Source organism: Chiloscyllium punctatum, unplaced genomic scaffold (assembly GCF_047496795.1).
Source record: "Chiloscyllium punctatum isolate Juve2018m unplaced genomic scaffold, sChiPun1.3 scaffold_198, whole genome shotgun sequence".
Lineage (NCBI taxonomy): Eukaryota > Metazoa > Chordata > Chondrichthyes > Orectolobiformes > Hemiscylliidae > Chiloscyllium > Chiloscyllium punctatum.
In genome coordinates, this window is record NW_027309932.1 from 70378 (window position 1) to 142466 (window position 72089).

General features: G+C 44.1%; 3 long non-coding RNA genes across 3 annotated transcripts in view; 2 read left to right on the forward strand and 1 right to left on the reverse strand.

Annotated features, from left to right (window-relative positions):
- Window positions 1–16605: 16605 nt before the first annotated feature.
- LOC140471908 (uncharacterized) lies at window positions 16606–24361 on the reverse strand. Its single transcript, XR_011957262.1, has 3 exons — window positions 24231–24361; window positions 23129–23245; window positions 16606–17016 (listed from the first exon to the last, which is right to left on the reverse strand). It is a non-coding gene; the product is annotated as an uncharacterized lncRNA (long non-coding RNA).
- A 6576-nt stretch (window positions 24362–30937) lies between these two features.
- On the forward strand, window positions 30938–51610 carry LOC140471903 (uncharacterized). Its single transcript, XR_011957249.1, has 4 exons — window positions 30938–30996; window positions 32024–32117; window positions 37702–37823; window positions 50826–51610. It is a non-coding gene; the product is annotated as an uncharacterized lncRNA (long non-coding RNA).
- A 12096-nt stretch (window positions 51611–63706) lies between these two features.
- Window positions 63707–72089, forward strand: part of LOC140471911 (uncharacterized) — a 20668-nt gene continuing 12285 nt past the window's right edge. The window contains exons 1-3 of the long non-coding RNA XR_011957263.1: window positions 63707–63765; window positions 64793–64886; window positions 70465–70586. This is a non-coding gene — a long non-coding RNA (uncharacterized lncRNA). The remainder of the gene's footprint in view (window positions 63766–64792; window positions 64887–70464; window positions 70587–72089) is intronic.

Genomic DNA, 72089 nt, shown 5'->3' on the forward strand with positions numbered 1-72089 from the left:
AGTGCATTGATCTCTAAACCCGGACTAGATATCTGTCCAGGACGGGGAGCTGTGCAGACCATAGCAGTGCATTGATCTATAAACCTAGATGAGATATCTGTCCAGCACCGGTAGCTGTGCAGACCACAGCAGTGCATTGATCTATAAACCCAGACTAGATATCTGTCCAGGACGGCGAGCTGTGCAGACCACAGCAGTGCATTGATCTATAAACCCAGACTAGATATCTGTCCAGGACGGGGAGCTGTGCAGACCACAGCAGTGCATTGATCTCTAAACCCGGACTAGATATCTGTCCAGGACGTGGAGCTGTGCAGACCAAAGCAGTGCATTGATCTATAAACCCGGACTAGATATCTGTCCAGGACAGCGAGCTGTGGAGACCACAGCAGTGCATTGATCTATAAACCCGGACTAGATATCTGTAGAGTACGGGGAGCTGTGTAGACCACAGCAGTGCATTGATCTATAAACCCAGACGATATATCTGTCCAGCACGGGGTATTGACCATTATCAGGACACAGGATTATTCATATATAGTATTGACTTTCCTGAAGCCACAGGATTTTTCACACACAGTATTGACGATCCTCAGGTCACAGGTTTATTTTCACAAGGTACTGACCATCATCAGGCAACAGGATTATTCACACACAGCATTGACCATCCTCAGGCCACAAGATTACTCCAACACAGTGTTGAGCATTCATAGTTCCCAGGATTATTTACACACCATATTGACCATCCTCAGGCCACCAGATTTCTCACACACCTTTTTGACCTTCCTCAGGCCAAAGGATTATTCCCACACAGAACTGACCATCCTCAGGCCACAGGATAATTCCCACACAGTTTTGGCCATCCTCAAGCCACAGGATTGTTCACAAATAATATTGACCACCATCACACTGCAGGAGTATTCACACACAGTATTCACCATTCACAGTCCACAGCATTATTCACACACAGCGTAGACCATTAACAGACCACAGGGTTATTCATACAGAGCATTGAACAACCCCAATCAACAGGATTAATCGCACACAGTATTGACCATCCTGACGCAACACAATTATTCACACACAGCATTGACCATGCTCAAGCCACAGGATTATTCACACACAGTATTGACCAGTCTACAGCCACTGGATTTTTGAACCAATTGCCTTGACAGTTTACAGGCCACAGGAATATTCATACATGGAACTAACCATTCACTGTCCAAACGATTATTCACACACTGTATTGACCATTCTCAAGCCACAGGATTAATAAACACACTGTCCTGACCATCCTCAGGCCACAGAATTGTTTACACATGGTATTGATAACCCTCAAGCCATGGTTTATTCACACACAGTATTGACGCTTCACAGGCCAGTGGATTATTCACAGAGTATTAACCATTTTCAAGTCACAGGATTGTTCACAGAGTATTGGCCATCCTGACGCAACACAATTATTCACACACAGTATTGACCATCCTCAAGCCACAGGAATTTTTGCACACAGTATTGATGATCCTCAGGCCACAGGATTATTTTCACATGGTATTAACCATCATCAGGCCACAAGATTAATCACACACCGTATTGACCATCCTCCTGCCACCGGACTTGTCACACACAGTATTGACCATCCTCATGCAACAGGATGAATCACACATGGTATTGATCATCCTCAGGCCACAGGATTATTCACACGCAGCTCTGACCCCCCCTCAGGCCACAGGATTAATGAACACACTGTCTTGACCATTTACAGGTCATAGATTTATCACATAGAGTTTTGACTACCCTCCGGCCGCAGGATTATGCACAGATAGTACTCACTACCCTCAGGCCACAGGATTGTTCACACACAGTAGTGACCATCCTTAGTCCAAGGATTGTTCACACACAGTATTCAGTGCACATGATAGTTCACACACTGTACTGACCATTCTCAGGCCACAAGATTATTCTCCCACAGTTGTGACCATTCTCAGGCCACAGGATTATTCACACACAGTATTGACCGTCCTCCGGCAACAGGATTTTTCACATACAGTATTGACCATCCTCAAACTGCAGGACTATTCCCACACAGTAATGACAATCCTCAGGCCACAGGACTATTCGCATACAGTACTGACTAACATACGGCCACAGGATTAAAGAACACACTGTCTTGACCATTTACAGGTCGCACAAATATTCCCACCCAGTATTGACTATCCTCAAGCTACAGGATTATTCCCACACAGCATTGACCATTCTCAGGGCAACACGATTATTCACACACAGCATGGACAGTCCGTAGGTGACAGGATTATTCACACAAAGTATTGACAATCCTCAGGCCACAGGATTATTCACTCACTGTATTGAACATCATCAGGCAGCAGGATATTTAACACACACAGTATTGACTATCCTTCGGCCGAACGGTTATTCCCACACAATATTGGCCATTCTCAGACCACAGGATTATTCACATACAGTATTGACTTGCATATGGCCACATCATTAATGAACACACTGTCTTGATTATTTGCATGTCACAGGATTTTTCACAAACAGTATTGACCATCCTCAGGGCACAGAATTATTCACACACAGTATTGACTAGCATACGGGCTCATCATTAATGAACACACTGTCTTGATTATTTGCACGTCACAGGATTATTACCACGCAGTATTGACGATTCTCAGGCCACAGGATTATTTACACACAGTATTGGCCATCTTCAGACCACAGGATTATTCACACACTCTATTGAACATCCTCAGGCCACAGGATTATTCACACATAGTATTGAGCAGCATACGGCCACAGAATTAATGAACACACTATCCTGACCATTTACAGGTCACAGAAATATTCGCACCCAGTATTGACTACCCTCAAGCCACAGGATTATTCACACACAATGTTGACCATCCTCAGACCACAGGATTATTCACACAGTATTGACCATTCTCAGGCCACCGGATTGTTCACACACAGTATTGCCCATTCTCAGGCCACAGGAGTAGTCACACACAGTATTGACCATCACCTCAGGGCACATGATTATATTTACACGGTATTGACCATCCTCAGGCTACAGGAATATTCACACACAATATTGACAATTCTCAAATTACAGGATTGTTCACACGCAGTATTGACGATTCACAGGCCAGAGCATTATGCATACATGGTATTGACCATTCACTGTCCAAAGGATTATTCACACACAGTATTGACCATTCTCAGACCAAAGGTTATTCACACACAGTACTGACGATTCACAGGCCACAGGATTATTCCCATACATTATTGAGTATTCGATGGCCACAGGATTATTCACACACAGGATGGCTGCCCTCAGGCAACATAATCTTTCACACACAATGTATGGACCATTCTCAGGCCACAAGATTATTCACTCGCGGTGTTGAACATCCTCGAGCAGCAGGATATTTATCACACACAGTATTGACTGTCCTTCGGCCTAACGGTTATTCCCACACAGTATTGAACATTCTCAGTCCACAGGATTATTCGCACACAGTATTGACCACTATATGGCCACAGGATTAATGAACGCATTGTCTTGATCATTTGCACGTCACAGGATTATTTTCACGCAGTATTGACGATTCTCAGGCCACAGGAATATTCACACACAGTATTGACCATTCACAGGGTACAGGATTATTCACACACAGCATTGACTAGCACACGGCCACAGGATTAATGAACACTCGGTCTTCAATATTTGCAGGTCATAGGATTGTTCCAACATAGAATTGACAATCCTCAGGCTACATGATTATTCACACTCAATATCGACCAGCCTACAGCCACAGAATTAATGAACACACTGTTTTGATCATTTTCAGGACACAGGATTATTCCCACACAGTATTGACCATCCTCAAGGAACAGGAATTTTTACACAAAGTATTCACCATCCTTAGGCCATGGATCATTCACACACAGTATTGAGAATCCTGAAGCCACAGGATTTTTCCTACACGCTATTGACCATCCACAGGCCACAGTTTTATTCGCAAACAATACTGACATTGCACAGGACAAAGATTATTAACACATAGTATTGACCATCCACAGGCCACAGGATTATTATCATACAGCATTGAACATGCACAGGCCAATCATTATTCACACACAGTATTGCCCATCCTTAGGCCAAGGGTTATTCACATACAGTATTTACAATTCACGGGCCATAGGATTATTCACACACAGTATTGACTGCCCTCAGTCCACAGGATTATTCACACACTGCATTGAGCATTCACAGTGCACAGGATTAGTCGCACACTGTATTCACAATTCTAAGGCCACAAGTTAATTCACACACAGTATTGACCATCCTCAGGCCACAGGATTACTCACACACAGTATTTACCATTCACAGTCCACAGCATTTTTCTCACAGTATTGACCATTCTCAACCCACAGGATTATTCACACACTGTATTGAACCACCTCAGGCAACACGATTGTTCACACACAGTATTGACGATTCACAGTCCACAGCATTTTTCACACACAGTATTGACCAACCTCAGGCCACAGGATTATTCACACGCAGTATTGACCATTCACAGTCCACAGGATTATTCATACACTGTATTGAACCACTTCAGGCAACACAATTGTTCACACACAGTATTGACCATCTGCAAGCCAAGGGTTATTCACACACAATACTGATGATTCATAGGCCACAACATTATTCACAGTGTATGGACCACTCACAGTCCACAGAATTATTCACACACAGTATTGACCATCCTTAGGCCAAGGGTTATTCACACACAGTATTTACGACTCATGGGCCATAGGATTATTTACACACTTTATTGAGCATTCACGGTGCACAGGATTATTCACACACTGTATTCACAATTCTCAGGCCTGAGGTTAATTCACACATGGTATTGACCATTCTCTGTCCACATGATTAATCACATGTTGTATTGACCATTCACAGTCCTCAAGGGTCATAATCTCTGGATTACTGCCCGAGCCACGTGCCAATTGGCATAGGGACAAGAAAATTAGGCAAGTAAACACGTGGCTAAGGGATTGGTGTGGGAAAGAGGGATTCCACTTCATGGGGCACTGGCATCAGTTTTGGAACAGGGGGGATCTGTACCGTTGGGACGGTCTCCACCTGAACCGATCAGGTACCAATGTTCTGGCGAAGAGGATAAATAGGGTGGTCAGTAGGACTTTAAACTTCTGAGTTGGGGGGGAAGGGAAAGTGAAAGCGACAGGGAGTATGGAGGTAAATGGAAAGATAAGCAACAGGATAGCATGTTTCCAGGCGGATTTAAAATTGAGGCAGACTGAGAATGCAGAAAAAAGCAAGGATAACTTAGGACATATGACTTACAACATCTCTAATAAGGAAGTTAGCATTAAGGCACTTTACCTGAATGCTCGTAGCATTCATAACAAAGCCGATGAATTAATGGCACAGATAATAGTGAATGATTATGATGTAGTAGGCATCACAGAGACTTGGTTACAGGGGGGTCAGGACTGGCAGTTAAACCTCCATGGTTTTTCGACTTATCGAAAAGACAGAGAGGTGGGCAGAGGGGGTGGGGTTGCCTTGTTAGTTAAGAACAAAATTAAATCTATGGTATTGAATGACATAGCGTCGGATGATGTGGAGTCTGTGTGGGTGGAATTGAGGAACCACAAAGGCAAAAAAACCATAATTGGAGTTGTGTACAGACCTCCTAACAGTGGTCAGGACCAGGGACGCAACATGTACCGGGAAATAGAGAAGGCATGTCAGAAAGGCAAGGTTACATTGATCATGGGTGACTTCAATATGCAGGTGGACTGGGTAAATAATGTTGCTAGTGGATCTAAAGAAAGGGAATTCATGGAATGCTTACAGGATGGCTTTTTGGAACAGCTTGTCATGGAGCCCACAAGAGAGCAGGCTATTCTGGACCTAGTGCTTTGCAATGAACCAGACTCTATAAAAGATCTTAAAGTAAGGGAACCCTTAGGAAGTAGCGACCATAATATGGTAGAGTTCAGTCTGGAGTTTGAAAGGGAGAAGGCGAAATCTGATGTAATGGTGTTACAGTTGAATAAAGGTAATTATGAGGGCATGAGAGAGGAACTGACTAAAATAGACTGGAAGCAGAGGCTAACCGGGAAGACACTAGAGCAAAAATGGCAGGAATTTGTAGGTATAATTGAGGACACTGTACAGAGGTTCATTCCCAAGAAAAGAAAGATTAACCGGGGAGGGATGAGACAACCTTGGCTGACAAAGGAAGTCAGGAAATGTATTAAAGAAAAAGAGAGATCCTATAAAGTGGCTAAGAACAGTGGGAAATCAGAAGATTGGGAAGGATACAAAAGCAAACAGAGGATAACAAAGAGTGTAATAAGAAATGAGAGGATCAAATATGAAGGTAGGCTAGCCAGTAATATTAGAAATAATAGTAAACGTTTCTTTCAGTACATAAGAAACAAACGACAGGCAAAAGTAGACATTGGGCCACTTCAAACTGATGCAGGGAGCCTAGTGATGGGAGATAAGGAAATAGCAGGAGAACTTAACAAGTACTTTGCGTCAGTTTTCACAGTGGAAGACATGAGTAATATCCCAAAAATTAAAGGGTGTCACGGGGCTGAGTTGAGTATGGTTGCCATTACAAAAGAGATGGTGCTAGAAAAGTTAAAAAGTCTTAAAATTGATAAATCTCCTGGCCCCGATGGGATACACCCTAGAGTTCTGAGAGAGGTTGCTGAGGAAATAGCAGAGGCATTGGTTGAGATCTTTCAAGAGTCACTGGAGTCAGGAAAGGTCCCAGATGATTGGAAGATGGCTGTAGTAACCCCCTTGTTCAAGAAAGGATCAAGGCAAAAGATGGAAAATTATAGGCCAATCAGCTTAACCTCGGTTGTTGGTAAAATTCTAGAATCCATCATTAAGGATGAGGTTTCTAAATTCTTGGAAGAGCAGAGTCTGATTAGAACAAGTCAACATGGATTTAGTAAAGGGAGGTCATGCCTGACAAACCTGTTGGAATTTTTTGAAGAGGTAACAAGTAGGTTAGACCAGGGGAACCCAGTGGATGTGGTCTATCTGGACTTTCAAAAGGCCTTTGATAAGGTGCCACACGGGAGACTGCTGAGCAAGGTGAGGGCCCATGGTGTTCGAGGTGAGCTGCTGGGATGGATTGAGGATTGGCTATCTAACAGAAGGCAGAGAGTTGGGATAAAAGGTTCTTTTTCAGAATGGCAGCCGGTGACGAGCGGTGTCCCGCAGGGTTCGGTGCTGGGGCCACAGCTGTTCGCATTATATATTAATGATTTGGATGAGGGAACCGGGGGCATTCTAGCGAAGTTTGCCGATGATACAAAGTTAGGTAGACAGGCAGGTAGCACTGAGGAAGTGGGGAGGCTACAGAAGGATCTAGACAGGTTGGGAGAGTGGTCCAGGAAATGGCTGATGGAATTTAACGTGAGCAAGTGCGAGGTCTTGCACTTTGGCAAAAAGAATATAGGAATGGACTACTTTCTAAATGGTGAGAAACTTAATAAAGCCAAAGCACAAAGGGATCTGGGAGTGCTAGTCGAGGATTCTCTAAAGGTAAACATGCAGGTTGAGTCTGTGATTAAGAAAGCGAATGCAATGTTGTCTCTTATCTCAAGAGGGTTGGAATATAAAAGCAGAGATGTACTACTAAGACTTTATAAAGCTCTGGTTAGGCCCCATTTGGAGTACTGTGTCCAGTTTTGGTCCCCACACCTCAGGAAGGACATACTGGCACTGGAACGTGTCCAGCGGAGATTCACACGGATGATCCCTGGAATGACAGGTCTAGCATATGAGGAACGGCTGAGGATACTGGGATTGTATTCGTTGGAGTTTAGAAGATTAAGGGGAGATCTAATAGAAACGTACAAAATAATACATGGCTTTGAAAAGGTGGATGCTAGAAAATTGTTTCTGTTAGGCGAGGAGACTAGGACCCGTGGACACAGCCTTAGAATTAGAGGGGGTCATTTCAGAACGGAAATGCGGAGACATTTCTTCAGCCAGAGAGTGGTGGGCCTGTGGAATTCATTGCCACGGAGTGCAGTGGAAGCCGGGACGCTAAATGTCTTCAAGGCCGAGATTGATAGGTTCTTGTTGTCTAGAGGAATTAAGGGCTACGGGGAGAACGCTGGCAAGTGGAGCTGAAATGCGCATCAGCCATGATTGAATGGCGGAGTGGACTCGATGGGCCGAATGGCCTTACTTCCACTCCTATGTCTTATGGTCTTGTAGTCCACAGCATTTTTCACACATAGTATTGACCATTCTCAGGCCAGAGGACTATTCACACACCGTATTGACCAACCTCAGGCCACAGGATGATTCCCACAGAGTCTTGACCATTCACAGGCCACAGGATTATTCACACACAGCATTGACCGTCCTCAGTCAACAGGATTTTCCCCACACAGAATATGACCATTCTAAAGCCACAGGATTATTCACACACTGTATTGACCATCCTCAGGCTACTGGATCATTCCCACAGAGTGTGGACCATTCACAGGCCATAGGATTATTCACTCGCTGTATTGAACAACTTTGGGTAGCAGGATATTTAACACACACAGTATTGACTATCCTTTGGCCCAAAGGTTATTCACACACAGTATTGACCACCATTCGGCCACATCATTAATGAACACACTATCTTGATCATTTACACGTCACAGGATTATTTCCACGCAGTATTGACAATTCTCAGTCCACAGGATTATTCACACACAGTATTGACTAGCACATGGCACAGGATTAACGAACACTTTGTCTGGACCATTTTCATGTCACAGGATTGTTCCCACATAGTATTGAAAATCCTCAGGCCGCATGATTATTCACACTCAATATTGACCAGCCTACGGCCACAGAATTAATGAACACACTGTCTTGACCATTTACAGGTCACAGGATTATTCCCACACAGTATTGACCATCCTCAGGCCATGGATTATTCCCACACAGTATTGACAATCCTCAAGACACAGGATTATTCCTACACAGTATTGACCATCCTCAGGCCACACAAGTACTCACACACAATATTCAACATTCTCAGCCGACAGGATTATTCCCACACAGTATTGACAAGCATACGGACAGAGGATTCATGAACAAAATGTCTTGACCATTTGCAGGTCACAGGACTATTCCCACACAGTATTTACCATTCTCAGGACACTTGATTATTCGTACTCTGTATTGACATTCAAGGGCCATAGGATTATTCCCACACAGTATTGGCCATTCTCTGGCCACAGGATTATTCACACCCAGCATTGACCATCCTCAGGCCACAGAATTATTCACACACAGTATTGACCATCCTCAGGCAAAGGTTATTCACACACAGTATTGCTGATTCACAGATCACAGAATTATTCACACCCAGTATTGACCATTCTCAAACCACAGGATTATTCACACACAGTATTGCCCATCCACAGGCCACAGTATTATTTGCAATCAGTATTGACCATGCACAGGCCAGAGATTATTAACACATTATATTGACTATCCATAGCCCACAGGTTTATGATCACACAGCATTGAACATCCACAGGCCATATTATTATTCACACACGGTATTGCTCATCATTCGGCAAAGGACTATTCGGACACAGTATTGACAATTCACAGGCCATCGGATTATTCACACAGTATTTACCATCCTCAGGCCGCAGGATTATTCATACAGTGTATTTGCCATTCACAGTTCAAAGGATTATTCACACACAGTATTGACCATTCTTTGGCCAAGGGTAATTCACACACTGTATTGACAATTCTCAGGCCACAGGATCATTCACAAACTGTATGACAATCCTCCGTCCACAGGATTACTCTCACATAGTATTGACCGTTCACAGTCCACAGCATCTTTCAACACAGTATTGACCATCCTCAGACCACACGAGTTTTCACACACATCATTGTGTATCTTCAGGCCACGGAATTACTCCCACACACTATTGACCATCTACAAACCACTGGATTATTAACACACAGCATTTACCATCCACAGGCCACATTATCATTCACACACAGTATTGACAATCATTAGACAAATGGTTAATCACACACAGTATACAGCATTCACAGTGCACAGGATTATTCACACACTGTATTGACCATTCAAATTCCAAAGGATTATTCTCACACAATACTGACCACCCTCATTCCACTGGATTACTCAATCACAGTATTGAACATTCTCAGTCCACAGGATTATTCCCACACAGTATTGACCATGTTCAAGCCTCGGGATTATTCACAAGACGTATTGAGCATTCACAGTGCACAGAATTATTCACACACTCTACTGACCATCCTCAATCCACGGGATTACTCACACACAGTATTGACCAGCATACGGCCACAGGATTATTCACACACACTATTGCCCATCTTTAGACAAAGGATTATTCACACACAGTATTGATGACTCATGGGCCACAGGATTATTTACACACTGTATTGACCATTCACATTCCAAAGGATTATTCACACACAATGTTGACCATCCTCAGTTCACAGGATTACTCATACACAGTATTGACCATCTGAAAACGACAGTATTATTCACACACAGTATTGACCATCCTCAGTCCACAGGATTATTCACACACTGCATTGAACAGACACAGGCCACAGGAAAGTTCACACAGAGTATTGACCAACTACAGGCAACAGGATTAATTACACACGCTTTTTACCATCCTCAGGCCAAAGGATTATGCCCACACTGTATTGATCATTCTCAGGCGACAGGATTATTTAAACGCAGTATTGATCATTCTCAGTCCACACGATTAATCACACACAGTATAGACCATTCTCAGGCCACAGGATTAATCACACACAGTATTGATCATTCTCAGTACTCAGACTTATACACACACTGAACTGACCAACGTCAGGTCACAGGATTATTCCCACACAGTATTGGCCATGTTCAAGCCTCAGGATTATTCACACACAGTATTGAGCATTCACAGTGCACAGGAGTATTCACACACTATATAGACCATCCTCAGTCCACAGGATTGCTCACACGCAGTATGGACCATCCTAAAACCATAGGATTCTTCACATACAGTATTGACCATTTACAGTCCACAGCATTACTCATACACAGCATTGATCATTCACAGGCTAGAGGATTATTCAAACACAGTATTCTACATCCTGAGGCCTCAGGATTATTCAAACACAGTACTGATGATTCAGAGGCCAGAGGATTATGCACACATAATATTGACCGTCCTCTGTCCACAGGAGTTTTCACACACAGATTATGACCACACTCAGGCCACAGTATAATTCACACATAGTATTGACCAAGCTCAGGCCACAGGATTACTCCCACACAGTATTGACAATCCTCAGGCCAGAGGAGTGTTCACACACAGTATTGATAATCCTTAGGCCACAGGATCATTCGCACACTGTCTTGCCCAACCACAGGCCACAGAATTATCCGCACACAATATTCAACATTCTCAGCCAACAGGATTATTCACACACAACATTGACTAGCATATGGCCACAGGATTAATCAACACACTGTCTTGAGCATTTACAGGTCAGAGGATTATTCCCACACAGTATTGACCATTCTCAGACCACAGGATTATTCACATACAGTATTGAACATCCTCAGGGCACAGGATTATTCCCACACAGTATTTTCCATTCTCAGGCCACTGGATTATTCTCACCCTGTTTTGACCATCCTCTTGCAACAGGACTTTTCACACACAGTATTGAACATCCTCAAGCCACAGGATTAGTCACACACATTATTGACCTTTCTGAGCCCAGAGGATTACGCACACACTGTATTAAACATCCTCAAGCCATAGGATTATTCTGACACTCTATTGACCATGCTCAGGCCACAGGATCATTCACACAAAGTATTGATCATACTCAGGCCAAGGTATAGTCACACACAGTAATGACCATTCACATGCCAGAGTATTATTCACACACAGTATTGACTCAACTCAGGCCACAGGAGTATTCACACACAATATTCAATGTTCTCAGCCCAGGATTATTCACAAAGTATAGACCAGCCTACGGCCACAGGATTAATGCACACACTGTCTTGATCATTTGCAGGTCACAGGATTATTACCACGCAGTTTTGTCCATCCTCAGGCCACAGGGGTATTCACAAAGTATTGAACATCCTCAGGCCACAGGATTATTCCCACACAGTATTGAACATCCTCCGTCCACAGGATTACTCACACACAGTATTGATCATCCTCAGGTCAAGGGTTATTCACACACAGTATTGACCATTCACAGGCCACAGGATTATTCACGCACAGTATCGATCATCCTAAGGACATGAGATCATTCACACACTGTATTGACCAATCCGAGGCCACAGGATTAATGAACACATTCTCTTTACCAATTAACAGGTCACAGGATTATTCCCACACAGTATTGAACATCCTCAAACCACAGGATTATTCTGACACAGTATTGACCATTCACAGCCATATGATTGTTCACACATAGTATTGATCATGCTCATGCCAAGGATTAGTCACACACAGTATTGACCATTCACAAGCCAGAGGATTACCACACACAGTATTGATCATGCTCAGGTAACAGTATCATTCACACACAGTATTGACCAACCTCAGGCCACAGGAGTATACACACACAATATTCAATATTCTCAGCCAGCAGGATTATTCACACAGAGTATTGACCAGCATATGGACACAGGATTAATGAACACACTGTCTTGACCATTCACAGGGCACATGATTATTCCCACACAGTATTGACTATCCTAAAGCCACGGGATTGTTCACACACAGTATTGACCATTGTCAGGCCATAGGATTATTCACACACAGTGAAGACCATCTTCCGGCCACAGGATTGTTCCCACACAGTATTGTCCAACCTTAGGCCACAGGATTATTCGCACACTTTATTGACCATTCTCAGGCAATAATATTTTTCACACACTGTATTCACCATCCTCAGGCCAGAGGGTTATTCACACACTGTATTCACCATCCTCAGGCCAGAGGATTAGTCACACACAGTATTGAACATATTCAGGCCACTGGATTATTCTCACACAGTATTGACTATTCTTAGGCCAAAAGGTTATTCCAACACAGTATTGGACATTCTCAATCCACATGATTATTCGCACACATTATTCACTACCGTCAGGCCACTGGATTATTAACACACAATATTGACCATCCACGGCTCACAGGATGATTATCACACAGCATTGACAATCCACAGTCCACATTATTATTCACACACAGTATTGCCCATCCTAATGCAAAGACTTATTTACACAGTATTTACGATTCACAGGCCACAGGATTAGAGACACACAGTATTGACTGGCCTCAGTCCACAGGATTATTCACACATGGTATTGAGCATACACACAGTACTGAACATTCACAGCACACAGGATTATTCACACAATGCATTGAGCATACACACGGTACTGAACATTAACAGTCCACAGGATTATTCACACAATGCATTGATCATGCACAGTCCAAAGGATTATTCCCACACAGTATCAACCATCCTCCATCCACAGGATTGCTCATACACAGTATATACCATCCTAAAACCATAGGATTATTCACAGAGTATTGACCATTCACAGTCCACAGCAATATGCACACACACCATTGACCATTCATGGGGCACAGGATTATTCACACCCAGTATTGAACAACCTCAGGCAACAGGATTAATTACATACAGTTCTGACCATCCTCAGGCCACAGGATTGTTCACACATAGTATTGACTATCCTCAGGCCAAGGGGCTTCCACACACGGTATTTACGATTCACAGGCCACAGGAGTAATGAACACAGTGTCTTGACAATTTACAGGCCACAGGATTATTCATACACAGTATTGACTATCCTCATACCACAGGATCATTCATTCACTGTACTGACCAACCTCAGGCTAGAGGAGTATTCTCACACAGTATTCAACATTCTCAACCAACAGGATTATTCCCACACAGTATTGACCAGCCTATGGCTACAGCATTAATGAACACACTGTATTGACAATTTACAAGTCACAGGATTTTACACACACAGTATTGACCATCCTCAATCCACAGGATTGTTCACACACAGTATTGACAAACCTCAGGCCACAGGATTATACACACACAGTATTGAACATCCTCAGGCCACAGGAGTATACGCACACATTATTGACCAGCCTCAGGCCTCAGGATTAATCACACACAGTATTAAACAACCTCAGGCCAGAATAATATTCACACACAGTACTGACTATCCACAGAACAAAGGATTATTCCTACACAGTATTGTCCATCCTCAGGCCAAAGGATTATTTACAAACAGCATTGATAGTACACAGGCCACGGAATTATTCACACACAGTAATGACCATTCACAGGCCACTGTCTTATTCACACAGAGTATTGGTTATCCTCAGACCAAAGGCTTATTTACAAACAATATTGACCATGCAAAGCCCACAGGATTACTCACACATAGTATTGACCATTCACAGGCTACAGGATTATTATCACACTGCATTTACCATCCACAGGCCACAGGATTATTCACACACAGTATTACCCATCCTTCAGCAAAGAGTTAGTCACACACAGTATTGACCATCCTTCGGCCAATGGTTATTCACACACAGTATTTACAATTCAAAGGCCATAGGGTTATTTACACACAGTATTGACTGCCCTCAGGACACAGGATTTTTCACACTCTGTGTTGAGTATTCACAGTGCACAGGATTATTCACACATAGTACTGAATAACCTCAGGCAACAGGACTAATTACACAAAGTTTGGACCATCCTCAGGCTAAGGGTTATTCACACACAGTATTGACCATTCACAGGCCAAAGGATAATTCACAAACTGTGTTGACCAATCTCAAGCCACACGGGTATTTACACAAAATATTCAACATTCTGAGCCCACACGATTATGCACACACTTTATTGACCAGCATGTGGCCACAGGATTATTCTCACACTGTATTGATCATCCTCAGGCCACAGGATTATTCACACATTTTATTGACATATGTCAGGCCACAAGATTATTCTCACACAGTATGGACCACCCTCAGGCCAAAGGATTATTCACACACAGAATTGATCATCCGCAGGCCACAGGATTATTCTCACATAGTATTGATCTTTCTCAGGCAACATGATTATTTACACACAGAATTGACCAACCGCAGACCACAGGATTATTCTCACACAGTATGGACCACCCTCAGGCCAAAGGATTATTCACACCAGAATTGATCATCCTCAGGCCACAGGATTATTTTCACATAGTATTGATCTTTCTCAGCCAACAGGATTATTTACACACAGAATTGACCAACCGCAGACCACAGAATTATTCTCACACAGTATTGACCATTCTCTGGCGACAGGATTATTCACATACCATATTGTCCATCCACATGCCAAGGGTTATTCACACAGATTACCGGCCACACAAAGTGAGAGTGTTAGAGGTGCTCAGAGGAGCAAACAGAGATGCGGAGTGTTGTGGCGACTGGAAAAGGGTCTGAAAAGGATTTTACAGTGGCAGGGTGGACTGTAGTTATTGTGAAAAACCACAGAAATAGCGATTATTGTACTGAGTGCAGGATGAGATTATTGAGATTCGGCATGTTATCAAGACTAGAGCAATTTACAAATATGAGGAATCATCAGAATTGGAGTAGGGATCAAATTAATAGTGGGATTGTGGGCAGGGTTAAGGTTATAGAAAAAAGAACTTTTCTGGGAATTACAAGCATTCATGGCCCAGGCACAGATAAGTTGGACCGAAAGGAACGTTTCCTTAATGAATGACTCCATCCCATGACAAAAGTTAGCGTGATCGGGGGAAGTGTGGAATATAAAGATCCCAGGATTCAAAACCATCTCCTTGGGGGAGGCCTGCTTTCCCCGCTTTTGTACTGATCCTCACTAAGACAGCACAGGCCTGGATTGATAACTGTCAACTTCCTATATTGACAAAGGAAGACTCAATACAGCAGAGAAGAAAGTAAACGAGAGAGTGGAGATTGAGCCTGGGACCATCACACTCTGTATTCACCCTTCAACTCTGTACCTATGTCATGTCCTCCATACCAAAGATCGATCGCTGAAATGCTCTCTGCTCTGTTCACTGTGAGTGGGCCTATCTTGCTGCAGGATTTCTTGAAGGCTCCAGGTCTCCCTTCCCTCTGAATGAAATGTATCCCAATCTGCTTTGGGAGGTAAGGGAGGAGATTGTTGGGGCCCTGGTGGATATATTTAATACATTGCTGACCACGGATGAAATGCCGAATGACTGGAGGATAGCAAATGTGGTTCCTTTGTTCAAGAAGGGCAGCAGGGATAGGCCAGGAAATGACAGAGCAGATAGGTCACCCCATTAGAGGAACGATGTGTAAGATTTGGAAAAGGCTCAGTGGAGATTTACTAGGATGTTACCTGGTATGGAGGGAATGTGATATGAGGAACTTGAAGCTGTTTTTGTTTGAGTGAAGACGTTTCAGATGAATTAATTGAGATATTAAGATAATCAGAAAGTGAAATGGATTGGACAGTGAGAGCCTTTTCCCTCAGATGGCAATACCGAGCATGAGGGGGGATAGCTTTAAATTGAGGGGTGAAAGATATATGACAGATGTCAGAGATAGTTTCTTTACTCAGGGTAGTAGGAGCATGGAACAGACTGCCTGCAACAGGAGTAGATCTGCTCACCTTAAGGGCATTTAAACGGTCATTGGATAGTCACATGGATGAGAATGGAATAGTGTTGGCTACTTGGGCTTCACATTGTTGCGCCAACCTGTGGAACCCATCGAGAGCCGAAGGGCCTGTACTGTGCCGCCGTCTTCTATGTTCTAGAGGGAATAAATATAAGGTGAGAGGGGAAAGACTTAAAAGGGATTGGAGGAGAACATTTTTCACACAGAGGATGGTGCAGGTGGTAGGGAAAAGTACAATAACAACATGTAAAAAAGATTTGGGCAGAAACATGGAGAGGAGAAGGTTTGAAGGGATTTGGGTCAAATGCAGGGAAATGCGACTCGGTCAGGGACTCTGGTCAACATGGATGAGTTGGATCGAAGGAAATATTTTCGTGCTGCATGACTCGGTCTCCTCCTCCAGTAACTGGAGACAACCGAGATAAGGCATGTTGTAGACACTGAAGCAAGTTACAGTGATAGGGATAGTAACCTGGAATGCAGTACGTTTCAAATACGTGGAGTGACTATTGGGATAGGAGGAGGTTACAGGGATACGAACTGTTATTGGAGTTAAAAATTATTGAAGACACCAGTCCACAAAACATGCCAAAGGTGCAGTGTTGGAGTGTAGCAAGTTTTAGTACAACAGAACTTAAAGTTGGGATGGGGATTGTGCATGGGGTGGGCCTGTACTGTATTCCCCCTCCAGATCTGTATCGATGTCATGTCTTGTTAACAGAGGTTTGGAGCCTTCTCATTCCTCTCTTCTCAGTTATCGAAACTGGATGAAGTTATCAATACCGAGGGTTGAAGAATTAGTAAGGACTCTTCAGACTGGCCAAGGTTACAGGTAGAGAGAGCTGTTGGGACTGGAAGAGGTGACAGTCCTCAATAGGATGGTACACATTCACGGATGATTTTAGTGACTGCAGGAGGTTACAGAGTTAAGAAGGCTAGTAGTGATGGGAGGAGGTCACAGAGATAGATAAGATTGCAGAGATTGGCCAAGGTTACAGATCTGGGGAACGGTCATGTGGCTTCAAAGGGAGGATGGGCAGGAATGGCTGTGGGAGCTGGAGGGATTTATACAAATAAGGAGGTTTATAGGGATGGTAGAAGGTTCATGGGAGTGAGGTGCTGTAGGATAGGATGGAGGAGTGCTGTGGGGACTGGAGAAGTTTGCAGTGATATCATATGATGGAAAGGCTTGAGGAAGGTACAAGCCTTTGGTAACAGCTGGAGGATATTAAAGAGACAGGGTGGGCTGTAGGTACTGAACATTTTGACAGAGATAAGGATAAGGTAGTGTTTGGGGATAATGACCATAATTCTGTACGTTTTGAAGTCATGATGGAAAGAGCTAAGGATCATGCAGAAGTTGTGTGTCCAAATTTGGGGAATGCTACTTATCATTTCATTATCACTATCACTGATCATTATTACTAGCATTAGACAGGATTTGAAAAATATAGACTCAGAGGAACTATTTGCAGTCGAGCCTACAATTGGAAAGAGGGAGTATTTTCAAGTGATACAGTGAGAATTCAGGGCCAGCGTGTACCATGAACAGTGAATGACAAAGGCACCAAGTTCAGCGAATACTCATCAAGTGATATTGTGAGTTTGGTAAAGAAAATACAGTGCAATCAAACCAGGTGAAGCCCTTCAACAACGATAGAGAGTGCAAGGGGGTCCTTAAAAATGAGGGGCACTCAATGGCCATGAAACCTCCTTGGCAGACACTAGTAAGGAAAAGGTACAAGATATTATATGACGAGAGGCAGAGTAAGAAGATGCCCAGCTAAAGAGTGCGGTCTGTTGGAAACCAAAGGGACGATCTGCGCATGGAGCCAGAGGAAGTAGCTGAGGTCTTCAATGTATGCTTCCCATCTGTATTCACACAGGAGAAAGACACTGTAGCCCAGGGATTTCAGTCAGGATGGTGAGACTCGAGAACATGTTAAGATCAATAAGGAGATATTAAATGCTTTCACAGGCATAAAAGGGGAGAAATCACCAGTGCCCAATGAAATGTATTGCAGGCTGCAGTGGGAGGTAAGGGAGGAGATTGCTGGGGCCCTTTTGGATCTTTTTAATACTTTGCTGACCATAGGGATATTGGGTAAAAATTGGGAACAATTCTGAGGGTCAAGATGTATCAACATTGAAAATGAAGGAACAGATTCAGGACAGATTTTGTAAAGGAGAATCCTGTCTGATGAATTCAATTGAGTTTTTTTGAAAAGTTATCTAAAATTATTTATGAGAGTAGTGCAGATGATGTGGTTATCCTGGCGTTTGGTAAGGCCTTTGACAAGGTCTCAGTCAATATGTAAATGGCCCAACTGGAGAAAGGAGCGAAACCTGACCTCCCCTTGGGAAACAAGGTAGGGAATAGGACTGAGGTGTTAGTGAGGGAGCACTTTGGCAAAGTGACCGCAATTCTATTAGTTTGAAAATAGCTTTGCTGAAAGACAGGCCTGATCCAAACGTTAAAGTTATAAAATGTGGCAAGACAAATCTTGATAGTATTAGACATTAACCTTTTTAAAAGTTGATTAGAGTGTCTATTTGCAGGTAAAGGGAATTCTGACAATTGGGAATATTATAATTGTGAGATAAAAGGACCGTTGAGCACCAGCATGTTCCTGTTTGTGTGCAGCTCAATGCTGACAGTTTTCAGAAACACTGGCTGTCGACTGAGACTCTGCTCAAGGAAAAGGGGGCACATGTCAGGTATAGCCAGCTGGATCAAGGGAATCCCTGAGGAGCATAGGGGCTGTAGGAATACTCTTTGGATTGAAATCAGGAATGCAGAAAGGGGACATGAAATAACTTTGACACATAAAGTTAAGGAGAATCCAAAGTGTATTAAGAGCAAAAGAAGAGCTCGGGACAAAACCGGTATTCTTAATGATCAACAAATCCAACGACGTGTGGAACTACAAGATCCTAAACAAATATTTCACTTTGGAACTTACTGTGGATAAGGTCTGGGGCGCTCAGTGTTTGGCCGAACCACTATTGGAATATTGTGTGCAATTCTGGTCTCAATGCCATCGGATGGATGTTGTGGAACTTGAAAAGGTTCAGAAGAAATGAATAAGGATGTTGCCAGGGTTGGAGGGTTTGCGCTACAGAGAAAAGCTGAAGAGACTGGGATTATTTATACTTTAACATGGGACGCTGAGGAGTTATCTTATAAAGGTTTCTTAAAATCATGATGAGCATGGAAAAGGGTCAATAGATAAAGACTTTTCTCCGGTCGTGGGGGGGTGAGTCTAAACCTACAAGGCATAGCTTTAAGGTGAGAGGAAAAGATTTAGAAGGGACCAAAGGGACAGCTGTTTCCTGCAGAGGTTGGTATATATATATATATATGATATAAACTGCCAGAAGAAACGGTGGAGGCTAACAGAAATATATTTAGCAGGCATCTGGATGTGTATATAAATATCAGGATTTTAGAGGGATATTGACAAAGTTCTGGCAAATGGGTTTGACAAACGTCATGGAGGAGTTGGACCAAAGGGTCAGTTTCCATGCTGTACATCTCAATGACTCCATGTCTTGAAATGAGTCCACATTATAGAAGAGGCGGTGTTGGAAGATTTAAAACATAGAGGTAGATAAATCCCCAGGACCTGATCAAATGTATCTCAGAACATTGTGGGAAGCTGGGGAAGAAATTGTAGGGGCCTGAGCAGTGATATTTGTGGCATTCTGGGCAGTGATGGAGGTTTTCTGAGTTTACAAAGGGATCTTGATGAAATGCGTGAATGGCTGAAAAACTGCAGACAGAGTTCAATTCGGGTAAATGCGAGGTAATACATTTAGGTTACAACAAACAAGGGTCGAGCTTTCACAATTAATGGTAGGGTCTTCAGTAGTGTTGTACGCCTTGGGGTTCAGGTACGTAGTTCTTTGAAGTTTGCCACAAGGAGAGACAGGATGGTTATAAATGGTACTTGCCTTCATTGTTCAGTCATTCGAGTTTAGGAGTTTGGGAAGTCGTGTGTAGATTGTACAGGACATTGGTAAGGCCTATTCTGGAATACTCTGCCCAGTTATAGGAAGGATATTAAACTGGAGAGGGTTCAGATCACATTTACCAGGATGGTGATGGGTATAGAAAGTTTCAGTTATAAAGGAAGGTTGTATAGTCTGGGACATTTTTCACATGAGCCTGGAGATTGAGAGGTGAGCGTATAGAAGTCTATAAAATAATGAGGGATATAGATAGAGTTAACGTGACTTGTCTTTTCCCAACAGCAGGTCATTTTAGAACTAGGGGCTACATTTCTTAAGGTTAGAAGGGAGAGATTTAAAATCAGAAAACATAAGGAGCAAACTGTTAGAGTGTGTTTTGTGTGTGGAATGAAATTCCCAAGGAAAGGGTGATTGTGTGTACAATTACAAAGCTTGAAATATTAGTACAGGAATAGGAAAGGTTTGAAGGGGTGTGATCCAGGAAGAGGCAGGAGGGACGAGGTTAGTTTAAGATTATGGTCGGTATCAACCCAACAGTCAGTTTCTGTGCTGTATGACTGTCTGACTATGAAAATAATTTTGTGCCCTTATTTAAGAAAGACTGCAAGGGGAAGCCAAGGAACTGCAGACTGAGGAGACAGAAATCAAGGATGGGTAAGGTGTTGGAGATCATTCTGAGACATAGGAGTTACATGCATTTGGAAAGACAGGACTGATTACAGACAGTTAGAGAGGCTTTGTGCGCAGGAAAACATGCCTCACAAACTTGCCTGAGTTTGTTGAAGATGTGACCAAGAAAAGAGATGGAAGCAGAGCAATAGACATTGTTTCTGGGTTCAGCAAGGCCTTTGAAAGGGTTGAGCAGGCTTCACGGGTTAGTAAGGTTCGGTCACATGGGTTCAGGGAGAGCGACCCAACTGGATGCACAATGGGTTTGATAGGAGGAGGGAGAGAGTTGTTCAGACTGGAGGCCTTCGACCAGCAGTGTGCTGTAAGGATTGGTGCTGGGGCCACCAATGTGCATCATTTATATAGAGGATCTGGGTAAAAATATAGGAGTCACTGTTTGTATGTTTGCGGATACCAAAATTAGTGGAAGAGTGGGCAGGGAATATAGTTATCGAAGGGGATGGTAATCAACTGGGCCAGTGGGACAAGGAATGAAAGATGGAATTTAATTCATGTGTTGGATTTAGTTAAGACAAACCAGGGAGGACTAAGACAGGTAATGGTTGGGCTCTGGACAATGTTGTTGAACAGAGAGAGACCAAGGGGTGCAGTTGCACTGTTTTGGAATGGAATCACAGGGGGACAGGGTGGGGAAAGCAGCATTTGGCACACTTGTCTTCATTGGTCAGAGCACTGAGTACATGAGTTGGAGATATTTGTAACATTGTCGTCAATATTTCTCCTGGGTAAAGGAGGCTACGGGGTGGCCTTATAAAGGTTTATGAAACCATATAGAGCCTAAATAAGGTGAAAAGCCAAGGGTAGGCGAGTCCGAAGCTTGAGGCATAAACGTGAGGTGAGAGAGCAATGATTTAAAGAGGGAGCTGAGGGGCAACATTTTGCACAGAGGATGGTGCATAGACGGAATGGACCGCCAGAGGAAATGGGAAAAACAAGTACAATTACAACATGGAAAAGATACTTGGGCAGGTACATGGAGAGGAGAAGATTGGAAGGGGTATGGGCGAAACACAGGCAAATGCAACTCATTCCAATTAGGAAACTGCAAACAAAGAGTCATGCAGCACAGAAACAGGCCCGATGTCCCAGTTGTTGGAGGAGGAGACTATCGAGACAAGGCATGTTGTAGAGACTGAAGCAAGTTACAGCGATACGGATGGTCGTCTAGACTGGAGGTTTCAAATATGTCAATTAATTGGTAAGAGGGGAGGGGATGACAGAGATAGGAACTGTTATAGGAGTTAGAATGATTGAAGACACTGGTCCACAAGATGACCCATAGATACAATGTTGGAGAGGGAATAGAGAACAGAAAGATCCCAGGCAGCATTACCACTCTCTCATGTGAGGCCTGCATTCCCCTCTGTTGTCCTGGTGCTCACCAAGATAGCCCACGTCTAGATTGAAAACTGGGAATTCCCGATGCTGTCTCAGTGCAACAAAACTTAAAGTAGGGGTGGTGTATGAGCCTGGGGTGTGCCTGTACTTTGCTCCCCCTCCATCACTATGTCTATGTCATGTCTTGTTAGCTGATGTTTGGAGCCCTCTCATTGCTCTCTGCTCTGTGCACTGTGAGTGATCTTACCTGGCAGCAGGATTTATTAAAGGCTCCCGACCTCCCTGACTTTCATCTCACTGGCTGACCAATCATCTTTCCAACCAGCAGTTGGCAAGTCTATTGAGTCAGGAACTCCCCGAGTACCTGTAGAAGACACAGAAATAAGCAGAGTCGGAAATTAGACTGATGCTGTGAGGGTTACACATGTAGAATGGCCCACAGAGATCTGGGAAATTCTAGTCTCCATCCCTGGCCTGTGCTGCCTCATCTCTCTGGAGTGGAGAATTCTGTTGGCTCAGGATCTGGAGTAGCTGCAAGAGTGAGAGACACTGACAGAGGCAGCAATTAGACGCATACAGTGAGGGTTCACACATGGAAAAATACTGACTGATAGCACCAGAGTTCAGGATCAAATAATTGTGTGGGAAGAAAGGGTTTTGATTCATGTTGCACTGGAATATACAAACTGTGAGCAGGCGAAGTGATGGCCTCGTGCCATTATTGTGTGACAATTTATCCAGAAAGTCAGCAAGTGTTCTCTGGACACAGGTTCAAATCCCACCATTGCAAATGATTGAATGTGAAGTAAATGCTTCAAAAAAGATGTAATAAAAAACCTGTAAGTGAGTATTAAACAATTGCTGATGTTAAGAAAAATCCACCGGGTGCATTTAAGTCTTTAGTGAAGTAATCTAAGATGGGTCTGGGATATCACAGGTATTACAGAAACAACAGCTGAGGGAGGGACAGGACAGGCAGCTCAATGTTCCAGGGGACAGATGCTGCAGGAAGGACAGAAGGGGAGCTGAGAGAGGAGGAGAGCTACTGGTTCTGATTGGGTGAAACATCCCAGCAGGACTGAGAGAGGATATTCCTGCAGGATCGCCCAGTGAAGCTGTGTTCGTGGAATTGATCAATAACAATGGGGCTTCCCTTTCCTCTGATTGTTCTACAGACCCCGATAACCCCGCCTTCCTGCACCTTGACCTTCTCAAGATGGCGGCCCTGAGGCCCGGGCTCCCTCTTCCCTCAAACAAATGGCGGCCGTGACTCTGGGCCCCTTCCCTGATCAGAGACCGCCACCTCCTTACCCGGGCCTGGTGGGTCTTTTCCGAGTTTTTTTTTTCACCTTTATCCGGGACTTGTGAATTCTCTCCGCTCCTTTCTCCCGGCGAGGCTCCCACACACCGGCTCTGAGCGCCGCTTTCTGAAGCCGATCGCAGCCGCTGCCGGCCAAAGTAGCTCCATGTCTCTCTGTGTCCTGACCAATGTGATACTGCGCATGCTCTACATAGAAACCAAACTGCGCGTGCGTCTGAGGTGATCAGTGAGTTTATAGAGAATATTCATATCTGCACAGACTGATGGGTAAAATATTAATCATTATCAATTGCTTTGTCGAGTTATAATCATGGAGATGTCTAACATGGAAATTGTCTGGTCCAAATCAACCATACCGGCCAGGTATGTAAATCACCAACTGTGTTGGGAGTTTGAAAAGAAGTTTCTTTCTCGAGTAGTGTGAATCGATTGGAAATATGTACGTTATCCGATTTACATTTCAACTACAGTATTTTTAAAAATCTCACATTGATTTATGAGAGACGTTTAATGCTCCACTATGTCGTGAGAATGATCAATCCTGCAAAATAGTTTGCTCTCTGACCAATCCTGAAGCGTTCACTCCCGAGAATGCTTTGGCCCCTCTCCTCATTCACTCTGGTTAAAGGACCGGCCGCTACTCGGTCCTCCTGTTCCGCCCCTTCCTCCCAATTGCAGAGTTGATTCAGGTGTGACTTAGCAGGCAAGGGACAAAGGAAGTTCAAGTCGATGTTTTGTGACGCGGTGAAAATATCCCGAATCTTGAACGAGAGGCCTGGGTTCAATTCACAGCTTGTGCAGATGTGTGTAATAACAACTTTAGCAGGTTCATTAGGAAAACTAAGGGAAGTCAGGAAGAGAGTGAAAACAAGAGAAAATGCATGCAATGTGATGGGGCTTTCAATGCTCAGATGATTTGACTCTTTACCAAGCGTTTCAGGGTCCCAGTACAAACTGTTGCACTGCTCTTCGTGCACAGCCAGATACCACGATTGTGGGGGCAAAATGTTGTGGTGATTATACAGATGCTTTTCTGGAAGGCGCTCGGTTTTTGTGGTGAAAACAGTTGAGAAGGAGTCGGGTTTTGTATGGAGATACCTGTCTCCCTCCTGTTGCAGCCTCTTATTATTGCCCTGACTCTACCTCGTACATGGAGAAAGTAAGGACTGCAGATGCTGGAGATCAGAGCTGAAAAATGTGTTGCTGGAAAAGCACAGCAGGTCAGGCAGCATTCGCTACCTTGTACATGTTTGGTTGAGATCAGTGACACTTTGTAAGCTCACAATACAAGATCCATCACTCTGTTTAAGACAGTAAAAATCTCTTGTAGCACAATAGCCAGAGAAAAACACAGCGCAGAACAGGCCCTTCAGTCCTTGATGTTGCGCCGACCTGTGAACTATTCTCAGCTCGTCCCCCTACACTATCCTGAAATCACCCATGTGCTTATCTAAAGGACTGTTTAAATCTCACTAAATTGGCTGAGTTAACTACATTAGTAGGTAGTGGATTCCACGCGCTAACCAGTCTCTGAGAAAAGAACCTGCCTCTGACATCTGTCTTAAATCTATCACCCCTCAATTTGTAGTTATGCCCCCTCATACACACTGATGTCATCATCCTAGGAAAAAGACTTTCACTGTCTACCCTATTTAAGCCTCTGATCATCTTTTATGTCTCTATCAAATCCTCTGTTAGCCGCCTTCTTGCCAATGAGAACACGTTCAAATTGCTCAACCTTTCCTCATAAGACCTTCCCTCCAGACCACACAACATCCTGGTAAATCTCCTCTGCACCTCTTCCAATGCTTCCACATCCTTCCCGAAATATGGCACCAAAACTGCACACAATATTCCAAATATGGCCGCACCAGTGTTTTGGAAAGTTGCAGCATGATATTGTGGTTCCAGAACTCAATCCATCTATGAATAAAACCTAACACACTGTATGCCACCTTAACAGTACTGTACACCTGGGTGGCAACGTTCAGGCATTTATGTACGTGGACTCCAACATCCCTCTGCACATCTACATTACCAAGAATGTTTCCATTGACCCAGTACTCTGCCTTCCTGTTATTCTTCACAAAGTGTATCACCTCACATTTAGCTGCATTGAACTACATTTGCCACCCTTCAGCCCAATTCTGCACTTTATCCAAGTCCCCTTGCAACCTGTAATATTCTTCCACACTGTCCACTACTCCACTGACTTTCGTGTCGTCTGCAAATTTACCAATCCATCCACCTATGCCTGCATTTAAGACTTTTATAAAAAATTACAAACAGCAGTGGTCCCAAAACAGATCCTTGTTGCACACCACTAATAACCGCACTGGAGGCTGATTATTTTCCATCATCCACCACTCACTGCCTTCTTTCAGAAAGCCAGTTTCTAATCCAAACTGCTAAATCACACTCAATTCCATGTCGCTGCATTTTATCTAAGAGCCTACCATTTGGAACCTTATCAAAGACTTTACTGAAGTCCATGTATACCACGTCAACTGCCCTACCCTCATCTATATGCTTGGTCACCATCTCAAAAATACTCAATGAAGTTTGTGAGACAAGACCTGCCCTTGACGAAACCATATTGACAATCTGAAATCATATTGTTGTTTGCCAGATGATTACAAATATTGTCTCTTATAATCCTTTCCAAAACCTTTCCGGCAACAGAAGTAAGGCTCACTGGAATATAATTAACTGGGTCATCTCTACTGGCCTTCTTGATCAAGGGCATAACATTTGCAATCATCCAGTCCTCTGGTACTGAACATGTAGGCAATGACGACTCAATATCAAAGCCTAAGTATTTGCTATCTTCTCCCTAGCTTCCCAGAAAATCCACAGATAAATCCCATCCAGCCCAGGGAACTTGTCTACTTTCAATCCTTTTAGAATTGATAACACCTGTTCGTAACTAACCTCGATCCTTTCTCGTCTAACATCTTCTACCTCATTATTGTCTGCAATATTCTCATTTTCCTGAGTGAAAACCAATGAGAAATATTCGTTTAGCACCTCTCCAATTTCAATAGTGTCCACACTCAACTTCCCACTCCTGTCTTTGATTGGCCCTATTCCTACCCTATCCTTTATTCCTCACATACCTAAAGAAAGCTTTAGGGTTCTCCTTTATTCTATTTGCTAAAGACTGCTCATGTCCTCTCTTTGCTCTTCTTAACTCTCTTTAAATCCTTCCGAGGTGATCTGTAAGTCTGCATGGCCTCATCAACACATAAGCCTCCTACTTCTTCTGAACAAGAGATGCAATTTCTGTGGTAAACCACAGTTCCCTTACCTTATCACTTCCTCCCTGCCTGACAGGGACATACCAATCAAGGACACGCAATATTTGTTCCTTAAACCAGCTCCACATTTCTATTGTCTACATCCACTGCATTTTGCTACCCCATTCTATGCATCCTAAATCTTGCTGAATTGCATTATTATTGCCACTGCCCCATTGATAATTCTTCACCTGTGGCACGTACCTATCACTTTTCATCGCTAAACTAAACATAACTGAATTGTACTAATCTCTCCAAAGTGCTCACCTACAACTGAACCAAACACCTAGTCCGGTTCATGACCAAGCACCAGATCCAATGTGGCATCCCCTCTCGTCGGCCCTTCGACATACTGTGTCAGGAAACCCTCCCGTACACCTTGGACAAAAACTGATCCATCCAACATACTAGAGTAATAGCATTTTCAGTCAATGTTTGGGAAGTTAAAGTTCCCCATAATGACCACCATGTTACTTTCGCTCCTACCCAGAGTATTTTTGCTAATACTCTCTTCCCCCTCCCTGGAACTCTGCAGCAGCCTATTAAAAAGTCCAAGCAGTGTGACCTCCCCTCTCCTGTTTCTAACTCAGCCCACACTACTTCAGTAGAGAAGTCCTCATCAAATGTTCTCTCAGCCACCGTTATACTATCCTTGACTAACATAACATGCATGGGCCCATTGCGGTGCTTCAAATTCCATGAGGCAGCCATACTGTCTATGACAGACAGACTCAGTCCAGAACCTCCTCTGTCCTTAAGACTTTAAACACTGCCTGCACTCCTCGATTTCCCCTTTGCACGTTGCCTTTCCAACCCACCCCACCTGCATCACTCCGCAATTGGAGCTGCCAAGGACAGAAGTCTGTGGAATACCCTCCCTAACCTTCTCTATCCTCTTTTAAGATGCATTTTAAAATCATTCTCTTTAATCAATGTTTTGATCATCCATGAAGCACCTTAGGAGATTTGCCATTGTGAAAGATTCCATACAATGCAAGTAGTTGTTTTTATTGCCATACATTAGGAGAAACAGGAATGATGCTTTCAAAATGTTAACAAGAAAGTCACTGATAGGCGCAGTGTGTAGGCCAAATAATAATGTCACATTGGGATGGGCAATTATCAAAGAAGTAACTAAAGCCTGTAAAAATGGCATGTCTATTACCATGGGTGATTTGAATCTACAAGTAGATTGGTCGAACCAGCTCAGTCAGGGTAGCCATGAGGAGTTCATTAAGTGTATCCATGATAGTTTTTTTGAACAGTATGAAATGGAACTGACAAGGAGCAAGCTATCCAAAATCTGGCCCCTGTGCAATGAGACAGGAATAATTAATGACCTCAGTGTTAGGGATCCTCTTGGAAGAAGTGATCACTGTATGATTGAAGTTAGAACACATATGGAGTGTGTAAAGATAAAATCTAATACCTTGGTCCTGTGCTTGAACACGGGGAACTAAAATAGAATGAGGGAGAACCTGGATAATGTAGACTGGAAACAAAGATTTTATGGTGGGACAGTTGATGAGCAGTGAAAAATTTTCAAAGACATTTTAGGAAGTGCTCAGCAAAAACATATTCCAGTGAAAAGGAAGGACTGTAAGAAAAGGTGGTGGACAAAAGATAGGGAATTCTACACTAGTTCGTTTATTCTCTGTAGTTAGAAAGATGCTTTGGTCTATTATCAAGGAAGAAAAAGCAGGGAATCTCGATAGAAATTGTCCCATTGGGCAGACAGAGCATGGATTCATGAAGGGCAGGTCATGCTTGACAAATCATTTGGAATTCTGTGAAGACATTTCGAGCAAGGTGGACAATGGGGACCCAGTGGATGCGGCGTGCCTGGATTTCCAAATGGCCTTCAACAAGGTGCCACGCAAGAGGCTGTTGCATTATATAAGGGTGCATGGGATAGAGTATTAGCATGGATAGAAGATTGGTTGATTAACAGGAAGCAAAGAGTGGGGATAAATAAGCCTTATTCTGGCTGGCAATCAGTAACTAGTAGCGTGCCTCTAGGATCAGTGTTGGGACTGCAATTATTTAGAATTGATACAGATGATTTGGAGTTGGGGACCACATGTAGGGTGTCAAAGTTTGCATATGAGACTAAGATGAGTAGCAGAACAAAGTGTGCGGGGGACTGGGAAACTTTGCAGAGGAACAGAGATACATTGGGTGAGTGGGCAATGGTTTGGCAAGTGGAATATTATGTTCATAAATGTAAAGTCATACTCTTTGGTTGGAGTAATATTAGTAAAAAGATTACTATTTGAATTTTTAAAAAATGCATAATTTGCTATGCAGAGGCACCTGAACATCCTTCTGTATGAGGGTTGGTCACCAGGTACAACAATCAATTCAGAAGACAAATGGAATATTGTCCTTCATTGCTGAAGGGATTGTGTTTAAAAGCAGAGGTGGGCTATAGTGGGTGCTGGTGAGCCCACACCTGGAGTACTGCATGTAGTTTTTATCTCCTTTCTTGCTCAAGGATGTACTGGCACTAGAGGGGGTGCAGAGGAGGTTAACTATGTTGACTCCGGAGGTGAGGGGTTTGGCTGAACAGAGACTGAGTAGATTGGGATTATATTCATTGGAATTCAGAAGAATGGAAAGATATAAAATAATGAATGCAATGGATAAAATAGAAGTAGAGAGGATGTTTCCACTGGCAGACGAAGCTAGGACAAGAGGGCATCACCTCAAGATTAGAGGCAGCAAATTTAGGACTGAATTGAGAAGGGACTTCTTGACCTCTATGGAATGCATTGCCCAGGGAAGTAGTTGATGCTAGTTCAATGAACGTTTTTAAAGCTAAGTTAGTTTTTTTAAAAAAAAATAATTAATTAAGGAATACGGTAAGAACGTGGGTAAATGGTTCTGCACCCATAAAATGATCAGCCATGATCTTATTGAATGGTAGGGCAGGATGGCCTTCTCCTTTTCCTAGATCTTTTGTTTTTATATTATGCATGCCTCCATCACTCGTGACTTGAAGGTGCTGGTGTTGGATTAGGATGGACAAAATTAAAATTCACAGAACACTAGGTGATAGTCCAACAGGTTTATTTCGAAGCACTAATTTGCCTGTCGTTCATCAGTTGGTTGAGTGATTTTTAACTTTGTCCCTCACTCTTGTAATTGAGAAACAGCAACAAAAGCCACGAAGCAGTGCGCAAGCTCCAGCCAACAGTTGTTATTGTGGACAATGAAGAAGGTTATCTCAGAATACAGTGGGATATTGATCAGATGGGCCAGTGGGCTGAGGAGTGGCAGATAGGATTTAATTTAGATAGATTAGGTGAGTACATCTGGTTAACATCGACAGGTTGGACCCAAGAAGTGATTGATGTCAGCGGTGGACCAATGCCTAGGCAGGGGCGGAGCTGGAGGACCTGGCGGGGCAGTTGGTCCTCCGACCAATCAGTGAATGAGGGGGGACGAGACTTTCCTGGGGCGCGGATGTTCAGAGTGTGTGTGCGCGGAGAGCTGTCGGTAAGGAAAGAAATAAACAGCAGGAAGCGGGAGGGAAATGGTGTTGGTATGGTCTGAGAGGTTTTACAATCATTTGGTACACATCGGAAAATACAAATTTGAAACTTTTGCAGCAAACGGGAATATGCCTCGTTGAGTAATCGGCCCGAGTGAGCGCCGCCATCTTTATTCGGGGCAATGATTCACTGGACACGTGCGCGGCCGCCATCTTTGTAGGGGGCAAAGTTCAGAGGGATGTATGTACAGCCTTCCCTGGTAAAAAGAGTCATAGGGCAGGATTTACACAGAGCACATTCAAACCCAGAGAAATGGACTTTTTTTTCTGGATTTATTTAGTCATTCATTTAAATGATTTGGATGTGAATAGAGGCCGTATAGTTAGTAAGTTTGCAGGTGACGCCAAAATTGGAGGTATTGTGGACAACGAAGGAGGTTATCTCAGAGTACAGTGGGATATTGATCAGATGGGCCAATGGGCTGAGGAGTGGCAAAAAGAATTTAATTTAGGTAGATTAGGTTAGGATATCTGGTTGGCATAGGTTGGACCGAAAAAGCCTGTTTCTGTGCTAGACATCTTTGACTTTGGGATCATAAAAGTGAACTCTGCTCTGGTTCACCTCTGGGTTCTCTGATTATCTAGCTTCCTCAGTCTCATGGGTATATTTTTGCTCTGTATAGTATTTTACTATTACTTTCACAGCTGTTTTGTAAATGAATTGAAAAATGTAGAGCTGGAAAAACACAGCAGGCCAGGCAGCATCCGAGGAGCAGGAGAATCAATGTTTTGGGCATAAGCCCTTCTTCAGGAATGCAAATGAATTGTCCACTGCTGCCCGGCTCCTGACCATATGCTGTTCCATTATCAGGTTATTTTTTCCACAATATCTTTGACAGTCAGGAATTCTTTTTTCCAATAAGCGAGTGCATTTTCCTTCCATTTCTGACAGTCAAATTCTGCCCCATTCCCATTCCCTGTGATCCATGTTGCACTCCCTGAAACATCAACTCTGTATTTCTCCTTCCACAGAAACCAGTGATCAATCCCAAAGCCTTGTTGCCTGTGGAGAGGGTGATGTTTGACTGCCTTGTACTGCTGCAGTTTGTGTGGTGAAGGTGGTTGGGTAAGAGACACTACAGATTACTTACTCAGTGATATTGAAGAGTGGAAGATATCTGTACAAATCATCATGGTTTTAATTTCACAAAAATATTATTGAGAACTTTTGACATAAGGCTACAGATGGAGAATATTGTGTCCAGTGGCCACAACCATTGCCAAATAAGCAGTTTTTCAAGAATGCCTTAAAGGAAGAAAGTAGATCTTAGAGGGTTAGAGTGGGTATTCCAGACCATGTTCCCTTGGAGTCTATAGAAACAGTCACACAGGTGAACTCAAAAATAAACACATCATTGAGAGTCTGAACTAAAATGAGCTATTGAGATATGAAAGGGTGTGTGGTGCAGGGAGATAGGAATGATTACAGCCAGGAATTAATTCAAAGGTGCGAAAGTAAATTGTTGTTGCTTATTGATCTTTTGATTGATCAGCAAGTTTTGGTACAAGTGAGCACTTCGGCAGTCGAGTTTTCAATATTCTTGAGATTATCGGGAGGGTGAATGTGGGATGCTGGCCAGGAGTGGATTTAGATAATGAAATCTAGAGTTAACAAAAGGAATGAATGAGAGTTTCAGTAAATGAGCTGAGACACTGGTGAGGCCAGGTGATATCACTGAAGTCGAAATAGTGGACTTGGAGTGGGGCTGGCCTGTCATCCTCACCTCATTCAGCTGTTTGTCAGTTTGTGAATCAAGTGTGTAACAAGCTCAGGAACTGAGTGTCCCTGGCAGAATCCAAACTGGGCATCGAAGAACAGGTTATTGCTGAGCAGCTGCGTGACAGCACTGTTGATGACACCTTCCATCACTTCACTGCTGAGTGAGTGTGGACTGATGGAGGGGAATTGGCTGAGTTGGATCTGCCCTGTGTTTTTGTGTTGGAACATCCCTGAGCAATGTTCCACAAAGTCGGTAGGTGCCAGTGCTGGAGCAGTACTTGCCTTGGTGGGCAGCAAGTTCTGAAGCACAGCCATCAGTACTATTGCCAGAATATTGGCAGGGCCCCTAGCCTTTACACTACTTATCCATTTCTTGATCTGATTTGACATGAGTTTTAAACCAAGTCGATTCATATCTGTGATGTCAGGGACCAATGGAGAAGGCTCATCCACTTGGCACTGCTGGCTGAAAATTGCTGCAAATGCTGTCCTCTTATCTGTGGAATGGTGTGTGAGACCCCTCCATCAGTAAGGGTGGGATATCTGTGATTCTGTAATTGTCCATCTCCATTCCTGACGAGGTGTGGCAGAACTGCAGAACTCAGATCTAATCCATTGTTTATGGAATCACTTAGTTCTATTTGGTGTTGTTTTTGCTGCTTGTAGCTGCACCAGGTTGGCACCTCATTTTTGGCATGCCCTCCTGCATTCACTATTGAACCAGGATTGATTCCCCTGGCTTGATGTTAATGGTTGAGTGGGGGATATACCAGGCCATGAGATTTCAGATTGGACTGGAGTACAGTTCTACTGCTCTTGTTGGCCCAGAGTGAGGCAGAAGTTGCAGGGACAAGAGGGCTGATTTTGTGGTTGTATTTGCTGGTGCATTGGTAGATGTAATGTGGTCCATCCAGTTTCATTCCTTTTAGATTAGATTAGATTACATAGTGTGGAAATAGGCCCTGCGGCCCAACAAGTCCACATCGACCCACCGAAGTGCAACCCATCCAGAATTGAACCCGGGTCTCTGGCACTGTGAGGCACCAGTGCAAACTACTGTGCCACTGTGCCACCATGCCGTCCTTTGTTGAGACTGTGCAGTGATTAATACAATGAGTGATTTGTTGGCCCATTGTCGGCTTTCTTTCCCTCAAGGACATTGTCAATGGCAGAAAAAAACATCCTTAATGGTCCCATGGCAAACAGTTGATTCTTCATTCCAGTTTCTTTATTTTTCTTGACTTCAGAGCAACCCTCTACCAATTTGGGATTCAAACCTGAACTTCAGTTGTATATTTTAATATTCTTGATAAATGATAAATACGACAGGTTTGTTCACTTATTTTTAGAATCACTATCACAGGTTTTGTTTTTCATTATTTCGAAAACAATGTCCATTATCCTGTCTCCTCAATCCTCCCCTCCAACAACAAGAGTGAGGAGCACATGGAGTTTCTCTGTCAATAACATTGAGATAATCCGATCAGCTGCCTCTGCTTCTTTCCTCCCTCTCCACGAGCCCACCGAGCCATTCTGCCTCACAAGGATGCTCCTCATTTAAGTCCTAAACTTGCATTTCCTAGAGTCCCTTGTCAAGCCTTATTAGAGGTCATCTTAACAATTTACCCTAGAGTAGCTAAATTATGGACATTCCAAATCTCTCTCTCATCCTCCTGCTTGTCACTGCAAACCCCCCTCCCCTTGCAATTCACAGATATTGTTCCATGAGCTGTCTGTCTTTTCTGGTTATGTCCTTCTCTCCCATTCTGCAACAAACTGATATCTGACCTCACCATCATTGGAAAATCCTGCTCCATCTCCACTCTCCCTTTCCTTTCTGAATTCCTTGTATTTGGTGTCCCTCCAGGATTTTTCCTTGGTCCGTCCTGTTTCTCACCTACACACTGCCAGGAGGTAACGTCGCCCAAAAGCACTGTGTTAGGTTTCACATGTACACTGACAATGTCCAGCTCTCCCTCCCCTTCATCCGTCTCCATTACTCCACTATTACTCAGTTATCAAACTGCTTACCATGCTTCGATGAGCTGCAATTCATTCCAATGAAACACTGAAATTGTTAAACCCATTGCCTTCAGTTGTTATTCCAAATACATTTTCCTTACTGCTGTGTACCTCCCTCTCACTGGGAAGTGTCTGAGGCAGAACTACATTATTCACAATATTGCTTTCATATCTGACCCCAAGGTGCCCTTCTGATCAGACATCTACATAATCACAAACACCAGGAATTCCAATCTCTAAAACGTTGCTTATCTCCTTCTCACCCCAGCTTCATTGCTACTGAATCCCTAACCTGTGTCAGTGTTGCCTTTAACTTGCCAAATCTGAAACAGAACCCTTGATTCCGCGACAGACCCAAAATCTGGTTCAAGACTCACCCGTAATAGGACACATCCTCTCCATATTTACCCTGTCAAACCTCGACAGATTCCTGTATGATTCAAAGACATCTCCTCTCAGTCTTCCAAAGTCCAGTGAGTAGATTCCCAACTTGTTCAGCCTTTGCTTACAGGATAATCCCTATAAAACAGGGATGATCCCAAAGGATCTTCTCTGAAATGCCTCCAATCAACTGCTCTATTTCGTTAACTAAAGTGACCAAATCTGTTCACGTTCCTCCAGTTGTGGTCTCACTCGCCATTTGTTTAGTTGCCCTAAGGTATACATTCCAAACTCTTATGTTGCAAATTCCTTGAAATAAGGGACAACATTCCATACCGCTTCCTGATTCCCTGTTGTAACTGTGTGCTAGCTTTGTGTTTCCTGCTCATTTTATCCCAGTCCCTTTGTGGTGCAGCTTTCTACAGTTTATCCCAAGTTATACTCCATTTGCCAACTTGTTGCCCACTTTTCCTGTGAATATCTCTCTGTAAACTGTTTATAATTCTCTTGGAACATTCCTGTTATGCCTTGTCTTGATTTTCCCCCTCATTATTTGAAATATTTACTGTGAGCACTGGGCAGTGGGAATCATGCTCATTTGCTATCTTTTCAGGGATACTCTGTTTAATGACTGGGAGGAGCTTGCTGCCCCTTAGTGAGAATGGAGACAACTTGCCCATCGAGCTGCATGAGCCTTTCACACCCCCATGTCTTATTGATGAGGCTCCACGGCAGCACGGAAGAACAAAAAGGAAGCAAATCCTTCTCTCCATATCTCACTGAATCTTGGAACATTCTGTCCCATATTCAGTCACATGAAGTCCCAAGGTGGAAACTCATAGAAACCCACATAGATTTGCCCCTGAATTGCCTGCTGACCTCCACCAGCGGTAATGTGTACAGTCCTCCTGGGCCAGGAGGAAGGGATTGTATGAGTTTCAAACTTGAACTGACAGTGACGGATTTTATAAACTTGTATTACAGGCAGATATTCAGATGGTAATCTCAGTCACTGTAACGCCAAACTGACAGAATTACTCAATACATCAGGACCTGGATATTCATATTGTGTGAGAGTATTGTGTTCCAGATCAATACCATTTGCTGCATAAAAGTTCTTCTTTGAAACAAACCATCCTCTCAATAGATCTTCCCAAATCTTCAACATGTGTTCTGTAACCCTTGTATAATGAGCTGACGGGTGTAAGATTTAATATTATAATGTGTAACTTTTGTAAACCGCTCTGTCACAGCTCCCCACAATTTCCTTTGCTACAAGGAGAATACTCTCAGTTTTTCTAAACCCCTGATTCCCCAATGTCTGTTTGCTCTCTATAAGGTACACATCAGGATTGTGTTGGAACATTCTCCACTTGCCTGCATCAGTGCACCCCCCCTCACCGAACAATATTAAAGAAATTGAACATCCTCCAGGGTAAAGCACTGTACCTGAGTGGTTTCCCATCCACCACCTTCAGCATTCCCTCTCCCCATCCCCGAGGGACAGTGGCATCACTGTGTGAAAGATCAAGTCAGCATTGTCCTCCCAGACCATAGGACTGCTCTCTATTAGAGAGAGATGTCTGGTGGTGGTTAACCTGAAGGTTACCACAGTGCAGGCAAGGGGCTCGGTTGAAAAGGACAGTCTATTAATTGTGGATGGTTATTCTTGATGTGTATTAGCAACACACATGTCACATGAGTAATTAATGTTAAAAAAGCCCCACAAATTCTGCAACTAAAATCCCTCATTCCTTGAACCATCCTGGTAAATCTCCTGTGCCCCCTCTGAGGGACCCTGCCATCCTTCCTAATGTTTTGGGCGATCTCTGGTTCACACAGACCCAGCTGCTCTGTGTTCCTGTGGGTGATATCAAAGAGCAACGGTTTCACTAAACCTCACTGTCTGGAAGTGAGTGAGAGACAGAAATCCCGATGGCATTTCAGATGTATTTAGGAACACACTTGCAATGCCAAGGCTGACAGGTCTCTGGGCTCAGTGCTGGAAAATGGGATTAAAATAGTTAGCTGGGAGATTTCTTTACAGCATAAACCCAATGGACCACAAAACCATTTTCTGTCATGTAGACCACAGACGCGTAATATAGGAATATGACAAGCCACAATAGAAACCAGGTCAGAGAAGGTGATATTAGAATAGGTGATACGGAATTGATTAATATTTTTTGCACGAAAATGTGGCAGAGGTTAAGCGGGACATTGTGGAGCTCAGGGTTCAGGAATCTGAAATAAAAATGGGTTATCCTGAACGTTGGAATTAAAGAAAGGCACATCACAGAAATTTGTGAGGGTGGACAAGATTAGAGATAGGGAGGGTGTTGAGACTGGAGGAGATTAGAGATTGGAAGATGTTGCATTGATTGAGATGTTTTTGATCCCAGAGATAGTGATAGTTCAGAGGCTAGAGAGGAATTACAGAGATAAGGATGAGTTGTTAACTTTCCCAACACTACCTCTTTACTGATAATGATTGTTTCTCTGTCATCATCTGCCATTGCCTCCATAGGCCTGCAGCAATGAGAATATGCAGATAGTAAGTTCCCGTTAAGGCCAAGGCTGGGAGGCGTCGACAATGCTGCGTGACCTGAGAAATTGGAGCTCTGATTAAGAAAATGAAGAAAGGATATGGTAGGTACAGACCATGGGGTTTGAGTGAGTCCCTAGAGGACTATAAGGGCAGTAGGAGTATATTCGCGGGAAACCAGGAGGCAGAAAAGAGGACATGAGACTCAACAGTCAACAAGACTGTCTATGGAACAGCAGGAGGAGGGAGAGATTCTGTAATTATTTCATGTCAGTTTTTACTGAAAGGTGATATAAAAGTTGAGATGTTGTAGAAATAAATAGTGATAAGTTGGCAAGTGTATATATTACAGAGGAGGAGGTACTGGATGTCTTAAAATGCATAAAGGTGGATAAATCCCTGGAATCTGATCAGGTGTATCCCAGAACTTTGTGGGTAAATAGGGAAGCTTTTGCTGGGCCCTCGCTGCAATATTTGTATCATCGATCGCCACAGGTGAGGTGCTGGAAGATGGGTGCCATTATTTGAGAAAGGTGGTAAGGAAAAGCCAGGGAACTATAGACCGGTGAGCCTGAAGTCAGTGGCAGAGAAGTTGTTGGAAGGGATTCTCCGGGACAGGATTTACATGTCATTGGAAAGGCAAGAAATGATTCGGGAGAGTCAGCATGGCTTTGTGCATTGAAATCATTAACTTGGACTTGAGAAAGACACAAGGTTTCACATAACACACTGGTTAGCAGCTTCAATACCATAGAATACTGGCGGAACTAGCTGTTTGAATACGGAATTGGCTGGAAGGTCAAAGAGTCAGAGATGGACAGCACAGAAACAGAGACCCGTCGGTCCAACCAGTACATGCTGATCAGATATCCCAATGCAATCTAGTCCCCCCTGTCAGCACCCGGCCCATATCCTTCCTATTCATATACACATGAAGATGTCTTTTAAATGTTGCAATCATAATGGCCACCACCACTTTCTCTGTCAGCTCATTCCATACACGTCCCACCCTCTGTGTGAAAACGTTGCCTCTCAAGTCTCTTTAAAGTCTTTCCCCTCTTACCATAAACCTATGCCCTCTAGTGCTGGGATCCCCCACGCCAGGGAAACGTCTTTGTCTATTTATCCTATCCATCCACCTCATGTTTTGATATACATCGATAAGATCACCTCTCAGCCTCCGACGCTGCAGGGAAAACTGCCCCAATCTATTCAACCTCTATTTAACCCCCCAGCCTAGCTCAAATCCTCCAACCCTGGCAACGTTCTTGTAAATCTTTCCTGAACCCTTTCAAGTTTCATAAAATCCTTCCAATAGGAGGGAGACCATATTTGTACGCAACGTTGCAAAAGTGGCCGAAACAATATCCTGCACAGCCACAACATGACCTCACAACTCCTGTACTCAATACTTTGTCCGATAAAGGAAAGCATACCAAATGCCGCCTTCACTATCCTATCTACCTGCATTCCAAGGTCTCTTTGTTCAGTAACACTCCTCAGGACCTTACCATTAAGTGTATAAGTCCTGCTAAGATTTGCTTTCCTAAAATGCCATTCCTCAGCCCATTCACCCATCTGATCAAGATCCCATTGTACTCTGAGGTAACCTTTTTCACTGTCCACTACACCTCCAGTTTTGGTGTCATCTCACTAACTAAATTTCCTATGTTCACATCCAAGTCATTGATATAAATGAAGAAAGGTAGTGGATCCAGCACTGAACCTTGTAACACTCTACTCGTCACAGGCCTCCAGTTTGAAAAGTGACCCTCCAACACCACCCTCTGTCTTCTGTCTTTGAGGCAGTTCTGTATCCAAATGGTTAGTTCTCCCTGTATTCCATGAGCTCTAACCTTGCTGAGCAGTCAGTGTCATAGTGGAGGGTACTTTTGGACTGGAAGCCTGTGATGAGCAATATGCTGTCAGGTTGGGTGTTGGGTCCACTGCTTTTTGCCATTTATATAAATAATTTCTATGTGAATATAGGAGCTATGGTTAGTAGGTTTACAATAGACACCAAAATTGGAGGTGCAATGGACAGCAAAGTTACCTGAGAGTACAATGAGACTCCGATCAAATGGGCTGAGGAGTGGCAGATTCAGTTTAATTTAGATAAATGTGAGGTTCTGCATTTTGGAAAAGCACATCAGGGCAGGACTTCTACACTTAATGGGAAGGCCCTCGGGAGTGTTGCTGAAGTAAGAGATCTTGGAGTGCAGGTTCGTAGTTCCTTCAAAGTGCAACCATAGATAGGCAGGGTAGTGAAGTAAATGTTTGGTGTAATTGCCTTTACTGGTCAGTGCATTGAGTACAGGTGTTGTGACGTCATTTTGCGGCTGTACGGGACATTCATTCAGCCACTTCTGGAATTCTGCTTTCATTCCTGGTCTCCCTGCTATTGGAATGATATTGTGAAACTTGAAAGGATTCAGAAAAGATGCAAAGATGTTGCCAGGGTTGAGGGATTGAGCTATAGGGAGAGGCTGAATAGACTGAGGCTGTTTTCACTGGAGAATCGGATGCTGAGAGGTGACCATAGAGATTGATAAAATCGTTCGGGTCATGGATAGGGTAAACAGCCAGGGTCTTATTCCTGTTTAGGTGAGTCCAAAACTAGAAAGCACAGGCGTGAGGGAAAAGATTGAAAAGGGATATTAAGGGCAAAGTTTCAAGCTGAACGTGGCACGTGTATGGAATGAGCTGCCAGAGAAAGTGTGGAGGCTGGTACAGTTACAACATTTAAAAGGCATCTCATTGGATATGTGATTGGGAAAGGTTTCGAAGGCTATGGGCCAAGGGCTGGCATGTGGGATGAGATTAATTTAGGATATCTGGTAAGCATGGACAAGTTGGACTGAAGGGTCTGTTTCTGTGCTGTACATCTCTATGGCACTAATAAATTAAAATTAAGATAGGTTTCTCTTTTATGGAGAGTTAGCAGAAGGTCAAACAATTCTCTTGGAGCTGAGAAGGTTAAGCAGTGATTTTGAACAGGAGTTGATTTGTTTCCAGGGTATTTCATTTACAGAGAGACAGAGTGAGAATATTTTAACGTCACAATTTTTAGTAACTATTTTCAGGTAACTGGCAAATAATGCAAAGAAAAATGTGAAGATTATTTTGCTCACTAAGTTCTGAGCATCTGCAACAGTTTGACGGACAGCTGGATGCATATTCAGTAGTTATTGTCAAAACAAATTTGAAATTTAACATTTTTAAGGAAGGATTTGGAGGGCTATGTCCAAATGGGAGGTGAGTTGGGACTGACAGGCACCATCTCCAGAGGGAGAGAGTACAGCCCCATTGGGCAGAATAGCCCCCAGCCCCTGTGCTCTGTGATACTGACCCATTCACTGTGAATGATGAAGCTCATCCCAGGGCAGAGCCGGAGAGATGTACAGCATGAAAATAAACCCTTTGGTTAAACTGGTCCATGCTGACCAGATATCCCAACCTAATCTAGTCCCATTTGCCAACACTTGGCACATATCACTCTACACCCTTCCTATTCATATACCCATCCAGATGCCAAATGGTTTAATTGTACCAACATCCTCCACTTCCTGACAGAAGATTCCATACATGCACCAACCTCAGTGGGGAAAAAAAATTGCCCCTCAGATCCATTTTAAATTCTTCCCCTCTCATCTTAAACCTATGCCTTCTCATTCTCGACTCCCCGACCCCAGGGAAATGACCTTGTCTATTTATCCTACCCAGGCCCCTCATGGTTTTATAAACCTCTATGAGGTCACCCCTCAGCCTCTGATGCACCTGGGAGGATCTCACCACTGAGGTCACAATGGGGCTTGGCTGATTGACACAGCTTCAGACCAATAGGAGAGTTGGCGTGATCCTCCAGCCAGTGGGAGTGAATGAGGGGTGGGTCCAGCAGGCCAACACATGACCATCAGCTTTGCAGGCGCAGTGTCACTGTGAGGGGGGACTGAATGTGAAGGAGTGGGAGGGACAGCAGATACTGGGAGAGAGATGGAGGTAGTGTGGACTGGGAAGGTTGATAAACACTGTTTCAGTCTGCTGGACCTGAATTAGATACTCCGGGTAAATTAGAACCAAAAGAACTTCGGATGCTGTAAATCACACACAACAACCAGAAGGTGCTGGAAAAGCTCAGCAGATCTGTCAGCATCTGTGAAAAGAAATCAGTTCACATTTTCGATCCAGTGACGCTTCCTCAGGAACTGATGTTACTGAGAAAAAAAGAGTCTGTTTTTACGCAGAAGGTAGGGATTAAGGAGTAAATGATAAGTGGGGATCGAGTCCAAAGAGAGCAGTTGGACAGAGGAGTGGATAACGATCTGATGGGGGGAGGGTGAATAGCTGTTTATGGGGACTGTTAGTGGCTAACCATAGTTAGTGTGTAATGGCAGGCTACGTAATAACAAGGCCTGGTATGTGGGGTAGGGGGCAAAGACACTAGGACATGGGAGAGTTCAGGACCTAAAATTATTGAATTTGACGTTGAAGCCAGAGGGTTGCAGGGTTCCCGATTGGGAGATGAGGTGTTGTTCTTCCGGTTAGTGCTAAAGTGTGGTGCTGGAAAAGCACAGCAGGTCAGGCAGCATCCAAGGAGCAGGAGAATTGATGTATTGGGAATGTCAGCACTTCATCAGAAATGTGGGTGCTGGAATATGGCTGAGAGATAAACAGGGAGGGGTGTTTGAGGTTGGAGGGAAGGGAGCTAGGGAGGCAATAGGTGGTTGTAGATGGAGGGTGGTGGTGAGAGGGTGGAATGGACAATTGGAAAGGAAGATGGGCAGGTGGGACTGTTCAAGAGGCCAGTGCCGAGTTGGAGGGTTGAATCTGTGATAAGGTGGGGGATGGGAGATGAGGAAACCTTGATGCCGTGTGGTTGAAAGTTCCCAAGATGGAAGATCAGGTGTTCTTCCTCCAGCTGCCGGGTGGCTCGGATTTGGGGATGGAGGACTTGCATGTCCTTGGCAGCATGGTGGCGGAGGGAGTGGGCGGTAGCCGAAATGGTCGGCCACAGGGCGGTGGGGTTGGTTGGTGCATGTGTCCCAGAAATGTTCCCTGAAATATTCCACAATTTGGCGTCCCGAGAGCAAGGGACACAATAGGTGAGGTGTTTGGGTGGGCAGGGAAATCTCTGCTGGATGTGGGAGGATCCAGTGGTGCCTTGGATGGAGTTAAAGGGAAGGTTTGGGCAAAGATTTTCCATCTCTTGCAGTGGCAAGCGAAGGTGCCTGGAGTGGAAGTTGGGTTGGTGGGGACCGTGGATCTAACGTGGAAGTCACAGAAGGTATGGTCTCTGTGGAATGGTGAAAGGGGTGGGGAGGGAAATATATCTCAGGGGGTTGGATCTGATGGTGGAAAGAGCAGAGGATGATGCATTGTATCTGGGTGGAAGGTGAGGATGGTGGGATTCCATCTTTGTTGCATTTGGAGGGGTGGGGTTCAAGGGCAGTGGTGTGGGAAGTGGAGGAGATACACTGGAGGGCATTGTTGACCACATGGGAGGGGAAATTGCAGTCCTTGAAATAGGAAGCCATTTGGTATGTTCTGAAGTGTTCTTCCAGCTTGCATCAAGCTTCACTGGAACACTGCAGTAAGCATGAGACAGAGATGTTGGACAGGGAACAGTCTTGTGTGTTAATAAGCAGGCAACTGGAAGCTCAGGGTCTTTTTTTGCAGGCACAATGTAGATCATCAGCCACCATTTCCACCACCGCCACTGAAATGCTAGAAGGTTCCTGTCTCCTCCATTAACAGCTTTCCACCTTCCCACTCCTTTGTCTTTCCAAATGTTCCTGTGTCTCTTTGGGCTCTGTCCCCACCTATTATTTACTCTTTAACCCCTGTCTCCTGTAGCCCAAAGATCTGTAGGTTCGGTGAATTGGCCCAGCTAAGGTTCCCGTAGGGTTCAGGGATGTGCATCAGTTCGGGGGAAATGGAGAGTAATAGAATAGGAGAATGGGTCTGGGTGGGATAAACTTCGGAGGGTGGGTGTGGAATTGTTGGGTCAAAGGGCCTGTTTCCTGAAGGGATTCTAATATTCCCAGCTGTCATCGGTTCTGAGGAAGGGTCACTGGACCCATGATGACCCATGGTGTGTGCAGGGGGCGGAAAGGGGAAAGGGGAGAGTGGCAGCAGAAACCGGATGAAATGTATCAGTGTAGACTGGGAGGGTTTAGTTACACTCTGTGCAGGTCGTTAGTCTGAATTAGAAACTCTTGGTTCCATGTTTGCAGCAAAGGGGAAGATGGCTTGGGCCTCAGGTAGTGAGAGGTCCTGGGTTATAGCCGCCATCTTTATTTGGGGCAAGGTACAGCAAGGAGCATGAACGTGTCCTCTTCCTGGGTGGAGGCGGGGTGATTTGAAGAGGAGCATTTACACATCAAACAGAAACCAAGAGAAGTGTTTGCCTTCACTTGCACTGACTGAGCTTTGTTTTGTGAATTCATTTTATAGAATATTAATTGAGAATAATTGAGACTGGGATCTCAATAAACACGTTTCTACAGGCAGCAGAGTCATCAGGATCTGAATATCATTGGCATTTAACTGTGGAATGAGAAAGGTTTGTCTGTTCTGTCTGTGGGAAAATATCTTCAATATTTTTGTCAAGCCAAAAGCAGAAAGATGTTCAAGTTCATGGTTGGATCACCCTTGGGGTATGTGTTCAATTCTTGGCCCTGTAGCTGTGGAAGGAGGTATTGGCCTGAGAGAGAGCACAGGTTTATCCAAATTACACCTCGTCTTCTTGCAGGAACTGTCAGATTTAGTCTCAATCATCCACTTTATAATGTTAATCTGTAAACTCCCGACTTCCAATTCTCCGCAAATTTCTCGTGGACTCAAATTCCAGCACCATTTCAGGTGGAACGTTCCAGGTTCTGACAACTGTCTGTTCATTCAGAAACTGCTGAAGTCCATTTTGACTCTGGGGTTACAAAGGGCTGAATTGAAAGATGCAATGCTGTCCCTGAGCTCCCATTGAGGTGTATTGGAACAGTACAGTGTAGGTGTGAGCAGACAATGAAGATGACAGGGCTGCACTGTGAGGGCTGCTTGGCTCAATGAGAGTGTTTTGCAGTTGGGTGTAAATAGTGAGGTGAGACAGGGAGAAGGTGAAGCTGAAACTCCGTTTTAGTTCAGGCCTTTCAGAAATTCACAGTCCCAATGGGAATAGCCAATTTGTTAGTGATACCTGTGGAGTATTTAAGTTTTTGAAATATGACATATCAGCTTAAGTAAAGATTTGTTTTGTTATTATAATGGACATGTTTGAATGAAGGAAGGTTACTCACTCATTTAAATTCTCTTAATGGGAGTAACTAGATGAATGTAGAGAGACGTTGTGACAGGAGCCCTCAGACCCGTGGTGTGCTCCTCTTGCACAATGTGGGAAATAAGGGCCGCTTCCAGTGTCCCTGACGGCTATTTGTGCAGCAAGGGTTCCCATCTGCAGCTACTGGGAAACTGCCTTTCAGAGCTGGAGCTGTGAGTGGACTCACTGTGGAGCATCTGCAATACTGAGAATGTTATGGACAGCACGTTTAGTGAGTTAGTCACACTGCAGGTGAGGGTTACACCGGCAGAAAGGGAATGGGTGAACATCAGATCTAGTAAAAGGCTCAGGAAGTGAGTACAAGAGTCCCCCTTTGTTATCCCCTTTTCATCCAGATACTGTCGACTACTTGGGATTCTGTAAGGGCGGGAATGGGTGGGGTGGCTTCTCGGGAAATCAGCATTAGCCAGGTTCATGACACCACAGAGAGCTCTGCTGATCAGAACAAGAGGACTGACAGTGGCAGGGCTATAGTGACAGGGGATTCAATAATCAGGGGTACAGCCTGGCACTCCTGTGCCCACAGACATGAATCCAGGATGGGATGTAATCTCCCTGGTGCCAAGATCCATGATATCATGGAGTGGCTGCAGGACATTCTGGAGCTGGAGGGTAAACAGCCCGTGGTGGTGCAACACACAGATACCAACGACATCGCTAAACAGAGGGATGAGGGCCTGAAAGATGGATATAGGAAGAGCAGAGATACATTAAAATGTAGCTCCTGAAATGTAATAATGTCAGACTTACTCCCAGTGCCATGTGCTAATGAGAGCAGGAATGAGAAGGTAGATCTGCTGGATGTGTGGCTGGGGAAATGGTGTACCACAGAAGGGTTATGATTCTTCAGGCACTGGGACTGTTTCTGGGTGGGACCTGTACTAGCCTGACCGGTTACCCATGGGCAGAGCTGAGACAAACCTGGTGGGGGCTTTTGCCAGTTCTCTTGGTGAGTTTGTAACTAGTCTAGCAGGGGGATGGGAACGAAGGTGTAGGCTTAGATGGGTCAGTTTCAGGACAGGGAATGGGAGGTAGAATATTAATGATGTAGTTAGCGGCTCAGAAAGCCACAGGAAAGGAGAATTAAACGAAGATTGAGTCCCTCTTCAGCCATCAGTCCTGACTTCCCAGGACGGTGAGTCATCAAAATCTGGAGCTGTGTTCGTGTCAATGACTCTGTGCTTCAGCAAAATGGTGGAAATCTGCAAAAAAAAAACAAAGTGCTGGAGATCCTCAGCAAGTCTGTCAGCATCTGAAATGGTGACAGATGCAGGAAACATTGCAGCCTTGAAGAAGTGTTTAGATGATCACACCAAGCACTACAATATCGGTTACACGCTGACTGCCACAACATGGGACTAGCATAAATAGATGCTTGATGACCAGCATGAATACGATGGGGCTGGAAAGTTGACGTTTCGGGTCAGGGCTAATTATCAAGACTGACAAAGGGTCCCGACCCAAAACATCAACCTTCCTGCTCCTCTGATGCTGTCTGACCTGCTGCACCTCCCCAGGTCCACATTGTTCAGACTCTGACTTCCAGCATCTGCAGTCCTTAACTATCTTCACATCCCAGGACTCATCTGGTGATCCTCCTTTACACTCTCTCAATAACCAGGAGAGCCTTCCTTGGAAAAGGGGAACAAAGGTGTATACAGTACTCCAGGTGTGGTCTCACCAAGGCCCTTCCAGAAAGGGATCCCTGTCCCCATCTTATCCATAGTGGTCATCAAGCGCACATGCCTGGTGTGATCATCTCAACACTTCTTCAATGCTGCAATGTTTCCTGCATCTGTCACCATTTCAGATGCTGCCAGACCTGCCGAGGATCTCCAGCACTTTCTGTTCTCTGTTATACAGTATTGAAAGGGGGGATTTGCAGTTGAGAAATTCAAATGGAACTTCATGTTACTGGATCCGTGCCGATCTGAATATCATTGACCTTTTTATCTGGATGGAAAGGTGGTGCATTCTGCCCGTGGGCGAATATTTCAAATGTCCGAGTGACTGGAAAAAAGTACTGAGACAGCGAAGTCCATGTTAGCGTGGGGACTGTGGAGAGAGATTTCATTGGTTTTTGAAATCCTAAACAATCATGGAACATTTCCCTGGAAAAGGTAAGCCACAGATTGGTTTTGTATGAGGACAATTAACCATGAAACCAAAAAGACAACAGGATTCCTGCATCATGGAAAAAGCTATGAAAATGGGATTGTTGTAATGGAGTGAATTATTGATCATTGATTGTAATCCATTGGCGTTGTCACATCGGTTCCAGTGCCATGGGGAAACACAGGAAATGTGATGAGTGCAGTGTAGGTTTCAGTTATTCAACTGGAAAGATGAAGAAGAAATTTGCAAGGATGATGCCAGGTCTCAGGGGTCTGAGTTACAGGGAGAGGTTGGACAAGTGAGGACTTTTTTGTTTAGAGCAGAGGAAACCGCAGGGGAATATTTTATAGTAGTGTATAAGACCATGAGAGGCATGGGTAAGGTGAATGCACTCGGTCTTTTTCGCAGGGTCTCAAGGATTGGAGGGCATCAGGTTAAAGTTAGAGGAGAAAGAATACATGGGAACCTGAGGGGCAACTGTTCTACACAAAGGTGGTATGTATATGGAATGAGCTGCCAGTGGAATTGGTTGAGGTGGGTATATTAACAACAAGTAAAAGACATTTGGACAAATACATGGATAGGAAAGTTTCAGAAGCAGATGGGCCAAGTGCTGGGAAATGGGGTTAGCGTGGATGGACATTCTGATCGGCATGGGCCAGTTTGGGCCAAAGGGCCTGTCTCTGCTGCAGGACACGATAACTCTAAGTGCATTTGCTCTTTCTCCCCCGGACTCTGTTGGTATCCTGGGATGTATTCCATCGGGGCAATGAGACCTGTTTACCTTTAGCTCCATTAGCTTGCCTAGCTCTAACTCTTTCGTGATAATGGTTGTTTCTTGGTCTTCACATTCCTCAGTCTCCTTATCAATTACTGGCATGTTCTTCGTATCCTCCACTGTGAATACTGACTGCTGTGTGCTCATATTCCTAAACCCCACTGGATAGGAATAACTGGGCACAGAACTCAGATCTTCTTTGAGTCTTTATTGATGAGACACGGCAGCTCCCTGGATAGTGTACATGCAAAACGCCTTCAGGCAGCATCAGGTAACTCCCCGCCTGACTGATGTATGGCTCCCCTTCTTATACCTTTTGTGGTTTGTGTCTTTGAATACAGACTGTCTCTCAATATTATCTCCATGGCAATGGCAGTTCAAAACTCTAGTTCAGTTCAGCACTTTGTGGTTAAACCACATACCCTCCCTCACACCCCCATGGCTCCTTCAAGTACCTGACAGGCACTTCGGTTTCAGTGGGGCTTTCTGTTGGGATGGTGATGGAGAGGAGCCGGGGTTGGGGTGGTGTGGACAAAGTTAAAAACCACACATCACCAGGTTATAGTCCAACAGGTTTATTTGGAAGTACAGGCTTTTGGAGTGTGCTGTGATTTTGACCTTGATCAGGATTATCTCTATGGTAACAGTTACGTGCTTCAACAATTACAGAGGCCATATGTTCCCCAAACAATAGGTTTCCCTCTAGCAGAGTAAACTGCTATTCTGTCCCTGGGGATAGCTACTCATCACTTTTTATCCCCAATCCCATCATGCTTTCTGTTGAGCTTGGAAGTTTTTCCAATCTCCGAATTTATCCTTGGTCTTTGACAATTTGTATGCCTCCTACTTCAATTTCATAGACTCCCTTATTGCCTTAGACATGGCAGATTACTCCTTTTCCTACAGTCCTTCCTTTTCACTGATATATACTTTTGCTGAGAAATTTGAAAAATTACTTTGATATTCCTCCACTGTCCATCAACTGTCCCACAGTAAAGTCTTTGCTTCCAGTCTGCATTAGCCAACTCCTGCCTCATCCTATTGTAGTCTCCTTTGTTTAAGCACAGTATTTTGGGATTGGATTTAATCTTCCTGCTTTCCATCTGTGTTCTAAATTCAACCAGATTAACGACAAGTCTTTTTATCAGATTACGAGGGGAGGCAATGTTTCCTGGATGTTTCATTGTCAGTGACCTTGGCTTTGTAATAAAGTACAGGATAGATATTCACAACAGAGTATTCTGGACGGTGTGAATGTACTACACAGTCTAAAACCATAAATCACTGTCACCCCTCAGTTTAAAATTGCAAAACCACTACCTAAGTTTGGAACGCTAATCCACCTGACTATCCTGCTGTTTCTGAAAATCTCCTTTGGTGAAGGTGGTGAGTTTTGGATTCGGCTTTCCAGTTATTACCGTAAGATGATAAGCACTGGGCACAGGAGAGGCAATGCAGCCCTTCGAACCAGCTCCACCATTTAATACGGTGATGATTGAGCTGACCTCGGTCTCAGCTGGATTTTCCCGCCTACTCTCTCTCACCCTTCATCTCATTGCAAATTAAACATCTGTATCTCTTCATTAAATTGGTTCATGTCTTGGCATCCACGGCATTTTGAAAAGGGAATTCCACAGATTCACAACACATTGTGATAGGTACATTCTTCCTCATGAGAATAGAACAGAGTCCCTATAGTGCAGAAACAGGGTATTCATCCCTCTAATCCACACCAACCCTATGATGACCATCCCACTCAGACCCACCCATTCCCTGTAACCCTGCATTTCCCGTGGCTAATTGCCTAACCAGCACATGCATGGACCCTGTGAGCAATTTGGCCTGACCAATCCACCTAACCTGCACATCTTTGGACTGTGGGAGGAAACTGGAGCACCGAACAAAACCATACAGACGTGGGGAGAATGTGTAAACTCCACTCAGTTGCCTAACGCTGGAATCAAACCCGGGTCCCTGACGCTATGAGGCAGCAGTGTTAGCCACTGAGCCACCTCTGCTTAAAATCTGCTGCCCATTATTAACCTCCCCACCCGGCAATTGGCTGAATGTATATTCCTTACATCAGAAATCGAGGTGTCTAAGTGGATGTCTCAGTAAATCCCAGTGGCAGCCCACATGTCCTGTGTGTCTGAATAGATATCCTATAGACAACACCCTCCGGCCCACACTTTCTTTCACTTTCCAGGGACAGGTCTCCAGAGGCTTCATGGGGACTACAACTCCCACAGTCCCTGAGGCAGGGACCACACGTGTGTGGGGAAACCTACCACTGTACATGGACAGAATGTGGGCGGGATTTGGAGCATGTTCTTTGGGTTAACTAGCGGAAAGCATTTCACACTGTGATTGGCTGGAGAAGGGACGCATCTGCCGATGGTATTGATCAGTTGGGGGGGCGGGGGGGGGGTCAAAGTGACTCTACGCCCAGATGGGACCAAGTTCCATTCCCAACTTGTCATAACACTGGAATCGACCAATGAGAAACAAGGAAGAATCTGACCCATTCTCGCAGTCTGAAGGTTCCTCTTCTGTCCAGGATCTGCCATCTCCCTTTCTGTTTCCTTTTGTTTCATTCTGCTGTTACATTATTGACTTGCAGCAACTGAAGGGAAAGGAAGTGAACCCAGAAAGGGTGCAGACTCTAACCAGGGACGGGAAGTGGTGCCATGGATTTGTTTATCAGTAACTCCATGAGAATGTAGAGTGTGTACATTAGGGGGGAGCAGAGTCAGAATAGTGGGAGAGAGTAAGTGGGCTGGAGGGTTACAGCTTTGGTGGAAGAAAGGGGAAAAAGATATTCCAGAGAAACTAGAATTGTCTGTTCTGAATTTCTAATCTGTACATATTCCTTTTATACAGGGTGCTAGATAGTGAAGATTTGCAGACTGAAATCTCAAAATCACGTGCAGATTGTGATTAAGTTAACCAGCATTTGAAGAACCAAAGATGGAGAATCACTCAGACAAAATCCTGCAACACTCTCCCTCCCAGCATTGTCGGTCTCTCTGCGCCAAATGGACTGTGAATGGTTCAAGACAGCAGCTCCCTACCATCTTCCCAAGGGTAACGAGAGATGGGGAATAAATGCTGGCTGAGCCAGTGATGCCCATATCCTGGAAATGGGTTCTATCTCTAGTTGCTGAAACCCAGTTGATGTTACTGCAGGATGATGAGGGACGCTGAGTGCATCCTCCAGGAGGCAGCACCATCACATTACCCCCACCTACACCCACACAGTAACACCGCAACGCCACTGGAACAAAAGGCAGTGAAGCCCAAAGAGGACTTAGATATAGTTCTTCAAGGTAAAGTCATGAAAGGGGATTGGAACACAGCAGGAACAGGAGACTGAGCTGGATGGTCAGCTGTTTCCCATTGAATGGTGGAGCAGGATTGAAAGGCTGAATGGTCTCCTCCTGCTGCTATCTCCCAGGTATGTATATAGTCATGGAGCCCGGGTAGGAAGGAGTGGGCAGGGATTCTCCAGGAGATTCCACTTCCACAACAGTTTTCAGTGAGGGATGGTTTGATGGATTTTATTTAACATTTATCTTTAACACAAGGTTTTAAATTTTGGATTTAAAGTGTTGTAAGAGCTTTTTGCACTGGAAGTAATATTAAAGAAAATAAATTGAACTGTCTGAATATAACAGTTTTAAAGCTTTCAACCTCCTGTAAAACAAAATCCTGTCTATTCCCAGACACCATCACTTTCCAGCTCCTCAAACTCCAGGGAAATATTCCCTCCCTGTCTGAACCTTTGATTTGATTTAACTGCTTTTCAGTTGTCATTCTGTGAGGTGTGAAGCGTTCTTTTTCCCCATTTCTCTGACCCAGAAATGTGATCACACCAACCTTCCCACCATCAAAATCATCATTACACCATTGTGCTTTTGGTTAACATATAATCTCCAGCAGTGCAAAAGTGAGGACCACAGATGCTGGAAACCAGAGCCTAGATTAGGGTGGTGCTGGAAAAGGGCTTTTGCCAAAACGTTGATTTTCCTGCTCCTCGGATCCTGCCTGACCTGCTGTGCTTTTCCAGCACCACTCTAGTCGAGACATATAATCACCAGCAGTAAATCATTTGTGTAACCAATTGAATATTTCCAAACAAAGCCTATTACGGGTCAAGCAAACCATTACAAGTGACAGAGTGAGAAGGGACTAAATCTAAGTCGAGTTGTGGGGAGGGGGCAGCGGTGGAGATAAAGCACTATATCCCCTGCGGTGCCCACCTCTATCTAAAGGCATCGAGAGCATTGATCCACACTACATGCTCCTTCTCCAAGGACACCCTGCTGTGTAGCCTTTATCCTCAATCATAGAATAAAATCCCTACAGTGTGGGAGGAGAGCATTGGCCCATCAAACCCCACCGACCATCCGAAGAACATCGTACCCAGAGCACTCTATCACTGTAACCCTGCATTTCCCATGGCTGATCCACCGATTCTGCACAGTCCTGGATACTGTGAACAATTTAGCACGAATGACCCACCTGACCTGCACATCTTTGGACTGTGGGGAAACCAGAACACCTGGAGGGGACTCACACTATCATGGGGAGAATGTGGGAACTCCACACAGGCCGTTGACCAAGGCTGGACTCCAACCTTGTACCTGATGCTGTGAAGCAGCCGTGCTACAGTCACAATTTAAATCAAAACAGATGATCCCTGGCATTGTCACATTGCTGTTTGTGGAGACTTACTGCCCAGAGAGACATCCTGAGGTTCAGAAAGTGGCAATGTAAGTTCAATCACCTCCAGCCCAGTTAATGTGGTTAACAACAACCACATCAATACTCCAGCAGTGTCATCATGTACAAGGTCCACTCCTGACTCTGATGGACAGTAACATCAGAATCAGAGTCCTGCAGTCCACATGGAGCAGGGGGATGACCACTTCCCTGTGAGCACTCACTGGTCTCTCAATCGTGTTGAAGATGCAGCAAATCCCTTGTCACACAGAGGGGTGAACAGCTCCTACCCAGAGTGAACCTGCTGGGGTCTCGGGGGATGGGATGAATCACTGAATCCCTTCTCCCACCCTCAGCATCTGAATGGCCTCTCCTCTGGTGGGCTCCTTGAGGTCTCAGCAGGAGGGATGAATCAGGAATCCTCTCTCCCACACTGACCATCTGAATGTCCTCTCCCCCTGTGTGGGCTCACTGGGGACTTCACAGGTGCTGCATTTGAGTGAATCTCCCCCACACTGGGAACAAGTGAATGATCTTTCCCCAGAGTGAGCTCGCTGGTGTTTAAGCAGGTCAGAGGACTGAGTGAATCCTTTCCCACACACTGAGCAGGTGAATGGCCTCTCCCCGATGGGAATGCACTAATGTCTCCGCTGGTGAGAGATTGAATCCTTTCTCACACATGGAGCAGGTGAAGGGTCTAAATCCACTGTGCTATCTCTGGTGCCTCAGCAGGTTGTAAGATCGAGTAAATCCCTTCCCATACGTGGGGCAGGTGACGGGCCTCTCCGCAGTGTGACTGTGTCGGTGAGTGTCCCACTGGGAGGGGTAAGTGAATTCCTAATTCTGATTGAGTACGTCCTCCTGTTTTCTCGTTTGTTCTGGAAAATCTCATTCCTCTCGCACCAGAGCCTGTTCCAGTGTTACAGAAACAACAGAATGGTCAGCTACAGCTGGTCAACTGACTGATCACTGAACACGAACGGTTCACTCTCCACAGATGCTGCCAGACCTACTGAATTTTTCCAGCAAATCCTGATTTTGTTTCTGATGTCCCAGAGTTTGCAGATGTTTAGTTTTCCAATACTCATCTTGTGTGTTTCAGAGGAGTTTATTGATGAAATTAGACGGTTTTGAAAGTTGTACGTTAGGTCACACATCAGCTATGATCATCATGAATGGTAGAGCAGAGTTGAGGGGCTGAATGGCCTCCTCCTGTTCCAATGAAAGTTACCCATCGGCAGCTTTTGACAACAGATAGTACTCACTACCCTCAGGCCACAGGATTGTTCACACACAGTAGTGACCATCCTTAGTCCAAGGATTGTTCACACACAGTATTCAGTGCACAGGATAGTTCACACACTGTACTGACCATTCTCAGGTCACAAGATTATTCTCCCATAGTAGTGACCATTCTCTGTCCACATGATTATTAAATCACAGTATTGACCATCCTCTGGCCACGGGATTATTCCCACACAGCATTGACCATTCTCAGGCCAACAGGATTATTCCTATACATTATTGACCATTCTAAAGCCACAGGATTATTCACACACAGTATTGACAATCCTCAGGCCACTAGATTATTCACACAGTGTATTGAACATTCTCAATTCACAGGATTATTCGCACACAGTATTGACCACCATATGGCCAGAGTATTAATGAACACACTGTCTTGGTCATTTACACGTCACAGGATTATTACCACGCAGTATTGACTATTCTCAGGCCACAGCAATATTCACACACAGGATTGACCATTCACAGGGCACAGGATTATTCACACACAGCATTGACTAGCACACGGCCACAGGATTAATGAACACACTGTCTTGACCATTTACAGGTCACAAGATTGTTCCCACATAGTATTGACCATCATCAAGCCACGGGATTGTTCACACACAGTATTGACAATCCTCAGGCCACAGGATTATTCACACACTGTATTGATCATCCTCAGACCACAGGATTATTTACACACAATATTGACAGTATCCAGGCCACAGGATTATTCACACGCTGTATTCACAATCCTCAGGCCATAGAATTATTCACAGACTGTATTGATCATCCTCAGGTCACTGGATTATCCACAGACAATACTGACCATCCTCAGGACACACAAGTATTCACACACAATACTCAATATTCCCAGCCCACAGCATTATTCACACACAGTCTTGATTGGAACACGGCCACAGGATTAATGAACACACTGTTTTAACCATTTACATGGTCACAGAATTACTTTCACACAATATTGACTATCTTCAAGCCACAGGATTGTTCACACACAGTATTGAACATTCTGAGACCACAGGAGCATTCACACACTATATTGACCATTCTCAGGCCACAGGATTATTTACACACAATATTGACCATCTTCACACTGCAGGATTATTCACACACTCTATTGAACATCCTCAGGCCACAGGATTATTCACACATAGTATTGAGCATCATACGACCACAGGATTAATGAACACACTGTCTTGATCATTTACAGGTCACAGAAATATTCGCACCCAGTATTGACCATCCTCAAGCCACAGGATTGTTCACACTCAGTATTAACTGTCCTCAGACCAAAGGAGTATTCACACAGTATTGACTATCCTCAGGCCACAGGATTATTAACACACAGTATTGACCATCCTCAGGCCACTGGATTGTTCACACACAGTATTGCCCATTCTCAGGCCACAGGAGTAGTCACACACAGTATTGACCATCCCCTCAGGGCACATGATTATATTTACATGGTATTGACCATCATCAGGCTACAGGAATATTCACTCACAATATTGACAATTCTCAAATTACAGGATTGTTCACACACAGTATTGACGATTCACAGGCCAGAGCATTATGCATACATGGTATTGACCATTCACTGTCCAAAGGATTATTCACACACAGTATTGACCATTCTCAAGCCAAAGGTTATTCACACACAGTACTGACGATTCACAGGCCACAGGATTATTCCCATACATTATTGACTATTCTAAGGTCACAGGATTATTCACACACAGTATGGCTGTCCTCAGGCAACATAATCTTTCACACACAACGTATGGACCATTCTCAGGCCACAAGATTATTCACTCACTGTATTAAACATCCTCAAGCAGCAGGATATTTAACACACACACACACAGTATTGACTATCCTTCGGCCCAACGGTTATTCCCACACAGTATTGAATATTCTCAGTCCACAGGATTATTCACACACAGTATTGACCACTATACGGCCACAGGATTAATGAACGCATTGTCTTGATGATTTGCACGTCACAGGATTATTTTCACGCAGTATTGACGATTCTCAGGCCACAGGAATATTCACACATAGTATTGACCATTCACTGGGCACAGGATTATTCACATACAGTATTGACTAGCACACGGCCACAGGATTAATGAACACTCGGTCTTCAACTTTTGCAGGTCACAGGATTGTTCCAACATAGAATTGACAATCCTCAGGCTAGATGATTATTCACACACAGTATTGACCAGCCGACGGCCACAGGATTAATGAACACACTGTTTTGATCATTTTCAGGTCACAGGATTATTCCCACACAGGACTATCCTCAAGGAACAGGAATATTTACACAAAGTATCTCCATCCTCAGGCCATGGATCATTCACACTCAGTATTGACAATCCTGAAGCCACAGGATTTTTCCTACACGGTATTGACCATTCTCAGGCCACAGGATTATTCACACGGTACTGAACGACCTCAGGCAACACGATTGTTCACTTATAGTATTGACCATCTGCAGGCCAAGGGTTATACACACACAGTACTGATAATTCACAGCCCATAGCATTATTGACTGCCCTCAGGCCACATTATTATTCACGCACAGTATTGACCATCCTCCGTCCACAGGATTACTCACATACAGTATTGATCATCCTCAGATCAACGGTTATTCAAACACAATATTGACCATCCTAAGGCCATTAGATCATTCACACACTGTATTGACCAACCTGAGGCCACAGGATAAATGAACACATTCTCTTTACCAATTAACAGGTCACAGGATCTGGAAAATCCCAGTCTCCATTCCTGACCTGTGCTGCCTCATCTCTCTGGAGTGGAGAATTCTGTTGGCTCATGATCTGGAGTATCTGCAAGAGTGAGTGACACTGACAGAGGCAGCAATTAGACACATACAGTGAGGGATACCACATGGAGAAATACTGACTGATATCACCAGAGTTCAGGATCAAATAATTGTGCGGGAAGAAAGGGTTTTGATTCATGTTGCACTGCGAAATACAACCTGTGAGCAGGCGAAGTGATGGCCAAGTGGCATTATTGTGTGACAATTTATCCAGAAACTCAGCAAGTGTTCTCTGGACATAGGTTCAAGTCCCACCATTGCAAATGATTGAACGTGAAGTAAATGCTTAAAACAAAAGTAATTAAAAACCTGTAAGTGAGTATTAAACAATTGCTGATGTTAAGAAAAATCCATCAGGTGCATTCATGTCTTTAGTGAAGTAATCTAAGATGGGACTGGGATATCACAGGTATTACAGAAACAACAGCTGAGGGAGGGACAGGACAGGCAGCTCAATGTTCCAGGGGACAGATGCTGCAGGAAGGACAGAAGGGGAGCTGAGAGAGGAGGAGAGCTGCTGGTTCTGATGGGGTGAAACATCACAGCAGGACTGAGAGAGGATATTCCTGCAGGATCGCCCAGTGACGCTGTGTTCGTGGAATTAATCAATAACAATGGGTCTTCCCTTTCCTCTGATTGGTCTACAGACCCCGGGAGCCCCGCCCTCCTGCACCTTGACCTTCTCAAGATGGCGGCCCTCAGGCCCGCGCTCCCTCTTCCCTCAAACAAATGGCGGCCGTGACCCTGGGCCCCTTCCCTGATCAGAGACCGCCGCCTCCTTACCCGGGCCTGGAGGGACTTTTCCGAGTTTTTTTTAACCTTTATCCGGGATTTGTGAATTCTCTCCGCTCCTTTCGCCCGGCGAGGCTCCCACACACCGGCTCAGAGCGCCGCTTTCTGAAGCCGATCGCAGCCGCTGCCGGAGAAAGTAGCTCCATGTCTCTCTCTCTCTGTGCCCTTACCAATGTGACACTGCGCATGCTCTGCATAGAAACCAAACTGCGCGTGCGTCTGAGGTTATCAGTGAGTTTATAGAGAATATTCATATCTGCACAGACTGATGGGTAAAATATTAATCATTAACAATTGCTTTGTCGAGTTATAATCATGGAGATGTATAACATGCAAATTGTCTGGTCCAAATCAACCATACCGGCCAGGTATGTAAATCACCAACTGTTCTTGGATTTTGAAAAGAAGTTTCTTACTCGAGTTATGCAAATCGATTGGAAATATGTACGTTATCAGATTTACATTTCAACTCCAGTATTTTTTAAAATCTCACATTGATTTATGAGAGACGTTTAATGCTCCACTATGTCGTTAGAATGATCAATCCTGCAAAATAGTTTGCTCTCTGACCAATCTTGAAGCGTTCACTCCCGAGAATTCTTTGGCCCCTCTCCTCACTCACTCTGGTTAAAGGACCGGCCGCTACTCGGTCCTCCTGTTCCGCCCCTTCCTCCCAATTGCAGAGTTGATTCAGGCGTGACTTAGCAGGCAAGGGACAAAGGAAGTTTGAGTCGATGTTTTGTGACGCGGTGAAAATATCCAGAATCTTGAACGAGAGGCCTGGGTTCAATTCACAGCTTGTGCAGATGTATGTAATAACAACTTTAGCAGGTTCATTAGGAAAACTAAGGGAAGTCAGAAAGAGAGTGAAAACAAGAGAAAATGCATGCAATGTGATGTGGCTTTCAATGCTCAGATGATTTGACTCTTTACCAAGCGTTTCAGGGTCCCAGTACAGACTGTGGCATTGCTCTTCGTGCACAGCCAGATACCACGATTGTGGGGGCAAAATGTTGTGGTGGGATATAGAGATGCTTTTCTGGAAGGCGCTCGGTTTTTGTGGTGAAAACAGTTGAGAAGGAGTCGGGTTTTGTATGCAGATACCTGTCTCCCTCCTGTTGCAGCCTCTTATTATTGCCCTGACTTTACCTCGTACATGGAGAAAGTAAGGACTGCAGATGCTGGAGATCAGAGCTGAAAAATATGTTGCTGGAAAAGCACAGCAGGTCCTTCCACATCCTTCCCGAAATATGGGCATCAGAACTGCACACAATATTCCAAATATGGCCGCACCAGTTTTTTGTATAGTTGCAGCATGATATTGTGGTTCCAGAACTCAATCCATCTACGAATGAAACCTAACACACTGTATGCCACCTTAACTGTACACCTGGGTGGCAACTTTCAGGCATCTATGTACATGGACTCCAACATCCCTCTGCACATCTACATTACCATGAATGATTCCATTGACCCAGTACTCTGCCTTCCTGTTATTCTTCACAACGTGCATCGCCTCACATTTAGCTGCATTGAACTCCATTTGCCACCCTTCAGCCCAATTCTGCAGTTTATCCAAGTCCCCCTGCAATCTGTAATATTCTTCCACATTGTCCACTACTCCACTGACTTTCGTGTCATCTGCAAATTTACCAATCCATCCACCTATGCCTGCGTCTAAGACTTTTATAAAAAATTACAAACAGCAGTGATCCCAAAACAGACCCTTGTGGCACACCACTAATAACCGCACTGGTGGCTGATTATTTTCCATCATCCACCACTCGCTGCCTTCTTTCAGAAAGCCAGTTTCTAATCCAAACTGCTAAATCACACTCAATTCCATGTCGCTGCATTTTATCTAAGAGCCTACCATTTGGAACCTTATCAAAGGCTTTACAGAATTCCATGTATACCACGTCAACTGCCCTACCCTCATCTATATGCTTGGTCACCATCTCAAAAATACTCAATGAAGTTTGTGAGACACGACCTGCCCTTGACAAAACCATATTGACGATCTGAAATTATATTGTTGTTTGCCAGATGATTACAAATATTGTCTCTTGTAATCCTTTCCAAAACCTTTCCTACAACAGAAGTAAGGCTCGCTGGTATATAATTACCTGGGTCATCTCTACTGCCCTTCTTGATCAAGGGCATAACATTTGCAATCATCCAGTCCCCTGGTACTGAACTTGTAGGCAATGATGACTCAATATCAAAGCCGAAGTATTTGCTATCTTCCCCCTAGCTTCCCAGAAAATCCATGGATAAATCCCATCCAGCCCAGGGGAATTGTCTACTTTCAATCCTTCTAGAATTGATAACACCTGTTCATAACTAACCTCGATCCTTTCTCATCTAACATCTTCTACCTCATTATTGTCTGCAATATTCTCATTTTCCTGAGTGAAAACCAATGAGAAATATTCGTTTAGCACCTCTCCAATTTCCACATTGTCCACACTCAACTTCCCACTTCTGTCTTTGATTGGCCCTATTCCTACCCTATCCTTTATTCCTCAATTATCTGTAGAAAGCTTTAGGGTTCTCCTTTATTCTACTCGCTAAAGACTGCTCGTGTCCTCTCTTTGCTCTTCTTAACTCTCTTTAAATCCTTCCTAGCTGATCTGTAAGTCTCCATCACCTCATCTGTACCATTTGCCTCATCAACACATAAGCCTCCTACTTCTTCTTAACAAGAGATGCAAATTCTGTGGTAAATCACGGTTCCCTTACCTTATCACTTCCTTCCTGCCTGACAGGGACATACCTATCAAGGACACGCAATATCTGTTCCTTAAACCAGCTCCACATTTCCATTGTCTGAATCCCCTGCATTTCGGTACCCCATCCTATGCATCCTAATTCTTGCTGAATCGGATTATAATTGCCACTGCCCCATTGATAAGTCTTCACCTGTGACATGTACCTATCCATTTTCATCGCCAAACTAAACATAACTGAATTATGATCACTCTCTCCAAAGTGCTCACCTACAACTAAATCAAACACCTAGTACGGTTCATGACCAAGCGCCAGATCCAATGTGGCCTCCCCTCTTGTCGGCCCTTTGACATACTATGTCAGGAAACCCTCCTGTACACATTGGACAAAAACTGATCTATCCAACGTACTAGAATTATAGCATTTCAAGTCAATGTTGGGGAAGTTAAAGTCCCCCATAATGACCACCATGTTACTTTCACTCCTACCCAGAGTAATTTTGCTAATCCTCCCTTCCCCCTCTCTGGAACTCTGCAGCAGCCTATAAAAAAATCCGAGCAATGTGACCTCCCCTCTCCTGTTTCTAACCTCAGCCCACACTACTTCAGTAGAGAAGTCCTCATCAAAAGTTCCCTCAGCCACCGTTATAGTATTCTTGACTAATATGACATGCACGGGCCCATTGCGGTGCTTCAAACTCCATGAAGCAGCCGTACTCTCTCGGACAGACAGACTCAGTCCAGAACCTCCTCTGTCCTTAAGACCTTATGCACTGCCTGCACTCCTCGTTTTCCCATTTGCACGTTCCCTTTCCAACCCACCCCACCTGCATCACTCCACGATTGGAGCTGCCAAGGACAGAAATCTGTGGAATACCCTCCCTAACCTTCTCTATCCTCCGTTAAGATGTATTTTAAAATCATTCTCTTGAATCAATGTTTTGATCATCCATGAAGCACCGTAGGAGATTTGGTATTGTGAAAGATTCCATACAATGCAAGTAGTTGTTGTTATTGCCATACGTTAGGAGAAACAGGAATGATGCTTTCAAAATGTTAACAAGAAAGTCACTGATAGGCGCAGTGTGTAGGCCAAATAATAACGTCACGTTGGGATGGGCAATAAACAAAGAAATAACTAAAGCCTGTAAAAATGGCATGTCTATTACCATGGGTGATTTGACTCTACATGTAGATTGGTCGAACCAGCTCAGTCAGGGTAGCCGTGAGGAGTTCATTAAGTGTATCCATGATAGTTTTTTTGAACAGTATGAAATGGAACTGACAAGGAGCAAGCTATCCAAGATCTGGCCCCTGTGCAATGAGACAGGAATAATTAATGACCTCAGTGTTAGGGATCCTCTTGGGAAGAAGTGATCACTGTATGGTTGAAGTTAGAGTACATATGGAGAGTGTAAAGATAAAATCTAATACCTTGGTCCTGTGCTTGAACATGGGGAACTAAAATAGAATGAGGGAGAACCTGATAAAGTAGACTGAAAACAAAGATTTTATGGTGGGACAGTTGATGAGCAGTGAAAGATTTTCAAAGTCATTTTAGGAAGTGCTCAGCAAAGGCATATTCCAGTGAAAAGGAAGGACTGTAAGAAAAGGCGGTGTACAAAAGATAGGGAATTCTACACCAGTTAGTTTATTCTCTGTAGTTGGAAAGATGCTTTGGTCTATTATCAAGGAAGAAATAGCAGGGAATCTCGATAGAAATTGTTCCATTGGGCAGACAGAGCATGGAATCATGGAATGTCTGGATTTCCAAAAGGCCTTCAACAAGGTGCCACGCAAGTGGCTGTTGCATTATATAAGGGTGCATGGGATAGAGTATTAGCATGGATAGAAGATTGGTTGACTAACAGGAAGCAAAGAGTGGGGATAAATAAACCTTATTCTGGCTGGCAATCAGTAGCTAGTAGTGTGCCTCTAGGATCAGTGTTGGGACTGCAATTATTTAGAATTGATACAGATGATTTGGAGTTGGGGACCACATGTAGGGTGTCAAAGTTTGCATATGAGACTAAGATGAGTAGCAGAACAAAGTGTGCGGGGGACTGTGAAACTTTGCAGAGGAACAGAGATACATTGGGTGAGTGGGCAATGGTTTGGCAAGTGGAATATTATGTTCATAAATGTAAAGTCATACTCTTTGGTTGGAGTAATATTAGTAAAAAGATTATTACTTGAATTTTTTAAAAATGCATAATTTGCTATGCAGAGGCACCTGAACATCCTTCTGTAGGAGGGTTGGTCACCAGGTACAACAATCAATTCAGAAGACAAATAGAATATTGTCCTTCATTGCTGAAGGGATTGTGGTTAAAAGCAGAGGTGGGCTATAGTGGGTGCTGGTGAGCCCACACCTGGAGTACTGCATGTAGTTTTTATCTCCTTTCTTGCTCAAGGATGTACTGGCACTAGAGGGGGTGCAGAGGAGGTTAACTATGTTGACTCCGGAGGTGAGGGGTTTGGCTGAACAGAGACTGAGTAGATTGGGATTATATTCATTGGAATTCAGAAGAATGGAAAGATATAAAATAATGAATGCAATGGATAAAATAGAAGTAGAGAGGATGTTTCCACTGGCAGACGAAGCTAGGACAAGAGGGCATCACCTCAAGATTAGAGGCAGCAAATTTAGGACTGAATTGAGAAGGGACTTCTTGACCTCTATGGAATGCATTGCCCAGGGAAGTAGTTGATGCTAGTTCAATGAACGTTTTTAAAGCTAAGTTAGTTTTTTTAAAAAAAAATAATTAATTAAGGAATACGGTAAGAACGTGGGTAAATGGTTCTGCACCCATAAAATGATCAGCCATGATCTTATTGAATGGTAGGGCAGGATGGCCTTCTCCTTTTCCTAGATCTTTTGTTTTTATATTATGCATGCCTCCATCACTCGTGACTTGAAGGTGCTGGTGTTGGATTAGGATGGACAAAATTAAAATTCACAGAACACTAGGTGATAGTCCAACAGGTTTATTTCGAAGCACTAATTTGCCTGTCGTTCATCAGTTGGTTGAGTGATTTTTAACTTTGTCCCTCACTCTTGTAATTGAGAAACAGCAACAAAAGCCACGAAGCAGTGCGCAAGCTCCAGCCAACAGTTGTTATTGTGGACAATGAAGAAGGTTATCTCAGAATACAGTGGGATATTGATCAGATGGGCCAGTGGGCTGAGGAGTGGCAGATAGGATTTAATTTAGATAGATTAGGTGAGTACATCTGGTTAACATCGACAGGTTGGACCCAAGAAGTGATTGATGTCAGCGGTGGACCAATGCCTAGGCAGGGGCGGAGCTGGAGGACCTGGCGGGGCAGTTGGTCCTCCGACCAATCAGTGAATGAGGGGGGACGAGACTTTCCTGGGGCGCGGATGTTCAGAGTGTGTGTGCGCGGAGAGCTGTCGGTAAGGAAAGAAATAAACAGCAGGAAGCGGGAGGGAAATGGTGTTGGTATGGTCTGAGAGGTTTTACAATCATTTGGTACACATCGGAAAATACAAATTTGAAACTTTTGCAGCAAACGGGAATATGCCTCGTTGAGTAATCGGCCCGAGTGAGCGCCGCCATCTTTATTCGGGGCAATGATTCACTGGACACGTGCGCGGCCGCCATCTTTGTAGGGGGCAAAGTTCAGAGGGATGTATGTACAGCCTTCCCTGGTAAAAAGAGTCATAGGGCAGGATTTACACAGAGCACATTCAAACCCAGAGAAATGGACTTTTTTTTCTGGATTTATTTAGTCATTCATTTAAATGATTTGGATGTGAATAGAGGCCGTATAGTTAGTAAGTTTGCAGGTGACGCCAAAATTGGAGGTATTGTGGACAACGAAGGAGGTTATCTCAGAGTACAGTGGGATATTGATCAGATGGGCCAATGGGCTGAGGAGTGGCAAAAAGAATTTAATTTAGGTAGATTAGGTTAGGATATCTGGTTGGCATAGGTTGGACCGAAAAAGCCTGTTTCTGTGCTAGACATCTTTGACTTTGGGATCATAAAAGTGAACTCTGCTCTGGTTCACCTCTGGGTTCTCTGATTATCTAGCTTCCTCAGTCTCATGGGTATATTTTTGCTCTGTATAGTATTTTACTATTACTTTCACAGCTGTTTTGTAAATGAATTGAAAAATGTAGAGCTGGAAAAACACAGCAGGCCAGGCAGCATCCGAGGAGCAGGAGAATCAATGTTTTGGGCATAAGCCCTTCTTCAGGAATGCAAATGAATTGTCCACTGCTGCCCGGCTCCTGACCATATGCTGTTCCATTATCAGGTTATTTTTTCCACAATATCTTTGACAGTCAGGAATTCTTTTTTCCAATAAGCGAGTGCATTTTCCTTCCATTTCTGACAGTCAAATTCTGCCCCATTCCCATTCCCTGTGATCCATGTTGCACTCCCTGAAACATCAACTCTGTATTTCTCCTTCCACAGAAACCAGTGATCAATCCCAAAGCCTTGTTGCCTGTGGAGAGGGTGATGTTTGACTGCCTTGTACTGCTGCAGTTTGTGTGGTGAAGGTGGTTGGGTAAGAGACACTACAGATTACTTACTCAGTGATATTGAAGAGTGGAAGATATCTGTACAAATCATCATGGTTTTAATTTCACAAAAATATTATTGAGAACTTTTGACATAAGGCTACAGATGGAGAATATTGTGTCCAGTGGCCACAACCATTGCCAAATAAGCAGTTTTTCAAGAATGCCTTAAAGGAAGAAAGTAGATCTTAGAGGGTTAGAGTGGGTATTCCAGACCATGTTCCCTTGGAGTCTATAGAAACAGTCACACAGGTGAACTCAAAAATAAACACATCATTGAGAGTCTGAACTAAAATGAGCTATTGAGATATGAAAGGGTGTGTGGTGCAGGGAGATAGGAATGATTACAGCCAGGAATTAATTCAAAGGTGCGAAAGTAAATTGTTGTTGCTTATTGATCTTTTGATTGATCAGCAAGTTTTGGTACAAGTGAGCACTTCGGCAGTCGAGTTTTCAATATTCTTGAGATTATCGGGAGGGTGAATGTGGGATGCTGGCCAGGAGTGGATTTAGATAATGAAATCTAGAGTTAACAAAAGGAATGAATGAGAGTTTCAGTAAATGAGCTGAGACACTGGTGAGGCCAGGTGATATCACTGAAGTCGAAATAGTGGACTTGGAGTGGGGCTGGCCTGTCATCCTCACCTCATTCAGCTGTTTGTCAGTTTGTGAATCAAGTGTGTAACAAGCTCAGGAACTGAGTGTCCCTGGCAGAATCCAAACTGGGCATCGAAGAACAGGTTATTGCTGAGCAGCTGCGTGACAGCACTGTTGATGACACCTTCCATCACTTCACTGCTGAGTGAGTGTGGACTGATGGAGGGGAATTGGCTGAGTTGGATCTGCCCTGTGTTTTTGTGTTGGAACATCCCTGAGCAATGTTCCACAAAGTCGGTAGGTGCCAGTGCTGGAGCAGTACTTGCCTTGGTGGGCAGCAAGTTCTGAAGCACAGCCATCAGTACTATTGCCAGAATATTGGCAGGGCCCCTAGCCTTTACACTACTTATCCATTTCTTGATCTGATTTGACATGAGTTTTAAACCAAGTCGATTCATATCTGTGATGTCAGGGACCAATGGAGAAGGCTCATCCACTTGGCACTGCTGGCTGAAAATTGCTGCAAATGCTGTCCTCTTATCTGTGGAATGGTGTGTGAGACCCCTCCATCAGTAAGGGTGGGATATCTGTGATTCTGTAATTGTCCATCTCCATTCCTGACGAGGTGTGGCAGAACTGCAGAACTCAGATCATTGTTTATGGAATCACTTAGTTCTATTTGGTGTTGTTTTTGCTGCTTGTAGCTGCACCAGGTTGGCACCTCATTTTTGGCATGCCCTCCTGCATTCACTATTGAACCAGGATTGATTCCCCTGGCTTGATGTTAATGGTTGAGTGGGGGATATACCAGGCCATGAGATTTCAGATTGGACTGGAGTACAGTTCTACTGCTCTTGTTGGCCCAGAGTGAGGCAGAAGTTGCAGGGACAAGAGGGCTGATTTTGTGGTTGTATTTGCTGGTGCATTGGTAGATGTAATGTGGTCCATCCAGTTTCATTCCTTTTAGATTAGATTAGATTACATAGTGTGGAAATAGGCCCTGCGGCCCAACAAGTCCACATCGACCCACCGAAGTGCAACCCATCCAGAATTGAACCCGGGTCTCTGGCACTGTGAGGCACCAGTGCAAACTACTGTGCCACTGTGCCACCACGCCGTCCTTTGTTGAGACTGTGCAGTGATTAATACAATGAGTGATTTGTTGGCCCATTGTCGGCTTTCTTTCCCTCAAGGACATTGTCAATGGCAGAAAAAAACATCCTTAATGGTCCCATGGCAAACAGTTGATTCTTCATTCCAGTTTCTTTATTTTTCTTGACTTCAGAGCAACCCTCTACCAATTTGGGATTCAAACCTGAACTTCAGTTGTATATTTTAATATTCTTGATAAATGATAAATACGACAGGTTTGTTCACTTATTTTTAGAATCACTATCACAGGTTTTGTTTTTCATTATTTCGAAAACAATGTCCATTATCCTGTCTCCTCAATCCTCCCCTCCAACAACAAGAGTGAGGAGCACATGGAGTTTCTCTGTCAATAACATTGAGATAATCCGATCAGCTGCCTCTGCTTCTTTCCTCCCTCTCCACGAGCCCACCGAGCCATTCTGCCTCACAAGGATGCTCCTCATTTAAGTCCTAAACTTGCATTTCCTAGAGTCCCTTGTCAAGCCTTATTAGAGGTCATCTTAACAATTTACCCTAGAGTAGCTAAATTATGGACATTCCAAATCTCTCTCTCATCCTCCTGCTTGTCACTGCAAACCCCCCTCCCCTTGCAATTCACAGATATTGTTCCATGAGCTGTCTGTCTTTTCTGGTTATGTCCTTCTCTCCCATTCTGCAACAAACTGATATCTGACCTCACCATCATTGGAAAATCCTGCTCCATCTCCACTCTCCCTTTCCTTTCTGAATTCCTTGTATTTGGTGTCCCTCCAGGATTTTTCCTTGGTCCGTCCTGTTTCTCACCTACACACTGCCAGGAGGTAACGTCGCCCAAAAGCACTGTGTTAGGTTTCACATGTACACTGACAATGTCCAGCTCTCCCTCCCCTTCATCCGTCTCCATTACTCCACTATTACTCAGTTATCAAACTGCTTACCATGCTTCGATGAGCTGCAATTCATTCCAATGAAACACTGAAATTGTTAAACCCATTGCCTTCAGTTGTTATTCCAAATACATTTTCCTTACTGCTGTGTACCTCCCTCTCACTGGGAAGTGTCTGAGGCAGAACTACATTATTCACAATATTGCTTTCATATCTGACCCCAAGGTGCCCTTCTGATCAGACATCTACATAATCACAAACACCAGGAATTCCAATCTCTAAAACGTTGCTTATCTCCTTCTCACCCCAGCTTCATTGCTACTGAATCCCTAACCTGTGTCAGTGTTGCCTTTAACTTGCCAAATCTGAAACAGAACCCTTGATTCCGCGACAGACCCAAAATCTGGTTCAAGACTCACCCGTAATAGGACACATCCTCTCCATATTTACCCTGTCAAACCTCGACAGATTCCTGTATGATTCAAAGACATCTCCTCTCAGTCTTCCAAAGTCCAGTGAGTAGATTCCCAACTTGTTCAGCCTTTGCTTACAGGATAATCCCTATAAAACAGGGATGATCCCAAAGGATCTTCTCTGAAATGCCTCCAATCAACTGCTCTATTTCGTTAACTAAAGTGACCAAATCTGTTCACGTTCCTCCAGTTGTGGTCTCACTCGCCATTTGTTTAGTTGCCCTAAGGTATACATTCCAAACTCTTATGTTGCAAATTCCTTGAAATAAGGGACAACATTCCATACCGCTTCCTGATTCCCTGTTGTAACTGTGTGCTAGCTTTGTGTTTCCTGCTCATTTTATCCCAGTCCCTTTGTGGTGCAGCTTTCTACAGTTTATCCCAAGTTATACTCCATTTGCCAACTTGTTGCCCACTTTTCCTGTGAATATCTCTCTGTAAACTGTTTATAATTCTCTTGGAACATTCCTGTTATGCCTTGTCTTGATTTTCCCCCTCATTATTTGAAATATTTACTGTGAGCACTGGGCAGTGGGAATCATGCTCATTTGCTATCTTTTCAGGGATACTCTGTTTAATGACTGGGAGGAGCTTGCTGCCCCTTAGTGAGAATGGAGACAACTTGCCCATCGAGCTGCATGAGCCTTTCACACCCCCATGTCTTATTGATGAGGCTCCGCGGCAGCACGGAAGAACAAAAAGGAAGCAAATCCTTCTCTCCATATCTCACTGAATCTTGGAACATTCTGTCCCATATTCAGTCACATGAAGTCCCAAGGTGGAAACTCATAGAAACCCACATAGATTTGCCCCTGAATTGCCTGCTGACCTCCACCAGCGGTAATGTGTACAGTCCTCCTGGGCCAGGAGGAAGGGATTGTATGAGTTTCAAACTTGAACCGACAGTGACGGATTTTATAAACTTGTATTACAGGCAGATATTCAGATGGTAATCTCAGTCACTGTAACGCCAAACTGACAGAATTACTCAATACATCAGGACCTGGATATTCATATTGTGTGAGAGTATTGTGTTCCAGATCAATACCATTTGCTGCATAAAAGTTCTTCTTTGAAACAAACCATCCTCTCAATAGATCTTCCCAAATCTTCAACATGTGTTCTGTAACCCTTGTATAATGAGCTGACGGGTGTAAGATTTAATATTATAATGTGTAACTTTTGTAAACCGCTCTGTCACAGCTCCCCACAATTTCCTTTGCTACAAGGAGAATACTCTCAGTTTTTCTAAACCCCTGATTCCCCAATGTCTGTTTGCTCTCTATAAGGTACACATCAGGATTGTGTTGGAACATTCTCCACTTGCCTGCATCAGTGCACCCCCCCTCACCGAACAATATTAAAGAAATTGAACATCCTCCAGGGTAAAGCACTGTACCTGAGTGGTTTCCCATCCACCACCTTCAGCATTCCCTCTCCCCATCCCCGAGGGACAGTGGCATCACTGTGTGAAAGATCAAGTCAGCATTGTCCTCCCAGACCATAGGACTGCTCTCTATTAGAGAGAGATGTCTGGTGGTGGTTAACCTGAAGGTTACCACAGTGCAGGCAAGGGGCTCGGTTGAAAAGGACAGTCTATTAATTGTGGATGGTTATTCTTGATGTGTATTAGCAACACACATGTCACATGAGTAATTAATGTTAAAAAAGCCCCACAAATTCTGCAACTAAAATCCCTCATTCCTTGAACCATCCTGGTAAATCTCCTGTGCCCCCTCTGAGGGACCCTGCCATCCTTCCTAATGTTTTGGGCGATCTCTGGTTCACACAGACCCAGCTGCTCTGTGTTCCTGTGGGTGATATCAAAGAGCAACGGTTTCACTAAACCTCACTGTCTGGAAGTGAGTGAGAGACAGAAATCCCGATGGCATTTCAGATGTATTTAGGAACACACTTGCAATGCCAAGGCTGACAGGTCTCTGGGCTCAGTGCTGGAAAATGGGATTAAAATAGTTAGCTGGGAGATTTCTTTACAGCATAAACCCAATGGACCACAAAACCATTTTCTGTCATGTAGACCACAGACGCGTAATATAGGAATATGACAAGCCACAATAGAAACCAGGTCAGAGAAGGTGATATTAGAATAGGTGATACGGAATTGATTAATATTTTTTGCACGAAAATGTGGCAGAGGTTAAGCGGGACATTGTGGAGCTCAGGGTTCAGGAATCTGAAATAAAAATGGGTTATCCTGAACGTTGGAATTAAAGAAAGGCACATCACAGAAATTTGTGAGGGTGGACAAGATTAGAGATAGGGAGGGTGTTGAGACTGGAGGAGATTAGAGATTGGAAGATGTTGCATTGATTGAGATGTTTTTGATCCCAGAGATAGTGATAGTTCAGAGGCTAGAGAGGAATTACAGAGATAAGGATGAGTTGTTAACTTTCCCAACACTACCTCTTTACTGATAATGATTGTTTCTCTGTCATCATCTGCCATTGCCTCCATAGGCCTGCAGCAATGAGAATATGCAGATAGTAAGTTCCCGTTAAGGCCAAGGCTGGGAGGCGTCGACAATGCTGCGTGACCTGAGAAATTGGAGCTCTGATTAAGAAAATGAAGAAAGGATATGGTAGGTACAGACCATGGGGTTTGAGTGAGTCCCTAGAGGACTATAAGGGCAGTAGGAGTATATTCGCGGGAAACCAGGAGGCAGAAAAGAGGACATGAGACTCAACAGTCAACAAGACTGTCTATGGAACAGCAGGAGGAGGGAGAGATTCTGTAATTATTTCATGTCAGTTTTTACTGAAAGGTGATATAAAAGTTGAGATGTTGTAGAAATAAATAGTGATAAGTTGGCAAGTGTATATATTACAGAGGAGGAGGTACTGGATGTCTTAAAATGCATAAAGGTGGATAAATCCCTGGAATCTGATCAGGTGTATCCCAGAACTTTGTGGGTAAATAGGGAAGCTTTTGCTGGGCCCTCGCTGCAATATTTGTATCATCGATCGCCACAGGTGAGGTGCTGGAAGATGGGTGCCATTATTTGAGAAAGGTGGTAAGGAAAAGCCAGGGAACTATAGACCGGTGAGCCTGAAGTCAGTGGCAGAGAAGTTGTTGGAAGGGATTCTCCGGGACAGGATTTACATGTCATTGGAAAGGCAAGAAATGATTCGGGAGAGTCAGCATGGCTTTGTGCATTGAAATCATTAACTTGGACTTGAGAAAGACACAAGGTTTCACATAACACACTGGTTAGCAGCTTCAATACCATAGAATACTGGCGGAACTAGCTGTTTGAATACGGAATTGGCTGGAAGGTCAAAGAGTCAGAGATGGACAGCACAGAAACAGAGACCCGTCGGTCCAACCAGTACATGCTGATCAGATATCCCAATGCAATCTAGTCCCCCCTGTCAGCACCCGGCCCATATCCTTCCTATTCATATACACATGAAGATGTCTTTTAAATGTTGCAATCATAATGGCCACCACCACTTTCTCTGTCAGCTCATTCCATACACGTCCCACCCTCTGTGTGAAAACGTTGCCTCTCAAGTCTCTTTAAAGTCTTTCCCCTCTTACCATAAACCTATGCCCTCTAGTGCTGGGATCCCCCACGCCAGGGAAACGTCTTTGTCTATTTATCCTATCCATCCACCTCATGTTTTGATATACATCGATAAGATCACCTCTCAGCCTCCGACGCTGCAGGGAAAACTGCCCCAATCTATTCAACCTCTATTTAACCCCCCAGCCTAGCTCAAATCCTCCAACCCTGGCAACGTTCTTGTAAATCTTTCCTGAACCCTTTCAAGTTTCATAAAATCCTTCCAATAGGAGGGAGACCATATTTGTACGCAACGTTGCAAAAGTGGCCGAAACAATATCCTGCACAGCCACAACATGACCTCACAACTCCTGTACTCAATACTTTGTCCGATAAAGGAAAGCATACCAAATGCCGCCTTCACTATCCTATCTACCTGCATTCCAAGGTCTCTTTGTTCAGTAACACTCCTCAGGACCTTACCATTAAGTGTATAAGTCCTGCTAAGATTTGCTTTCCTAAAATGCCATTCCTCAGCCCATTCACCCATCTGATCAAGATCCCATTGTACTCTGAGGT